The sequence below is a fragment of the Lutra lutra genome, chromosome 5 (assembly GCF_902655055.1).
Source record: "Lutra lutra chromosome 5, mLutLut1.2, whole genome shotgun sequence".
In the NCBI taxonomy this organism is placed as follows: domain Eukaryota; kingdom Metazoa; phylum Chordata; class Mammalia; order Carnivora; family Mustelidae; genus Lutra; species Lutra lutra.
Window position 1 is genome coordinate 21,340,361 of NC_062282.1, and position 72,089 is coordinate 21,412,449.

The 72,089-nt window shown below is 33.9% G+C and overlaps 1 long non-coding RNA gene across 1 annotated transcript; it reads left to right on the top strand.

The window, feature by feature from the left end:
* Window positions 1-8,546: 8,546 nt before the first annotated feature.
* On the top strand, window positions 8,547-36,448 carry LOC125100469 (uncharacterized). Its single transcript, XR_007127560.1, has 3 exons — window positions 8,547-8,861; window positions 35,821-35,899; window positions 36,171-36,448. It is a non-coding gene; the product is annotated as an uncharacterized LOC125100469 (long non-coding RNA).
* The last annotated feature ends 35,641 nt before the right edge of the window (window positions 36,449-72,089 follow it).

Genomic DNA, 72,089 nt, shown 5'->3' on the forward strand with positions numbered 1-72,089 from the left:
ACTTGAAATTCATGTTAAAGTCTTAATACCCAGTGTGACTCTTTGGGAGATGAAGTCTCTAAAGAGCTTATGAAGGTTAAGTGAGATCATTGAGGTGGGGGGAGGTTACTAATCCAGTAGGTCTGGTGTTTTCATAAGAGTGCTATCAGGGATGTGAGTGCACAAAGGACCATGTAAGGATACAGGAGGTAGCCCTCTGTAAGAAAGAGAGACCTCAACAAACCTTCCAACATCTTGATTTCAGACTGCTGCAAGTCTTCGGAAATTTGAGAAAATATATTTCTGTTCTTGAACTGTTCAGTGTGTGTTATTTTGTTATGGCAGCCCTAGAATAGCTCAAATAGAATAGCTCAGTACTTTTGCTCCAACTTTGGATCACTTTGAAGGGTCATCTGTGCTTCAGAGTACCTTACAGGGTCAGTCGAGATCTTGTTACTGCATTACCACCTGAGTCCTTCTGTACTAGGTAAAAACCTAGTAGTGCAATTGCTGGATTTTAAAGTAGTTCTATTTGGGGGGGTACCTGGGTAGGTCAGTCTTGGTTAAGTATCAGACTCTTGGTTTCAGCTCAGGTCTGATCTCAGTGTCTTGGGATCCAGCCCCGCATCAGGCTCTGTTCTCAGTGGGGAATCTCCTTGGGATACTCTCTTTCCTCCCTCTGTCTCCCCTACCCCACTTGCACCCTCTTTCTTGTGCTCTCTCCCTTGTTCTCTAAAACAAACAAACAAACAAACAAACAAACAAACAAATAAATAAATAAATAAAGTTTTTAAATGTAGTTCTGTTTTTAATGATAAAGGAACCTCCATAAGAAACATAAATTCGTTGTATACCTTGGATACTAACCCTTTATTAGCTATGTCATTTGCACATAACTTTTCCTACTTTGTAGGTTGCCTTTTAGTTTTGCTGAATCATTTCCCTCACTGTGTGAAGCTTTTTATTTTGATAAAGTCCCTATAATTTATAATTGGTTTTGCTTCCCTTACCTCAGGAGACATATCTAGTAGGAAGTAGCTATAGCTGAAGTCAAGGAGGTTCCTGCCTGTGTTCTCTAGGATTTTAAAGCTTTCCTGTTTCACATGTAGGTCTTTCATCCATTTTGAATTTATTTTTGTGTATGGTGTAAGAAGTGGTCTTGTTTCATTCTTTTGCATGTTGCTGTCCAGTTTTACCAACACCATTTGTTGAAGAAACTGTCCTTTTTCCATTGGACATTCTTTCCTGTTCTGTTCTTATGATCTGTGTGTCTGTTTTGTGCCAGTACCATATTGTCTTGATCACTATAGCTTTGTAATATAACTTGAAGTCCAGAATGATGATATCTCCAGCTTTGCTTTGCTTTTTCAAGGTTTCTTGGTTATTTAGTCTTTTTGGTTCTATACAAATTTTAAATTGTTTGTTTTAGCTCTGTGAAAAATGCTGGTGATATTTTGGTAGGGATTGCATTATAAATGGATAGATTGCTTTGGGTAGTATAGACATTTTAACAATATTTGTTCCTCCAGTCTGTGAGCATAGAATGTTTTTGCATTTCTTTGTGTCCTCTTCAGTTTCTTTCACCAGCTTCTTATAGTTTTCAGAATACAGATCTTTTATATCTTTGCTTAGTTATTCCTAGGTATCTTATAGGTTATATAGGTTATAAATGGGATCAGTTCCTTGATTTCTCTTTCTCCTGCTTAATTATTGATGTATAAAAATTCAACAGATTTCTGTGCATTGACTTTGTGTCCTGTTATTTTACTGAATTCATATAGCAGTTCTAGGAATTTTTTGGTAGAGTCTTCTGGGTTTTCTACATAGAGTATCATGTCATCAGTAAATAGTGGAAGTTTAACTTCTTCCTTGCTGATTTGGATGTCTTTTATTTCTTTTCATTTTCTGATTGCTGTGGCTTGGACTTCTGAGTCTAACAGTGGTGAGAGTGGCATCCCTGTCTTGTTCCTGACCAAAGAGGTAAAGCTCTCAGTTTTTCCCCATTGAGGATTGTATTAGTGGTGGGCCTTTCATGTATGGCCTTTATTATGTTGAAGTATGTTCCCTCTACTCCTACTTTGTTGAGGCTTTTTTTTTTAATCATGAATGGATGTTATACTCTGTCAAATGTTCTATCTGTATCTATTGAAATGATCCTATGATTCTTATCCTTTTATTAATATGGTGTATCATGTTGATTGATTTGCAAATACTGCACCACCCTTCCAGCCCAGAAATAAATCCCACTTGATCGTGGTGAATGATTCTTTTAACGTACTGTGTTCTGTTAGATTTAGTTTGCTAGTATTTTATTTTATTTTTTTTTAATTTTTTATTTTTTCAGCATAACAGTATTTATTATTTTTGTACCACACCCAGTGCTCCATGCAATCCGTGCCCTCTCCAATACCCACCACCTGGATCCCCCAACATCCCACCCCCCGCCTCTTCAAAACCCTCAGATTGTTTTTCAGAGTCCATAGTCTCTCATGGTTCACCTCCCCTTCCAATTTCCCTCAACTCCCTTCTCCTATCCATCTCCCCTTGTCCTCCATGCTATTTGTTATGCTCCACAAATAAGTGAAACCATATGATAATTGACTCTCTCTGCTTGACTTATTTCACTCAGCATAAAACCTTCCAGTCCTGTCCATGTTGCTACAAAAGTTGGGTTTGCTATTATTTTATTGAGAATTTTTGCGTTCATGTTCATGAGGGATATTGGCCTGTAGTTCACATCTGGTTTTGGTATCAGGGTAAGGCTGGCCTCATAGCATGAATTTGGAAGTTTTCCTTCCTTTTCTGTTTTTTTGGAATAGTTCAAGGAAAGAGGTGTTAACTCTTCTTTAAATATTTGGTGAAATTTGCCTATGAAGCCATCTGGCCCTGGACTTTTGTTAGTTGGGAAATTTCTGATTACTGATTCAATTTCTTTGCTGGTTATTGGTCTGTTCAAGTTTTATGTTTCTTTCTGTTTCAGTTTTGGTAGTTTATATGTTTGTAGGAGTTTATCCATTTCTTCCAGGTTGTCCAATTTGTTGGCATATGGTTTTTTGTAATATTCTTTTATACTTGTTTGTATTTCTGTGGTGTTGGTTGTTATTTTTCCTCTCTCATTTGTGATTTTATTTGAGTTCTTTCTACTTTCTTTTTGATAAGTCTGGCTAGGTTTTATCAATTTTATTAATTTTTTCAAAGAACCAACTCCTTGTTTGTTGATCTATTTATTTATTTAGTTTCTATATCATTTATTTGTGCTCTAATCTTTATTATTTCCTTCCTTCTGCTGGCTTTAGGTTTTGTTCTTTTTCTAGCTCCCTTATGTGTAAGGTTAGGTTGTTTATTTTGAAAGGTCCCCCAATAATGGGTCTGTGATTAAAGGAGTGAGACTGATACAAAGTGAAGGTCAAGCAAAGTTTTATTTCGTGCCATGAATCGAGAATCAAATCGAACATTTGGGGCCGTGCCTCTTACAGAGAGGGTGACCCCTCTCTGTCTTACAGACGAGCTTTTAAGGGCAAAGGCCATGTGTTTGGGCCTGGCCATGCACAGGTGGCCAATGAGATTTTAACAGACAGAGAAAGCTGCACAGTCATGCTAGGTCACACATAAGTGACCAATTGAATTACAATTTACCCTATAGTAGACATTTGAACTAGCCTACCTCCTTGGTCAGAATTGGCGCCCAAAGGGCGGGGCCCATACTCCTTGGTAGCTTGGGAGACAGTATGTGCCCCCCCACTGATTGGATGTCTCCACCTGGCCTGACCCACCCTTGTTTTTGGGCTTTGTTACCTGGGACTGGTTTCCGGAACTTGTTTATAAGTAAGTCTCCTGAGGGGAAGAAGAGCAGGTACAGTTTAAGTTTTACTGCATAAACAACAAAATGACTATTTAATCCAAAATGGAATCACTCTGGCTAAATAGGCCCTTATAATTTGAAATTTTTCTTGCTTCTTGAGGTAAGCCTGTATTGCTGTATACCTTCCTTTTAGGACTGTTTTTGCTGGATTCTGAAGATTTGGGATCATTGTGTTATTATTTAATTTGTTTCCCTGTATTTTTTAATTTCCTCTTTGGTTTCTTGGTTGACTCGTTGCTTATTAGCATGTTGTTTAATCTCCATGTAGTTTTGGTCTTTCCAAATTTTTTATCGTGGTTGACTTCAAATTTCATAGTGTTGGGGTCAGAAAATATGCATGGTGTGATCTCCGTCTTTTTGTACTTATTGAGGCCTGATTTGTGACCTAGTATGTGATCTATTCTGGAGGATGTCCCATGAGCACAGAAATAATTCTTAATTAAAAAAATATATTAAATGATTTTGTGCTATGACCTACATTATTCACTAGGTGTGTATACACTCACACACACACATACACACACACAAGAAATCTTCCTCTTTACAGAACTCAGTGTCACATGCCCATGTGACCACCCAATCTTTAATGGTACCTGTTTGACTGACAGCTTTTTTCCAGAGAGATCTTGACATCCTGACTTTTCTTCCATTTCTCCTGTTTGATGGCCAGGAGATCTTACTCTAAATATATTTTCATTTTCTAACTGCATTTAACATTTGCTCATTAGATGTCTTCCTTAAGGTCATATCCTTGGCTCCCTTCCCTCAGATTCTCTGACTGTGTGAAGAATAGATGTCTGTCATATCTGTGGCCTCATAGAATTCGCAACAGAATTGTATTGCAGTTCACTACTTTTATCATAATAATTCCCATGTCTTTTCTCACACCTAGACATATCATTTACTATATCACTACCTTAAGCTTCTGCCTATTGGCTCCTCTAATCCCAGTTCTTCATTTTCAGTATCACACCATAGAGAGTGTAACTGGAATCCTTGAAGGGTCTTGAGAAATGCGGTGGAAATATGAATTAGGCAGGTATGAGGATATAAGAGTCAAAATAAAGCTTGGTAGCAGAAACTATCTATTCATATCCTAGAATCCATGGTGCTACAGAAACTATGATGTGGGGGCACAGTTCTATAATTCTCTAAAATAGACTGGTCCTATTTACCTTTAAATTATCTCCAGATTCTCACGTCCAAAAGAGCACTGTGACTGCACATTGTGTAGGGGCACAGGTTACAAAATACATCATATTTTTTTTTTCCTTCCATAATTGGACAGCATGTCTTTTTTAAGTTATACCTATCTTTATTATTCAGGTTATATTGCGGTTAGAATGAACCATGTGAAACTATTTAGAAGTCTCAACATAAAGTAAAACTTCCTTGTCTGTAGTGTAACAAATGCTATAGTGTAACAAATGCTGCACCACATTCCATTTTTTTTTTCAAATTGACATAAATATGTATTACTGGGTTTCTTAGTATAAAATATGTACAGTATTTTTCTCTCCTCTACATTGACTATTTCTAGTTGAGAGGACATATAATAGAAGTTTTTTTTTTATTTCTTAGCTACAAAGTAAAACTACCCTTAATATAATTAAAATGATAATTTATTATTGTAAATCTTGACCTATACAATTTAATGACCTGCTATTTTATGCAGTTTCCAAATAAAATCAATCGCTTTGACTAATCAAAAAGTAGCATATCAAAATGTTATTTGTATAAACTATGTGTAAAACCAGTTATCTAAAATTACCAAGTAGGTGCTTTCAAGTATGTCCAAGTACATTATCTCAAGAAATTCATATATCTGACACTTTCATAAATGACAATACACAACATCTATACTGTATGCTAATTTTTAAAGATGCAGGTGAAAGGAAAAAGAGTTTCTATACTAATGAACTGTTCATTCTTTCATAGCCTTATTGTGACAGCCTCTTCTGTTATTTTATTAGATCCCTTATATTCTTCAAAAGAAATATTGATAACACCTACTCAATAGTAATTCATAGGAGACCATGAATCCATGGAAATTTTCTACATCTAGTGGCATAAAAATTGAGATCTTTTATGGATAAATATGCAGTTTTACCAAAAGAAAAGGTGAACTTTACAGATACGTACTAGATGCTATGGACATAGGAATTTGAGGAGTAATTACTTCTTTAGGATACAATTGTAAACTTGTTTTCTATTGGAAATATTTAGAAGCAGATGTAGAAAACTTAAATTTATAATAATTTGAAAGTCTCTTCAGAAATTATTCACTTTTTCCCCCAATAACAATACTGTATTGTATTTAGATATTACTACAGCACAACATTTTATTATGTATTATACCTCAGGGATGCACTAAAATATGACCCCAAAAAATTACTATTGAAAGCATCTTAAATCATTTAAAACGGTGTTTGTAAAAATTGGAGTTCTGAGAAATTACCTAGTGGTGGGAACCTTCTGAATTAGTTTTTTTCACAAAATATTTGAGGACACTTACCAGAATAGTTTATAGAATATAAAACTTTTATCATTGATTTTTTTTTAAAAGAGGAATTTTTTCCAGTACACAAGTAAAGGTATTCACACAAGGACACTGTAATAATATAGCGTACCAAGACCAAAAATAAAGTGCTGTGTATATGTTATCATTATTTATGGGTCTGTGGAAAACCCAGTAGTGGAGATGAGTCCAATGATGAGTAATGAAGATAGGTATGGTAAGAAGGACGATATCAAGCTGTTGATTTTATTCTTTTAAACATGGTTACTGTTCTAAAAACATTTTAACCCTCATTTATTGGTTTCAGTTTTAGAAAATGATTTTATTTTTGCAAGTGCATATCCTGCTTGTATCTGTTTGACAAGCAGAAGTTATAACTTGGAGCCAAGTGCCTCAGCTAAACTCCCACAGAGAGTAGATTACAGGTTGCCATCCTCTTTGATATTCATATTCCAAGACCCTCAAGAAAAATAACCCCTGGAATGCAAAACTGGCAAGAGCCTCATTTATCATTTTTTAAAAAATACACACATCTCAGAGATACAGAGAAATGATTTACAAATACGAGCGTTTTTTCTTTCTTTCTTTCTTTCTTTCTTTCTTTCTTTCTTTCTTTCTTTCTTTCTTTTTTTCTTTCTTTCTTTCTTTCTTCCTTTCTTTCTTCTGGAAAAGGCCAGAAGAAAAGAGGAGGTTATCTTTTTTCTTTTAGAACTACAGCAACCTGAAATTTATTAGTTTTAGATTAGTATTTACCTTTCTTATGTCTCCATTTGTTCCTGTTTGATAGTAACTCTACAGTTCTTGTCATTATCATCATTGCTAGTTCATTCTCTGGGCAATTAAAAAAGAATCTGGTTTTCTAAATATCTAGTAAGTCTCAGTAAGAGTGCAAAACAAAACCATGATTGGAATTATAGTAGTATGAAATTTAAAAATTAAATACAACATTTTCTTTGGAGGAATTACCTTTAAAATATTAATAATGAATGGATCACATTGATTAGCAATGTGACCAGTTTTTCTTTATCATGCATTATCTACACAAAATGTCATGATGTCTTGATTGCTTGACTATGGAGCTTGATAATCTAAATTTTTATCTAAGGGATTTTCTTACAAAGCCCAATTTTTGTTAATCACGTAAGTTATATTACATTTACACACCAATCTAGGTGCTTCAATACATATTCTGTCTTCCCAAATAATTTTTCCCGGATGTGAATCACAAAGGCACTCATGGCATTATTCAGTTTCAGTCTTATGAGGCATTCACTGAAGTGCAGATTGAAATTCCAGTGTTCAATATACATACCTTTAATGGTTTTAAGTCATTAGGACAAACACAATCTGCGGTCCGTTTTTAACATTGGTCAAAATCAATACCATGTTGATATCAGTTCTCGATAAAGAACAGATATTTACCTTTGTTTACTACCTATACTCTTACTGGAGAGAACCTCTATCTCATTGTTAATTGAGTGACATTGGATATGTCCTTTGCAGCTTCGATCTGTAAATGTTAAATTTGTTTGTCTACTAATTAAAGTTTTTTTTTTTTTTTTTCTACAACCCTTTTCTGTATTTCCTGGTGTAGTGCTAGCTTAGTACCTAGGTGTTCCCTTTTATGTATAGGAATCATTACTGGGACTATAGAGAGAAAAAGTAGTGCAATGGGTTAAATGTTCATCTTCTAGTGAAAATACCCCTAAAGTAATCTAAGTAACCATCACTGTGAATAGTAAAGCAAAGTAAAATATGAGAATAGTAGTAAGTTCTCTAGAATACCTCCTTTCAGTTGAATTCAATACCAGTGACAGGTAGTCTGGGAAACTTAATTTTCAAGTGCTTTTGGAAGCCACAGTTCAGTCCTCCTAACATGCTCGCTTCTCATGTTCAGGTGGGTCCATTCAGGTCCTTTTGACTTTGCTCTGGTTTCTTGGGAAGAGAGAGAACTCTTTTTAAATATGAAAATGATTATGTGAAGGTTCAATTCAATTGGTTGCAGGACACAGTCTCAGACCTACATTTATAGACCTGTCAAACAGAAGTCTAAAAGAAGAGGTACCATTCTTGCATGCAGTTATTAACTAAGTTATTACTTAGGTATTAACTATTAGAAAAGCTAATAGTAAACCTCTAGGTCATTTTGTTGAATCTTTTTTTTTTTTTCAATTGTAGTTCTTGTCTTGAATTTGTTTCTTCCATTGCATTTGTCCAAAGAACCGAAGGTCAGGAAATACAAAAATAACAGAACTCTACAAATATTTTTAAAATTTCTAGACTGTACTTGAAATAATTCCATTTCATTCCATATGCTTTGCTATCCCCAAAGTAGGAATTTTGTGTGTTAAGAGAACTAGTACCACTGTCTGATAATCAGCTTCTGAAGAGGAAAAGCCTTCAGATCATCTGAACATCATACATTTCATAATTAAACCAAATCTCTTACCTTCTACAAACATTGACTCTGTGAAACCCAACTGCCACCACGTTGCTTGTAAGGTAGGTGGGGAACTTCTCCATATAACTTAAGAGTGGACTATTAAAAATTCTGCTGAGAAATAACATGTTTCTTTAATGTGTTTTGAATAGTTTTTTAATTTTTTTTGTTACGTGTAATATTAGGTAGTCACAGGTTTTATTGGTGACACAGCAATTTTAACTGAGCAAATAAGACTGTGGTATAGGAATTACTTCATCAGATAATTCCCATTACTCATTGAATTATTCTTATCTTCCTTCTAAATCCATTTGTTTACTTCCTTTTGTGACTTTTTTTTTTTTTTTTACATAAGGGAAGATTGATTATTTTGTGAAAAGTGGGGCTTCTAAGTTTGGAATCTGCCATATTCTGTTTAAGTTTGTCAGTAAATTTTTTGCATTTAGATATATTATTCTGCCATATGTGAGCTCTACAATGGATGATACCTAAGCAGGCAATTAGTTGCTAAGCCTCTCAAAAACCAGCTGTGAATTTTCTCTGAAACATTTTAGTTCGTATAAAAGTCAAAAATCCCTAATTTTAACCCCCAAATGTTCCCCGTTTCATGACAGACTCCAAACACTCAAACACACAAATTCACTGTGTGTGTATGTGTATAGTAATCTTTGAATCTTAAATCAACAGTTTTAGTTCCTATAACTGCCATAAATTCAGCTCTTTTATACCTACTTTTAATTTCGGACAAAACATAAGGTTTCCAAATTTCAAGAGAACTAACTAGAGAATTGGAAAACTTAAGTTGGTCATTTTCATCCCAAGGATGTGACTCATAAGTAAATACTCTCATGTTTGTCATATCTGTATTTGCAACAGGAATGTCATATATGTCCAGTGAGGGACTGGTGCCTTATGTTAGCAGAAGGCACCATGATCATCTCTTTCAGCAGGATCTGGTTAAAGAAGAAAACAATAGCAAAAAAATGCAGCAAAGTTTAGGGAACTCCATCTACTAAGTACATATCGGTATTAGAAAATAATGCTCATTCATAGCTAGTCTAACAGTGGACTGACAAATGCTGGGCCCTGTGCACTTGAAAGGTAGCCATCCAGTAACCCAAGGTAGGGCTTGAGGTTTTTCAAAAGTGTGACTTGTTGGCCTGCTTGGAACATCCAGGCATTCCCAATGTTAAACCACTTGCAGAAGAACGAAGAAAGATATTATTGATCTCTAGTCTACATCCAACTTTTGAGTTAAAAATTTCTAGTATCACCTTTATTTTCATGACAAAACACATGGAAAGATTTTTCAGAATCTGGAATTTCTAAGCTGAGAGAGAGACTATAGCCAATTTAAGTCATTCAAAACTCTTTAGTTCCTAGGAACTATCCCAGCGATCTAAAGAATTACCATGAATGTACTCCTTCAGTGGTTTCGCTGCTTCTGCAAAAGCTGGGATCCACTGACTACAATAACCTACTAGTCCTCAAATTGTCTATTTGGGTTTTTATTTGTTCGCTTGCATTACCGCTTTTGTTTGTTTGCTTTTTTAGTAGGCCGTCACATTTGCAGGCTTGTAGATTGTAACATTGACTGTGTTGATTAGCTGATTCCTTGGTTGTAACACTTGCTGCCTTCAACAGATGCCCTAAATATTTTACTTCACTTTGGCAATATTGTAATGTGTCTAGGGAGGCCTTATGTCTCTGTGAAGCAAGGAATTATAGCCAAGTTGAAGTATCAGTTTTGCATTACTATTTCCTTTCTCAGGGTACCAGCAAATCATCTACGTGGTGAATAATTAATGGATCCCTTTAGTGGGACAAATTTCTCTAAGTTTTCCTATAAATGACTAAATAAAATAAGAAGGGTCCTGAAACCTTGTGGAATCCTTTGCTGTAAATACTGAACTCTTTCCTAAACAAAAGCCAATAAGACTTTGAGTCATCTACTAGAGGAATAGGGGAAAATAGAAAACTGAGTATAAATCAACTACAAAAAAAAGTTTGCTGATGATGGTACCAAAATCAGAATAATTACAAGGTTAGGAACTATAGTAGTTATTAGAACAACACATTTATTTATTTTACTAAGATCTTGAATAAATCCATATAATGGTCAAGTGGTGCCCATCTTGGTCAAATTTATCTCCCTTCTTTACTGGAATTACAGAATAACTTTCCTTTTTTACTTCTTGTTTTCTAATTATTTTATAACTAAATTCTAATTAAACACTTGGGAAAGGGTATTATTCTGTACATGGCCATGGAATTATTATTCTAATTAGCTATTTTTAGTAGTTTTATATATAAAATTAAACCAATATTGGTATTCTCCAGGGCCCAGAGTAATACTGATTTCTTTTCATTCAGGACATTTTTCCCCAACATAGTGTGAGATTGACACTTTCTGTCACACCCCTTTTCTTTCAGAAAGGACAGAATAGCCAAATTGGATGCCTTCCTCCCTGACCCCCCAGAGAACTCCATAAGCATTCATCTGGAGTAGAGAATATTGATGGAGGTCTTCGCCTTGCATAGCAGATGTCTTCCCAATTGGTTTATAGATAAATCAGGAGAAAGAAAGCATGTTCCTCAGTCAGTGGAAACAATTTGTATGAAAACCATAGCAAAAAAAGGGAAAGTTAAAAAAAAAAAGTAGAAGTCGACTCAGAATATCAACCAATATTGATTTATCATCATACCAAAGGCAAAAAATTTTTATGAAACAAATAACACCAATATTTACCAGAAAAGGCAAGGGTAGGGTAGCATAAAAAATTATTGGAGCATATTTCACCAGTTCCTACCCTTGAGATTCCCTCAATCCATCTACCTCAGCCATTTGACAGTTATTTTCTAGCTGAGAGTTTTATCCTTCTGGGATTTCCTGAATTCCTTGTTCTGGCCATCTCTGCATTTTCCGGAGTCTCTATAATCCATCTTCCAGTGTCCTGGGCTCTTGCAATGATGATATACAGTGTTAGTTTCTTCTTTTTCTGCCTTCAGATGATGCCACACTAAGGGTTATGTTGAGTACATTGTTCTAACTCAACAGCTAACATGGTATTCTTATTTGTTTTTATTTTTTCTTTTCTTGTCTCTGTTGCCCTTAAACTGAGTAGCTGCTGCTAATATTTTAGTTATAATCTGTCTTTGCCATCCTACCATCTTTTCACTAACTTGAGTGTCAATAGCTGGCAAGAGAGTGCAATGGGAAGAAAACAAAACAAAACAAAACAAAAACTTTATAATAGCAGGTAAGGAAGGCAGGTGAATTACCGAGGAGGCCTAGTGGGCCTCTTAATGGCATCCACTCCACTGACAATTAGGATATTAGGATAGGAAGTGCTGATTTCCTTCCTTTTGAGATGAGAACAATGTAGAATTTATGATACTTTGATTTTTTTTTTCTCTGTTAGTGTTTTTCTACCTAATAGTACTTTACCTTTTTCTAAGTATCTGGTGTAATTACTGTATGTGTCTTCATGGAGAGACAGTATTTTATCCAAGTTCTCAGTTATCCTCTGATCATATCTCCTACATTTCTGCTTCATCGTGACATGATAGATTGATGACACAAAGGATTCTTGTAGGTGAAATTGGGTTTATATGTAAGTGTACTCAGAGCTAGGGCATGAGATACATAAACTCATAAACCAAGTGATTCATTACCAGCTAAAGATATCGTGGACCCATCCCCCTTTACAGGGAAATCCACAGATGGAAAAACCCAGTCATCTAAAAGATCATTCTTAAAAAAAAATAAATAAATAAATAAAAAATAAAATAAAAGATCATTCTTCTTCCTAGGAGTTGATCTGAGGAATGGACAGAGCTAACAGATACAACAGAATGAAAGATGGTGGAGATAGTAGGGAAAGGAAGAGGCTCTGTAAAAGATCAATTAATTATAGTTCTCACATTTCTATTTTTCTCAAGATTTTTTCTGGCTTTCTAATTTTTAACTTTGCTCTTATGATGATGTACATCACACAAGTACCCACCTTCTGTTTACTTGAGGCAAATTCCTTTTAAGAATCCCATAAATAACCTTATTTCATCCAAATCAGAGGCATCAGTAAGTGACTCTAATAACTGGGTTTATATATGTTTACCTATTCTAAATGTGACAGAGATATATGCCAATTTATGAGAAAGACCTGCAGGATATATTTCTGGCTTACCATATTTTTACACCATCAAAACTAATGGTGGTCTCGACTAGATTTAAGAATCTGTATTATCAATGCTTACTTGACCATAAAATCTTGAATTTGGAGAGAGTGTTTTGCCTGGCTACAATTCCAAAAGGCAAAGCACTGGAAGGGAGAATTTATTTTATTTTATTTTATTTTTGGTAATTCGAGGTCTTTTACCTGATTGTTATATTGCCCAAAGACCCTCAGCTGGTGCACTCAAGTCAGGAACTGCCAGACCAATTCCATCCTCATTGTCAAATTTTTGAAGAGGTATAATTAAAGGTAAAATATCCTGCCAATACAATAAATCTACCCACAAAATAAAAGAAGAAAGCTATTTTATCACTGAAAAAGCATTAAACCAGATTGCAATGTGCATTACAGGTACTCTCCTGAAGAGGTTACAAAGACAGAAAGAAATCTCACCCTATTATGTAGCCAGACAGATACAACCTATTACGTACATGTTTTTTTATTCAAAGGAGCTATAAAACTTCTTGTGTTTTTTCAATAAGCAGAAGATACTGCTTGGAACCAAGTACCTAGGCTAAACTCCCGTTGGAGTACCACCCTCATTGATGGTCACATATCAAATAGATTTCTCCAAGATCCCCTAAGAAAGACACCCTTAGAATTCACAACTGACAGAAGACTCATTTAGCTTTTAAAAGTATTTAAACAGGGCGCCTTGGTGGCTCAGTTGGTTAAGCGACTGCCTTCAGCTCAGGTCATGATCCTGGAGTCCCGGGATCGAGTCCCACATCAGGCTCCCAGCTCCACGGGGAGTCTGCTTCTCCCTCTGACCTTCTCCTCGCTCATGCTCTCTCTCACTGTCTCTCTCTCTCAAATAAAATAAATAAAATATTTAAAAAAAATAAAAGTATTTAAACATATCTCAGAGAGACAAAAGTATAGTTTAAAAATACTATTTCTCTAAGGAAAATGCTGAAAGAAAAGTATATGGAGGATATACTTCTCTTTGGGCACCAGGAAAAAATTCAAAACCTTTTGGTTGCATTCAACACTGCAATACACGTTTTTGAACATAGTCACAACTAACAAAACATTTTTTTGCATAAATAGGCACAATAGTTTAGTGATGTCAGTAGTGGAAAAAATAATTATTTCTGATTTCTGATGATTTTATAGTTATGTCCTTATGAGTGAACTAAAATAGTACATCATCTTCCGTTAAGTTATTTATATAAAAATTAAAATTAATATGGGTTAATAATACTCCTTGTGAAATTTTGATATATATTTATTATTTCCTTTACTCTTACAATAACCCTCTCCTCTTTTAAATTTTATAGATAAGGAAATTTGGATTATTAAAATTAAATAAAGAATACATTAGAACATCTTTCAGGGATAGATAATTGATATAACAGGTAAGAGTGACAAATATGCAATCTATTATAATTCCTTAATGTCCACATACATCCTTCACGAACTGGTCTTCACTATCATGATTTATTACTGAGAGTAGCTGGATTGTTTAAAAAAAAAGAACTGAGTCCCTACCATTTTGTGGCTAATCTTGAATAGATAGGTAATGTATAATAAATCAAGTGTATCAGTTCCAGTTCTTTTCTTGGTTCTCCTATTACTTTAGAAGATTTATTTAAATTACCTTAGATTAATTTGTTTTGACTGCAAATAGGTTAAACAATGTCTACATCTCAGAATACCTTTGATATATAGTAAAATATGTTAAAGTTCCTGAAACATTTTAGGTGATCAATAAATGTCAGTTTCCTTCCACTTAGTATTTTATTGATCCATGTACCCCCGTACCCAGCTAGTCACATTGCAAGGTAGTCATCACATTACACTTTGAAGTCAAGTACCATCCTATCCATAAGGTTATCTCTCTCTATATGAAATACAGAAGTAATACTATCTATTTTGGGGCCTTCAGATGTTCTTTGTTTTCATGTAGAAGGCAGGTCCAAGGACACATTGTCTCAGTGATTCCTCCAGAAGTACAATATCTCTGATATTTTTGACAGGTATAACTAATACACATCTAAACTTTTTTTTTCTTTACTCTTTCCAATGCAGAATTTTCTAAGTTATTTTCTGTGTTATTATAGTTGAACAATCCTATGCAAATGAATAAACTAGGGATTTCTTTAGTTGTCCAAGGAAATAGCTGAGTTCACCAAAAAAAGTTCATCTTTTTTCCTGCGATACCTCTTTGGTTATCAGTCCATAACCGACGTGATGCCTTGTGTTTCATGCTATTCTTATGGTCTTCATGGTAAAGGAATCAAACTTCTTCGACTGAATGCTTCATTGTGAAAATATCGACCCTTAACTTTTGGTAAAATGTTACAGTTAAAATTTAACTTCAGCCATTTCCTCTGTGCTTTTTGGTTTAAAAAAAAAATGTTGGAAGGGACTAACACATGTCAAATAACGCAGACTGGGGTCATCTCTGAGGAGGTTTTTCTGGCGTCAACTACATGCCACTTCTGTTTACACATATTTGGCCCAGATTTAGACACATGTACATGCCTCAGGGAAAGGAAATGGGATATAAATTCTACTCAGAGAAGAAATATACCCTGTAAGGAGTTCTGTGGAGAAAGAACCGAAATCTGATGACAGCTTGGCATATCTGTTACAAAACGTGATGTTACCAATTTCTTCTTGAAATGTCCTCCCTTCCAGGACTTTTTATGACCACATCTTTATTAATCATATCTTAGTATATGTATTACTTTGTTAGGGAGAGAACTCTCCCATATCAAACCAGTCTACCTTTATCATTGACCTCTTCTCATATTACCCTTTCAATTATTTGCAGAATATGAGTCACAGACTCATATTTTCCAGATGGGTATTTGATCATTCATTCATTCATTTTTTTTTTGTCTCTTCTCAAAAGAATGCAGGCTTTCTAGAAAGAGAAAACTATCTGTCTTGTTCAGAGATGCATTTTGCATATAATAAGAACCAAATAAATAGAAATAGGTTGGATACATGCACATAAAGTCAGTGATTTCTTAATATTTTTAAACAACTTGGAAAGACTCCATGTAAGCTAACACTTACCTGTTTTGTCCCTCTAACCACCTCAAGTATTTTGGGAATACATTCTAGTAGGAATTATGTTTCCATTATATGAGGACAAATTTAATGGTTTCACACACTCCCATGTTTGAAACAAGACTATAAGTGGAAATAACATAGACAAAAAAACTTGAAAAATTATATAATTGCTATAAAGGGAAATTTATTGTCAGAGTATTAATTCATACACAAGAGAAAACGATGCTTTGAGGATACTTAGTGCATTTTTCCACCAAGCTGAAAAATTATTCCATTTCTGTATAAGGCAACAGAGGCTTAAATTTAGTGATAGCTAATAGATCATTTTGCACAACATTAAGCCTGCAAATGCTTTTGAGAATTTTTATTTTGTAGTACTTTTAAACAACTATGATGCAGTTAATTTCTGTGCACAGGGATAGCTGAAAACCATTGAGGCACCATTCAGGCAGTTAGAAAATATAGAAATGGTTAACACAGTAAATTAGAATTGAAAGAAATTTGGGGTAAAGGGAAATCATTCCAGTTTGCATGATTCCACAATGCAGCTTCTCTTGATTCATTTACAAACTGATAAATGTAGAGGGAAAAGCTTGTCTAAGACCTATAAAACCAGATTCTAGTGGTTATAACTAACCGAGCATCATATCTATAGATATGCTTGTCTTAAAATTTGGTGATTTCACAATTCTGTTGCCAACTTTGGAGATTATTGTACTATGTAAATTACCTCCTTGATGTAAAGTGTGTTCTTTCTTTAAGCCTGCATTTTTCTTGTTTCTGTTGTCATGTCATTTTTTTCTTATATTTGAGATGAAAGGGACAATATCCCATCCATTTTCTTCAACTTTGGTAATTCCTTTATAGAATACTGATACACTACCCAATTCCTATTGGTATCACACTTGTCTTTTATTTTTTAAAAAGATTTTACTTATTTCTTTGACAGAGAGACAGGGAGAGAGGGAACACAAGCAGAGAGAGTTGGGAGGGGAAGGAGCCCTGTGCAGGGCTTGATCCCAGGATTTGACCTGAACCAAAGGCAGATGCTTAACAGACTGAGCCACGCAGGTGCCCCTCATTTAAATAATGCTAGGTTACTCGTGGTCCATTCAGCCTACTTTAACTTTTGAATCTTCATCTGAAATATGCCTTGCCGACTTGTTTGTTTTTTATTTTCCCTAATTAGTTTTGGATGTGTTGAAATGATCAAGGATGTATTTTCATATATTTTGGAATAAATTTTCAGGTTTTAAAGGGTTCAGAACTTGAGAAAAATTTGAATTCACTAGTTCAGTTGTCAGCACCTTTTCCCATTTCATAAATTTAAAAAATATGGTGTATAAGAGTAACTCTGACCGAATTACGGATTTTTGTGCCATTTTAAAGTGGGTGGTTTCTTATAAATGACAAAGCCTAGCGGGAAATGTTTCAAACTATGGAAAGCAGCTCGCTGGTATGTTTTGTTACAGGGCACTTCAGATCATTTGCTTGGCTCTATCTCTTTGGTCACTTCCTCTAAACAAATTGGATTTCCTCAAGGAACTTGGCCTGTGTGCAGCTGATAAGTAGTGCGCCAGGCTACACTCATATTTGGTATTCCTCCTAGAACTTTGACTTCTTTCTTTTCATCCAATTTTCTGGTTGTTATAGTTTGTACCGATGTTTTCCTTCTTCTGACTAGCCTTTCCCTTTCACTCAAATACAATTTCTTGTCCCTTTCAGTGCTTAAATAATAAGTTGCTTTGTCAAGCAATACTAATATGCTGTCTCTGGTCACAATCCTTGGAGTGACTCACCCTGCACAAAGGCATTTTGTACTGCCTGCCTCCAAAAATATAGATAAGTAACTATAAAATCTTCAGGAATGTGGATTAGAATTTAGCATTAAATGCAATGAAAGAAAAGCCACATTAACTCCATAAGGTTTTTTTTTATTTCGACATAAAGTAACTTAAACTGTGTTTGAAGTTAAAAAAATCGTAAGAGATTTACAGACCAATGAACTTGTGAATATTAATCAGGAGGAGCCACTTGCAGCTGAAATAAACAACCCAAAAACCCTCTAAATAAAAGTGGATAAAAGTAAGTTTGATAGCAAATCTATTGCTTATTCTTTATATTAAAGAATATAATAAAGAAGTCCCCAGGATGAAAAAGATAGAATGTTTGGAATTGGCAGTTCTGGATATTATCAAACATACTTATTTGAATTAATGAGCATAGAAACTTATTTCCATCAAAGAATTTAAAATAGTAATTATAAATACTGCATTATTCAGCATAATGCTGGGATTGATGAGGCTAAGTAAAGGTGACATGTAAACCTTTCACAATGTTTAGAATCAACTCCACAGGTCAAATAAATTTGCATTAAAATGTGTTATAAATAATTTAATACCAAAATATAATCAAAACAATAAAAAGGCCAAATGGATAACTTCTCCTTTGTATGTGTGAATCAATCTACTGCAATAGCGGGAAAGTGATTGAGTCACTTCTATGTAAAATACTTTCAATCCAGAACAGAGTTAACTTAAAAGCCACAATAATGTGCATTTAAAATAATAAAAATATACACAGCACTGAATCACAGGAGAAAAATATATTTTCTGTTTGTTTTATGTGTTTATTTTAGATTATCTAATGACAAGCCACATACACTAGCAAAGACTGTTTAAATAGTTTAATCAACCATAACCAAAATATCTTACTTTTAAACTAGGCAATTTTCCAAGACTATAATGCCAGTGAAATATTGCTGTGTCAACTCTACTTTTTCCTACAGGGTAACATTTAGTAAGCCTGATAAATTGTATCATTAAAGAAATTGACCTAGATAATTATTTTCTGGCTCTTTTTTATGCTACTTTCTCTGCTATGGTACATAGATGGCAAAATTTAAAATTTAGTTAACCTCAGATAGTATTTAAAAAGCAAATAAGAATTTAACTCAATTTGTTCTTCCTAAGCTTTTTTCATTATGTACTCACTGTAATTCTTTGCACCAATATTAGAGGCCAATGTAGAATAAAGCATACTGATGCTTGTTCAAATGCTTTTCAGGCTTTGAGAATTGAATTTTATCATTCTAAATGTTGAAATACCCACTAACAGATTCTAAAAAACAAAAATACAAAAGGACCAAACAAACAAAAACATCAAAGAAAACCCTGATTTTTAAAAATTGAGATATAATTGACACATAACATATAAATTTAAGGTATACAGCATATTGATTTGATACATTTATGTATCTCATTATGATTAAATACTTCTGTGGCATTAGCTAACACCTTTATTACTGCACATAATTATTTCATTTTTGTAGTTGGAACAATTAAGATCTAGTCTCTTAGCAACTTTGAAGTTTATAGTGGAGTCGTGTTATCTAACCGCTATTCTGTGCATTATATTCTCAGAACTTACTGATTGATTGTTTATGTTTGTATCCTTAAACTACACCTCCCCAGTTCCCCCACTGCCAACCCCTGATAACCACCATTCTCCTCTCTGTGTCTGTGAGTTCCACTTTTTTTTTTAGATTCTGCATGTAAGTGAGAATATACAGTACTTGTCTCTCTGTCTCACTTACCTCACCTAACAGAATGCCCTCAAGGTCCATCCATGTTGTCACAAATGGCACGATTCCTTTTTTTCTCCTGGATGAATAATATTCCATTGTATGCATATGTCTATGTGCATACCACATCTTTTTCCAGTAATCCACTGACGGATACTTAAGGTCGTTTCCAAATATTGGCTATTAGGAATAATGCTAATTATACATGAGCGTACATGTATCTTTTGATATTGTGAGAGAACTCTGATTTTTAAACAGGTTATTTTCAATGTTGGGGTAGTTGGAAAATACTGTATTTTTAATGGAACAAATAACCTGAATATCTGGTTAAACTACATCAAAAATTAAACTATTTTTTGTACAGTCTACCTATAAAAATATTTCATTAGCTTTTACTTTTTGAAGCTACAAATTCAGATTTTCACCCAGAACGTATAACATAGTTAAACATAACAAAGCACTGAGACTACTTGAAATTTATTTTCAGTCACCAAAATATATTAAGTACCTACTTTATGTCACATGTTAGACTAGCCATTAGTGATAAAGCAGTGTTTTTCCCTAACTCATTTAGTTTTCTACTTAAGGCTGGGGACAAAACATATTTTTTTTCAAAAATGAAGTTAAAACTACAATAAAGAAAATGATAACTTATGGAGGCACCAAAAAAGGGGAAGTAGGCTCATTTGACATAATAAGTGATACTTAATCTGAGGCCTGTGAGGTGAAGGAAGGGGGAGTGATCATTCACAATAGAGAGGAAGGATGTGCAAAGTCCCTGCAGCAATAAAGGCCATCAGAAAAAGAGATCGAAGCAGCTAGAGATTAATGAATGAGGCAGAGTTCCATGAAATTAAGTCGAGATGAAGCAAGAGACTGTCTGCTAGGCGTGTTGAAATTCATCCTAAATTTAATAGGAATAGAGTGATGGGTATTAAGTGAGAGAGCAACAAGAATAAATTTGCCTTTTAAAAATGTCTCTTGCTCTCATTTGGAAAAGAGAGTAGACGAGACAAGATTAGTGGATCACTTAGGAGTTTCGTCCAATGGTCTAAATGAGAGGTGATGGCCTTGTGTTGGAAAGCAGAAAAAATCTGCCCAAAAGGGCAGATTCAATATTTTTATATTATATAATTTATACAGTCCACATATTGCACATTAATCATGTCTTTTTAAAATAGTATGTTCTGGGGCTCCTGGGTGACTCAGTGGGTTAAAGCCTCTGCCTTTGGCTCAGGCCATGATCCCGGAGTCCTGGGATGGAGCCCTGCAATCGAGCCCCACATTGGGCTCTCTGCTCAGCAGGGAGCCTGCTTCCCCCTCTCTCTCTGCCTGCCTCTCTGCCCACTTGTGATCTGTCAAAAAAATAAATAAAATCTTTAAAAATAAATAAATAAAATAGTATGTTCTATTGTTTTCTGTTATCGTTAATGTGTAGTACACTTTGTACAAATAGAATGCTATGACCAGCTTTAGCATAAACATATTTTGAAAATTGAATATTTCATTTTTGGAAGATTTAATTATATTTTACATATACCAGAAGATCTAGTATTTGAAGGAAGTATACTCAAAAATCTTTTATTTAGGGACACCTGGGTGGCTCAGTTGGTTGGACGACTGCCTTCGGCTCAGGTCATGATCCTGGAGTCCCGGGATCGAGTCCCGCATTGGGCTCCCGGCTCCGCGGGGAGTCTGCTTCTCTCTCTGACCTTCTCCTCGCTCATGCTCTCTCTCACTGTCTCTCTCTCAAATAAATAAATAAAATCTTAAAAAAAAAAATCTTTTATTTACCAATTGTTTTTAGTCTACCAATTTAAGTCCTATGTATCAATATAAGTTAGATTATACATCATACTTTATATATATTTTATATAATTTAATATACGCTGTGCATTTTAATAAGGTTTTTACAAGATGGATATATCTGTATGAAAAAGTTAGAGCCAGATTTGGGCCCAACTAACATTTATTGACCTAAGCATACAAAGATGCTAGGAATAGATTTCTCTATTAACTTCCAAATAAAATCTTGCTATTATTAGAAGGAAATTACCTAGGTATGATTTCCAAACCTAAGTAAAAGAGCCTTCCACTTACCACATCTAGAGATTTTTTTTTTTTAATTTCATAGAGAGGATTCTTGCATTCACTAATCAACAATGATCCATTAACCTATTTTTTAAAAACTAAAGTAAAAGCTAAAATACTATATATTTTAAAACCTGTTATCACAGTTAAAGAACAATGAATTCTCAATTATTCAATATATTCTTTGAAATAAAATATTTGTGTGCACAGCGAAATCACTATTGAGTTTCTTTTTTTTTTTTTAATATTTTATTCATTTATTCTACAGATAGAGAAATCACAAATAGGCAGAGAGGCAGGCAGAGAGAGAGGGAGAAGCAGGCTCTCCGCTGAGCAGAGAGCCCGATGCGGGACTCAATCCCAGGACCTTGAGATCATGACCCGAGCTCAAGGCAGAGGCTTAACCAGCTGAGCCACTCAGGCATCCCCACTATTGGGTTTGAATATAAATTCCTCAAACAAGTAGTTGACAATTAAAAAAAGATTATCAATTGTGCCTAATAGAAGAGCTACATTTTTAGTTGTAGGAGGAGATAAATAGTATGCAATGAAATAGATTGCTTTGGCTGTGAGTTCTCAAAAATGTTATCAAACAACTTTGATTCTTTTTTCCCCTTTTTAGAATGGGAAAAATAATATTTGTTTTGAAAAACTGGCAAAAGGCTTTCAAATATACTTTATCATATTTATAAAGATATAATAGGCTTATATAAAGCTAAATAAATTATAGATATAACTAATATGGTTTAAGTTCCAGATTTTAATTTATTTTCTTAATTTTATCTATCTTTTTCAAATAAAGATTATATATATAAGGACTTAAAATATTATTTCACAAGATATTTTTAGTATTTGATTGTTCATCTGTTCACTGTTTAAAACAAATTTGATTACTGATTTTACCATGCATCATCATTTTAATACATTCATTATAAATTGATGACTACTTCTTACCTGAAGTTGGAATCTTATTTTTCAATGATACAGTTCAATTTTTTAAAATATATTTTATTTATTTATTTTTTAAGATTTTATTTATTTATTTGACAGAGATCACAAGTAGGCAGAGAGACAGGCAGAGAGAGAGAGGAGGAAGCAGGCTCCCCGCTAAGCAGAGCCCGATGCAGGCTCCAGATCATGACTTGAGCAGAAGGCAGAGGCTTTAACTCACTGAGCCATCCAGGTGCCCCACAGTTCAATTTTTTAACTGCAGATATTTTTGTTTTGAATCAAGTTTTGATTCTTTGTTTTCTCCAGCTGTTTCTGTATTTTCAGATTTTTTTGTGATAGGGAATATTAAATTCTCTTTTCACAGAAAGTTTGAATTCTTCATAGATGCTTAGACTTAAAGAAAATTTTATGGTAGGCTAAAATATAAACATAGTTCAGACTTAACAATATCACAAGATACTGTGAAATTCACAAGAGACCAGTTATGTCTCTCCTTCCTCTCGCCTAACATGAGATCACTATAAAATGCTTGTGTATGTGCTCTCTCTCTTGGTCTCTCTCTTGCACGCTCTCTCTCTCCCTCCCTCTCTGACAAGTAAATTAATAAAGTCTTTAAAAATATTTTTAAAAAAGAGTATTCTATTTCCTAAGTAGTTAACTCTTAAAAATTTTAGAATTTACTGTGGACTTGCCATGATTAGGCACTGCTTTACTGTCATCTGGCTTCATTTCCAATTAGCAATGGGAAATTTCAAGGAGCAACTATTCCCTTTTGAGTATGCATTGGACCATTTTGAAGAATGCAAGCCAAATTTTATCCATAAGACAACTGTCTAAATATTTGAAGGGGGATACCAATTTTTTTTTAACTTCCATTTGCCTTCACTGAGTCACTGAATGTAATTATTTTTAATTATCTTAGTTTTTCTCTTCTAAGAAATATTTTATATTCATTTATATTTAGTATTCATTTGCAACTTAAGCTTATCCTTTTTAAAATATGGTATGTAAAATGGTCTAAACACTCCAGAATTAATCATTAATCAACATATGACACAATATAGCATGTTCATTAATATTTATCTTCTGAATTCTACCAAGCAGTCCAACAACTTGTTAATAATTGTTATCACTTACATTTTAAAAAATGGATTATATTTAGCATGGAAAATAAGTAAAATGTGTCTTCTTTAAATTATACTTAAATATTAATGTTTTTACATAATCATATGTATAATCATTTAAATCATTTGTTCTCAAAGCTCATTCTTTCTTCCCTTTGTCTTTATTGCTCTCTCTTTCTGTATCAGTCTCCCTCTCTGTCCCTATACACACACTCACATACATGCATTTTTAGTTACCAAAAAGATTGCCTTGGAGTAATATTGGCAAATTACCAGTAATTGAGTCTTGACAATAATGTATTATCAATGAATATACCAAACATTTCTTGAAAATGAATTAGAATCCCTTCTATTTTAAGAAATGGTTTGAATTATATTTTGCATTGTTTAATGATGCAAATATAAGCTGTTAACAGTTAAATTTCTCCTTGGTATATATAATCATAGGGTTTAAGTGAGTAGAACTATAAAGAATGTGAATATTAATTAATTAATGCTGAAAAAAGGAACAAAACTGCCATTCTACATTTTCATAAACAGAATAAATATAATTCTTATATTAATAACAAAGTTGTTTATTTTCTCCCCCAGACTGTATGACTAATACAAGTATTGTCTATGACTTCTGTCTCATTTTCAGTCTCACTCTTCTTTTGGTTTACTGTAGTTTTTTTCTCAGTGCACCAATGAAAATGTTTTTACCAAGGCACCAGCACCTTGTAGCCTCCAAAATACGAATCCCATGTTTTCATCTTAATTTTCCTCTGAGCATGATTTGACTGAAAAGCAGCCTCAATTTCCTGAAAAATCTCTGTTCCCAGGCATCAGTGACAATAGAATATCCTGATAATTTACTCTACTCCCCAGCCACAGCTGAGGTTTTGCTCCTAGACCTCAATGTACCAGCCTGCCATAGGGCTTCAGCGTGGCATTTTTCTTCTTTTATTGCATAATGTCATCTGGCCTTATGGCTTCAATATAACCTGTAGATGATTGCCAGATTGATAGCAACAGTTTTGATATTTCCTGTGTGTTCCAGGCTCTCCTACAGACTACTCAGACTCTTCTTTTGGAAATGTGATAGGTCTCTATATTTTACATGTGTGGAATAAGATATTTGAACTGCTCCCTTTCCACTCCCTTTCATCAGTTTATAGCTGATCCATTTTCATGTTATGGAATCAGCATTCTGGTACAGCATAAATTACCCTGGATAGATCTATTTATGTACTGCTGTCAGAAAATTCATTCTCTTGGTTCTGTTTCCAAAATATTTCCCAAATGAGCTTATTTCCCTCTGTCTCTACTAATTCTATTTATTATATATCCATTATCTCCTACTTAGATTAATACAAGAGCCTAAGAATTAGTTGGATTTGAGTTGCTGTTTTAAATAGATTCAATCATGTCAACCACCTGATTAAAATCACCCAAAGGCTTTCTACTGGAATTTGAACACATTCAACCTTTCTGTCATGCTTTAAAAAACATCCCTGATCCCTGCCTCTTCCTGCATTGAGACCTCTGCAAACTTCCTCACTATGCTGTACATTAGCATTCTTCTTGCTTCTCAGTTATGTCTGTCTTTTTCCCATCTCTTGTTCTTTGTTTCTGCTGGCTCCTCTGCATGGGAATGTATTTCCATAGGATGTGTATGTGACTGGTTCTTCTTCATCATTAAGCCCTTAGTTCAGAGGCTACCTCATTGCCCTGACCATTCTATGTAAGGTAACTTCCCAGTCACTAGTTTTCTCATGCTAATTTATCACCATATTGATCACTGTCTGTAATATCATATCCATTTACTTTACATGTAATTAATTTTCTTTATCCCTGCCCCTCAGACACATACTGGAAAAAAGAAACTCCATGGTAGGAAAAGGCTTTTTTGTCTTGACCAGTTATACATCTCCAGTCTTACTCCAATGATTGACACATTAGAAAATTATTGGTAAATATTTTCTTGAATAAATATTGGTGAAATGTCAGCTAATTAAGCAAAATAAGAGTAAGTTGCAACTTTATAAAATAACATTTCATCACTTGAGCTTTTTTAAAAATTATGTGCTTATATTAGTTCAATGAATTTTTTTTTTTTTTTTTTTTTTTTTTTTTTTTAGTTTAATGACATTCTTGCGTCGAACATTAGTGATAAGGTTTACCTCAGTTGACTCTGGCATTGACTTTGTGAGGAAGATGATACCATCTTTATTTAATGTCTCATGGAGTAGTTACAGAGAATTTAATTTGTGGATGTACTACTCTTAAGTTATGGATCAGGTAATTTAGTGTTTCTACTGCACTTTAGTTGTCTTTAAATATAGAATGTTCACTAATCAAATAACTCAATGTGGTTTTCAAAAATGCTATTTTATATCGTCGTCACTGTTAAATATACTCGCTGTTCAATTTCTGGGGAAGTCTTAAATGGTGGCAGTCTTAATGGATTTCCCACATCATAAAAATATGACACTTTAAAAGGAAAACAAAATACATTTTTAAAATGATAAAAGGTGAAATAGTCTTCAGCGTATGTGTATTTTTATGTCATCGTTCTAGAAGCTATTATAGATGCTATCAAGCTCATACTTCATTTTGACATGTTAACATTATAAGTGTTGATATAGAAATGAATAGGTCATGAAAACAATAAGCAAAATTCTAAAGAACTATACATTTAACCTATTTTCCTAAAAACAGAAGAAACTCATAAAAAAATAGCCAATTACTATTCAGGTCAGGAAGGGATCATACCCCTCAACAAAATCATTATCATTAAACCTTGAAGAAATACATTAGTCAAGAACATAGGTATTTAGATAATTTAATTCTGTTAATTATTTAATTCTAAGTTAATTAACAAATAATTCTAAAACAATTTACATCGGGAATTTAAAAATACACATTTTTTTAGTTTAAAATTTTCATCATTATCCATCACATTCTAGAAAAAGAATACTACGATCACTATCACACTTTGCATTATGTGCATATCACTAAGTCATACTGAGATTAAAGTTATAAATAAATAATTATAAGAGAAATAAATGCAAAACCTAAGCAGGCATGATGTTCTAAGGAAAGAAATTGTGTGCTCATGAACATAAGAATAAAAACACACATTTAAAATTTTTATTTAACTAGGGAATTCAAATACTGTTACAATACTGTGGTTCCAAATGCATGCAGTTACTCCCTCACCCCCTGCAAAACCACGGTGAGCTTAAAAGATGCCCGGTTTTTTAAATTTTCAAGGGAAACAGACATTTGTCAAACATCATATATTAAGTGGTTTAGGTTTAACTAGTTATTAAATAGAGTAAATCAGGGTGCCTGGGTAGCTCAGTTAAGCGTCTTTCTTCAGCTCAGATCATGCTCTCAGGGTCCTGGGATCGATCCCTGTGTTGGGTTCCCTGCTTAGTGGGGAGTCCGTTTGCTTGTCCCTCTCACTCTCCCCAATGCTGGTGTGCTCTCTCTCTCTCAAATAAATAAATAAAATATTTATATATACATATATATACATACATAAATTGAATAAACTGTATATTTAATACAAAACAGAACATTTGTGTTTTGTTTTTTAATATTAGAGATGGCCTGAAAATCTTAGAAACAGTTTTCAAAATCTGTTATTGCATAAATTAAGTAAATGGTAATATAGTCTCATTTTCAAGAATTCAGATAATATCAAAACATAAAAGAAGTGAAGTGTGCCACCATGCTTTTCCCAATGCGTTACTTTCTGCAAACGTAAGCACTATGCATATAGTTAGCCCATGACTCATTAATCAGTAATAACTATTTATCAGATGCTTAACCTTAACAAGGCACTATTGCTAGAAAGAAAGCATGCAAAACAGATACAGCAGCAGCTTTTATGGAGACTGTATTTTGGCTCATCAGGTGGAAGTTTGATGTTATCCTACCATTTGTTTTCTTTTTAAAGCATTTGAATAAGCTACAGGATTTTTTTTCTACATAAATAGGATTACTATTATTATTATTTTTCTCTTTAAATGTCTCTCTTTCTCTTTTTTACCTGGGACATACTCTCCCAAAGTAAATAACACAGGCTGGAAACAGGCTTCTTTGGTTTGTTTTCAGGTTCCCCCATTCACTAGTCCTGTAATCTGAAGCAAGACGCAAAGAGGACTCTAGGTGACTTAGTTTTCTCATCTATAGTGAGAGCGTTGTAATTTTATCTACACTGCATAGTCATTGTGAGAATGCAAGTGTCATACATTTGAGGTGTGTGTAATCACATTCCACAGAAAGAACCCAATAAATATTAGCTGTGAGAATAATGTTACTGTGAACTTCCACCTCTTAATCCTATGCCTTTTTGAGTCTTCCTTGTCAGGAATATTTCCACAGAAAGTTACTTCATATACAACTTTTTTAACAGCTTGGTAGTATTTCATAGAATAATGTCCCATTATATATTTTATTATTCTCCTGTTTGTATGTTTGCTTGTTTCAAGTTTGTATTTAAATTCCAGTTAGTTAACATATAGAGAAATACTAGTTTTCAGGGTAGTATTACTCTTTTGTAAGGTTGTTTTTGACTGCTGTGGAGCAAAATTTCCTGTCCCCTCTAAGGTCCTTCTAGCTGGACTAGGAAGCAAATTGGCATAAGACAGATTAACAGGAGAAAATCAAATGTATAGTGTACCGGGGAATCCACACAGACATGGAAATTCTAAAGACAGGCAAAATGAGGTACATATTTCCTAAACTAAGCAAAAGGGGGTAGGGGTCTGGGACTTCAGAGGAAAGGAATGCACTTCACAGGGCGATAAGAAAAGTGGATGTTTGGTAGTTAGATGTTTGCCCTGCCATTACAGATGGGTCATTCAGATAATGTTTATCTCTGTTAATAACCATTATGCTGGGAAGAACCCCCCAATTTAAATCCTTCTGTGTGGTTAAGGGAGGGACAAAGGTTTTCTCTTGAGCACCCAGGGTCGCAAGTGCCTACAGCTCAAAATAATCCACATGCCAAAGTGGCGTATTCTGGGGAGAAGGGCCTGTACTGAATTCCTTCATGACATTGGGTACAAAAAGCTATGCAATGTTGAACATCTTCATACATTTTTCTACAAATGTGAAAGAGCTATTAGAACTAGTGCAATGTATAGTTTAAGAGGTTTGATAAGCAATGATGGAATTAATTCCAAACAATTTAACAATTTATATTCTTAGTGGCAAAATGTTTTCCCTGCATCTTATTTTTTCTTTACGTCTTATTAAACTTCTGAGGTTGTAGTATTTTTGTAGCTTTGCATTTCTTTTTCCTTAGAGAATAGTTACAAATTTTAATTTTTAAAGTCTGTTTTAGAGACTTTCCCTGTCGACCTATTTCTCTACCCTTTTATTCCCCATTTTCTGCTGCTTACCTGGCACAGTGTTTATCCATAAAGGTTTGGCTGATTAAATTAACGCAAACATGGATTTCACAATTTCAGAAGCTCATACTGGCTTCATTTCTTACCTTTACTGGAGGCAATTAAATTTAATATTGGAGGGGCGCCTGGGTGGCTCAGTGGGTTAAGCTGCTGCCTTCGGCTCGGGTCATGATCTCAGGGTCCTGGGATCGAGCCCTGCATCGGGCTCTCTGCTCAGCAGGGAGCCTGCTTCCTCCTCTCTCTCTGCCTGCCTCTCTGCCAGCTTGTGATCTCTCTCTGTCAAATAAATAAATAAAATCTTAAAAAAAAATAAATTTAATATTGGATAACATTTGTAAATTTATTTGAAAATTTGTAAAATTTCAAATTAATAAAGTATAAGTTAAGAGTGGAAGTGATTTATAATGTTTTTTTTTGTAAATACAGAAAGCTTAGTGTTATGGAGGTTAAGGAAGAACATTTTTGGGGAAACTGCTTTCAGTTCGCTCTTTCAGGAGAGCATCTTCAATCACAGAACAGATAATTTCTCAAATTTCTGCCACAGGGATCTTGAGATAATCATCTGGAGTAATATGAGAAAGGGTTAATTTATACTATGAAATTCAGTTTAGTTAATTAAGCACTTACTCTTAGCCAAATCAGGATACAGACTTGTAAATGTAAAGTATATTTATAAATATTTGAAGCACTTCATTACTTTTCAAATCATTTTGCATTTTAACATAGGAACATCTATATTATAAATTGTGTCATCTTTTTCATTTCCTGTTTTTCCCTTTGTGGTGTACAAATTATTGCAATGACAGTTCTCACCAAATATTTTTCTTCCCCCACCATATTTTATTTCCCTCCTTCTACTTAGGCAAAGCCATATTTCTTATTCTGGCCGAGTTCTGAATGATAATGATTTTGGTCACTTGAAGAAGACACAGGGAAAAGCAGGCCTTCAGTTCTCTTTTTGTCTTTCCCCGTTCCAGCAACTGCGGGAGCTACATGGTCCAAATGTTGTTATGACAAGGTGGTAGAATTGCTCCCAACCCGATCCCGGGGTGTCTTTAAGAACACCCCCTGCTATAGAGATTTACATTGCTTGTCACTATAGCATGTTCTTTTCTACCCTAATACATAGTCCACACTTTGAAGACATGAAATCTTAACTTTTTAGAGACAGGTTAAATTGTAAAGGTTCTTCTTCCTCAGAAAAGGTCAATTCCATTGTTAAATTATTCAGCATCCCAAGATGAGGGAACCTTGCTTTGAGTGCTCCACAAGGAATTCCGAATAATGTAATACAATAGAGGTATTTGGTTGGAGTTTCTTTTTAAGATTATTGCACATTATATTTATTTAATTATGTAATGAAACTCAAAAATACCAAGTTTGGCTCTAATCAACAACATTTACGGCTTTAAGTTCTAAGTACTAATGTCTGCTGATTAGTGTATGCAGAATTATGCACTTGCCAGATCTGTAAATGTAGTTTTATGCAAATAAGATCTTGGACAGTATGCAGAGTAAAGGAAATTTCCTTAAAAACTGACTACCCTCATCTTAAAGTATAATAAAATCTTAATCAGAATCTCTGGATATACTATTCTAGTTGAACTAAATGTATGTTAGCTACATTCTTTCCTCAGAAAGCATAGTATATACAATGACATTTGATCTCTCTTTGTGGTTTTTTTAACCATGGGAAAAGAAAGATTAGTTCAAGACTGATCTTCACGCTACAGGGTCTGTTTTGTTTGTTCAAACCAGCCATAGTCATTTAGTCAGAGGGGTGCAAGGATAGGGTCAAAGAAAGGATCGGTAAAACAATCACAATAAAATTGAGGTTGTGATCTTTGTGAACATGGGTTGATGGAATTTAGCTGCATATTCCACATGTTTAAATATAATTATAATCCATACTACTGTAACAAATTGAGGAATGCTAAAGTTACATGTTAGACCTCTACAGAGAGATGATTCTATGAAACATTATAGTGGCAAACCTAAGATGTAAGGCTAAAAGAATTTGTAGGAATATATTGAAAAATTGTCATAGGATTTAAGTTTATCATGAGATGATTTTGATTGTGGTCTTTTTTTTTTTTTTAACTATTTTGATTTTTAATAAACCCCAAAGGACAGGACTTGAAGTAATGTTCCTTTGCATTCTCTAGTCTTAGAATATACACAGGAAATACTCCTGTGTGGTAGCTAATGTATTTTGATATCTGTATTTTATCACGGCTTTTCTGTTATCATATAAATTCATATCCAAAGATATACTATCTGTTAGAACAACTCCATGTCTGTTATATTTGCTTACATTATTTTGTGGCAACTTGGATCATTTACACTTACATACAAATGTTATTATTGGTAAAAGATTTTTAGTCCAGTTCATTGAAAAGTTTGGTGAACTTATTTGAGTAAATATTTATAAGGCTTGTAAAAAATAAACAGCCTGTTAAATTGACCATTGTTATTAGTATGCCAGAACTAGATTCAGCCATCATAACCTTGTACAAAAGCAACTTCTCATAATCAAGCTGAAGAAAATAGACATTTTTTTAAATTTATAAAGCTAGAAAACTTTAGATTTTTTTATACATAGAAATTTTAAAATACCTAAAAATTTTACTTTATTGATGGAAAAAGGAGAAAAAGCAAACTCTTTGATTAGTTGCTTGTGTAACAAGTCGAATTTTCCTTTTCTTATATACTAACTAACTCTTCAATTTATATACCTATTTGAGGAATATTGACTGGGCCTTTGGTAAAATATAGAACAAAAATAACAGAAAATGATCTACATTTCCTTTTTATATCGTTTCCATAGAAAATATTTTAAGAGTCTTATGGTTGAGGGGGACCTGGGTAGCACAGTCAGTTAAGTGTCTGACTCTTGTGTCTTGGTTTCAGCTCAGGTCATGATCTCAGGGTCATGAGATTGAGCCCCCCACCCCCCCACCCCACTGGGTTCCATGGTGGGTATGAAGCCTACTTAAGACTGGTTCTCTCTCTGCCTCTCCTCCCCACATCCTTTTCTCTCACTCTAAAATAAATAAATCTTTTTTTTTTTAAAGATTTTATTTATTTATTTGTCAGAAAGAGAGAGAGAGAAAGCACACAAGCAGGCAGAGAGGCAGGCAGAGGCGGAGAGAGAGGCAGGCTCCCCGCTGAGCAAGGAGCCCGATGTGGGACTCGATCCCAGGACTCAGGGATCATGACCTGAGCCAAAGGCAGCGGCTTAACCCACTGAGCCACCCAGGAGTCCCTAAAATAAATAAATCTTAAAAAATATTATGGTTGATAGACTTTATTTGGATTATGTTAATCTTAATTCCAGATCATAAAATCTACATAAAAGTCACGTCCTAGGTGAGTCTTATATATATTATCAATGGAAAATGTCATCAGCTCTAGTTAAAATATAGGTTTCCTTTATGAGAGGATATGGAAGCACATTTGTTTGTATTGAGATACATAAAGCAAAAGATAGTATAAGATGCTCCCAGATGGAGATAGAACTTTCTTAGCCCACTACATTTCCTTGAATGCACAATCACCATTGATATCATCTGTGTGGAGTGGGGAGAAATTTACATCTTCGCATTATAAAGTGTCTCTACAGCCTCCTAACTCCCCCTGGTTGTTGGGGATATTCTGGCTTTGGGTCAACTTGCTCACCATGTTGAAGTAACTTGAACAAAATAATCCAACATTTTTCTCGTGAGATTGAATGATTTACAGGTCAATTTCCCTCTGCATAATTCTCTCTGAGATGAAACTTTATTCCTCCTTGAAACAGTTTACAAGTTCAAAATAAAATGAAATACCAAATATATACTTTATATTAACAATATGATTACAAGGTAGTTCAACTAGAAGGTGTTAATTGTGAGATTTGGCATGTCCCTACCCTTTTATCTGCATCTGCGTTTGTACACACATGAGCATGAATTCTGTCAGAGAATTCTGAACATACATGCATGTTAATTACACATAAAATTTTTGTTTCATCTAAGCAGGATACTATCCACATACAGAATCATTTACTTTTTCATGACTACCAATGCTCATTTCAGATTACTTTTTCATGAATACCAATGCAAATTTCAGATTACTAAATTTTGATTTAAAATAATTTTTTAAAAGATTTTATTTATTTGAGAGGAGAGAAAGAGAGAGAGACAAAGCACAAGCAGGTGGAGGGGTAGAGGGAGAAGGAGAAGCAGACTTCCCATTGAACAGGGAGCCCTATCCTGGGATAGCAGGGCTCTATCCCAGAACTCCAGGATCATGACCTGAGCTGAAGGCAGACATTTAACCAACTGAGCCACCCAGGCATCCCATGATCTAAAATAATATTAGAATATCCCATGTGTAGTTCAAGTACTATGCATTATTTAATATTTTACAGTTATAATGTTGAGAAGTGACAACAATTATGTCCTATTTGAAATTGAAGAAAAATCATCATTCACTCTCCTTTTTATAGCTACTTTAACAATATCAAGTCCAAAATTATAAAATAGCTTGCAAATGAATTAGGTACAGAATTCAAAAAGAGTAAGATAATAAAAATCTAGAATAGTCTTTCTATTCTTAAAGAAATTGTCCATTTTTCCCCCATCACATCATATATTTTGAGTGGATTTGTATTGAAAAACCCTTATTTTTTGATGTTAAAAATTTAACCAAAGGAAAATTTTTGTTAAATATTGAAATAACATAGAGCACCTGTGCAAAGCTTTTTTTAGTCATGTAATAAACTTATCAATAGATTATCGTAAAGAAAATCATTAACTATGTAGAAATGGAACTAAAATTAGGTTATTAAAATTTAATTTTTTTGAAGAATAATTCAGTACTCGATAAGAATTTTAGGAGGCACAAAAGCTTTATTTTCTTTTCCTAATTTCAAGGTAGATGTTATCCTAATAGTTTTTCACTGATAATGGAATATGATAGGCTTTGGGTACAGTGCTTGAACTACCAATACATGTTCAAAGAAATAAGGATAAAAGCACTATTATTGTAGTCTTTCAAAAATAACAAAATTTACTGAGCATTACAAAGCTTCCTTAAACAAACATATGATACAACTGTAACTACCTCTCCATCAGCGGGAACCATGACCTACTGCCATTTATCCAATTAGATACATTCCTGAGGTAGTGGTATTCTTGAATCATTTTATTAGCTTTCAAGCAATACCCATGAGAAGAATAATATGGAATCAAGAAGAACGGAAAAATGCCCCTTTTCTTCAACCATTCATCTCTGTGGGCAGGCATCAATATCTATTACATTATCAGTGTGAATGCTTGCTACAGATACAGTAGGATGCCTGATTTCCATTTTTTCCTCAACTTACCTCAGTTCCAAAGTTCATCATCTCCAGGGAAGTACAGTTACTTCCCACTGAGTACTCTTTCAGTCTCTCATCTCACTTGAATTTCTGCCATAAAAGCATAGTCATTATTCAGTGAATTAAGGCATGCCTGTGAGCAACCCATTCTCATTCTGACTAGTAGATTTTCATTTTAAGGGGAAGACAAGCAATGCCTTTTGATTCTCACTCCATGAAATTTCTTCTTACCATGGGTGATTATTTTCGAGTGGCCATTACACATCTCTGATCACATTTGTATTCATCTTACGTTATTTTGTCTCCTATAAAAATAATCCAAATATAAGAGTATCTTTAAAATTTGCACTTACAAATCAGTGTGAATTATATTCATTAAAGAACCGTAACATTATTGAAACAAACCAGATGTGATGGATATAGCAATTGACTATGCTTCTTTCAATATACTGAAAAACTCTAAATAAAATAATTTTGGAGATGAAAGTTACTTTCCTTGATATTGAACTGTAAGCATAGTATATTACAGTTTTTAATGAAAATAGTTGTAATTGAACAACTTTCTAATATTTGATAATATTCTTTCTTAATTGTGATAAACTACTTAATACAATCATAATTATCTCTTGCTAAGTTATAAAAATTAAGGATAAGACTAATGACCTTGATTATATTATTTTCTCCTTCTTGCTGTGGTTATAATTGAAGAGATCTTATTTTCAAAGAATTCTAATCCATCATCTAATGCTCAACTGAAATTTTAAAATCACTCTAAAACTATTTGAACGTATCTATTTCATGATTACTCCAATACTTACAAAGCAACATATGTTAGATTCATCCTTTTTAAAATTTGTACTTGTTCTGTAAATGTTTCACTTATCTTCTGGGTAAACAAAAGAACAAGCTAAATGTGCATAAGTAAAACTAATAATGTCAAATAATCAGCACTTGATAAGTGAAATTCTGTCTATACTGAAAGCAAGAAGGTGGTTCAGGCACATAGTATGTGCTTACTACATAATTGGTACATTTGTTTTACTCATATTTTATTTATTTTACAAAAATGGCAATCATTAGATACATAACAGTATTGTAAAGCCATGGCTGATTTTTTTTTTTTAACACAGAAACAGACTTTGCATCCATATTTTCACTCAATGAATTTATATATTCCCAACTTGAGTCCTTTCTTTAGTTAATATCCCTGCTGAAAGCTGATTATTTTTTCTTTCTCTCTCTAAAGCAACACTGGCATTCTACCAGAGTAACATCAGAGAACTTGTTAGAGAGTGAATACTGGGTTTAGAGATAGAGAAAAAAAGGTAAGAGATTAAAAAAAAAAAAAAATTCACTTGCTATTTATAAGTAACTTATGGGACAGATGCATATTTCAATCTCCTAGAAACTACAGACAACACTGCATGTATAACATGTTGGAAGTGTGCAAACATACGTGAAGATGTTGCAGAGTTTGAGTGATTGCATTTCATGCACTCTACATATTGGGGGAGGGGGATCTCCTAGGTCTTTTCTCCCTTATTAGACTCTCTTATTAGCGCTGTTCAATTCCAATTTATGGTTTTCCATTCATAGGTTTATGAACCTTCTGTGTCCAGATGAATCCCTGTTGAATTCTCACTCTGTTGTGGTGACTTAATCCACAGCCCATTCAGTGCCCCTTACTACTACCTCCGAAATCTGACTACAGGTACTATCTGTGGGTCTAGGAATCTTGCAAAACTCAAGTTGAGTCTCACCAGGAAGCTGAAGTAACACCTATTATGCAGAGAAAGTATTCCTCTGAATATAGAATACTTTCCAGAGTATAATCTCCGATGAACAAACAGGTGTTTGATTATATGGTCAGTAAAAATCCCAGTTCTGGGGTGCCTGGGGGGCTCAGTGGGTTAAAGCCTCTGCCTTCAGCTCGGGTCATGATCCCGGGGTCCTAGGATCAAGCCCTGCATCGGGTTGTCAGCTCAGTGGGGAGCCTGCTTCCTCCTCGCTCTCTGCCTGCCTGTCTGCTACTTATGATCTCTGTCTGTCAAATAAATAAAATCTTAAAAAAAAAAAATCCTCGTTCTTTTAGGTTTTCTTAGGCCTTTCTTCATTTAACTTTTATTTATTCATTCATCTATTTATTAAAAAATAGTTACTAAGCCTTCCATTATATCATGGAAACATCTGTAATCTTATGCCCACATTAATATAGTTACAGTGCCAGTTTCCATTGTTTTATAATTTAGAGCGACACACAGATAACAGACACTAAGCATTTGTACACTGGCTTTTAGAAAATGTATACTTTCATTTTCAAGTGTCCTTTACTATTTGGGTCATAAAGAAAATGATTTAACATTTGCAGAGGAAGTAAACCTAAACTCACAGTCTGGATTTCTGACAACTGGAATTCCCTAGCTAGTGTAATAAGATTATTCTGCCTCTTATTTTAGATCAATAAATAATCTAAAATACTACTATCCACTCTTATCTGTTAGTACACTATTATATTAATACATAATTCAACAAATATCACATTTCTACTTCAGTCCAGGCACTATTTTAGGTGTTGGTGATAAAATGTGAATACAAAAGATCCATAACCGTAGTCTTTGTGGAGTTTAAAACGCTTAAAAAGCCATGTGAAACTTATTGTAAACCACATTTTATTAAATAGACTATATTAATTAGGTAAATTTCTCTGCAAACCTAAATGAGAGAATAAGTGTTAGGGCTTCTGAGATTCTCTTGGAAGTCAGACGAAAATTGAACATTTGTCATCCCAGTGAAAACACTTTTCTAGATACAGATTCTTTTTTTATGTAAAGTGGTAATTTTCTCAGTAAACACATTTCTAAACAGACTTGCTGAATGTTAGGTACCTGAGTTGATGGTTTCAAAATATTTATTCATGGGAATCTTTCTGCAAAATCACAACACAAAGGAGACCAACAATTCTGCCTATTTAAGTAGCTGAAACAGTTCTTCAGAGTCATATAATAAGAATGAATCTTTGCTGGAGATGAAGTCTTGCATTCAAACAGACTTTTGGGATAATGAGTTGGATGCTGGAATACAGAGTAGCTTTAAAAGTCACCTATAATCATTTCACAGGCTTTTATGCCTTTTAGATTTGCCTCAATTTTATTTTTTTTATATTTTAGACTTATTTCTTCAACTAAAATAATAAACGTGCAGTTAACTGATTATAAAGAAGGCTTTGAGATACTTTTAGTTGACATTTTTGTGATGCCTGAAACATTCCTATATGGCAAATTCAGTGCTTTAGAGAAAAAAATGAAGGCCCTTTTTTCTTTCTTCCCTAATATTCATTCTGCCATTGTTCTCCATCTAAAGCTCCTTGTTAAAATTTACTAGGCGTATGACCCCTGAAAATTAAAAAGCAAAAACAAAACTTGATTTCCCACTGTCCTTTGCCACAGTTTGTCCTTATGGTGATCTCAACCCAAAGGGGATTTTAACTATTGAGATTTAAGGTGATTTAAAGATTAGGGTGATTTAAACTATTGAGAAGTGTCTTTAAATGGAAGGGAATTATTTTTGCTTTCTCATGCATCTTCTGAAAGTTTGTAAAGTGGACTCAACAGTATTTGGTTGAAATGTCTGAATCTTCTTTAGAATAAGATAGAAAATAGGAGGATTTATCCATGATGGTTAAAAAAAAAAAAATCATGCACCCCAAGTTGCCTATATATATATATATATATATATGTATATATATAAATAAAGATAAAAGCTTCTCTCTAATATATATATATATATATATATATATATATATATGAGAGAAACTTTCGTCTTTTTGAATATATGTTACTTTGAGTTTGCTGTCACCCTCAGCCTGACCTAATTACCACTAATATACTATCCAAACTAGAAATTATAGCACATATTTATCACTCAATTCATATTGAATTAATGTGCTTGAGCTTTGGGAGAAATAAAATAAAAATGTAATTATCATTGTTGTACTTAAGTTGGGTTCCCCAGAAAAACCTTAGATGAGGGTTCTTATGCAAGAGTTTATAAAGAATTTCCTGCCAGAAAAGAACATGTAAGGGAGTAAGAGAAGCAGGTCAAGAGAGAAAGACACCAAGAACACATGTGGTGTTAGACAGAGTCCCAGCTTCAGTGTGATCATGCACCAGAACACCGCAGTGTGATTTATACCTCAGAATTTGGTCCAACTCCAGACAAGGGAGGGGGCTTTCCTGTTCTGGCAGCAGTCAGTCGTTGGGGACTGAGAGTGTAGACTAAACTCTCAGGTGCTTTAGAACCTTTGTCCTTGTGAGCAAATGAGTCTAGTAGTCCAAGGGCAGTTGTAGAAAAGAGTCTAGGTGTCAGACTTTAGAAGTGGGTACATCAGAGCTTGAAAGATGGTTGCTCAAAAGTACCCAGAGACCTAGAGAAACATATTGCTATATTTGACATAGAGAAACATAGTCCAGAAATCATTTCATTAAACATAGTTGCCATGCTTTTTGGTTTGACTATGATCTAATGAAGAAAAAAATAACAAAATCCATTCATAGGGAACAATACAAATGCAAAAACAAGACCTAAATAAAAATTTAAATTACAAAGGTATACCTCAACTCTTCATATTTTGAAGGGCTACATTTGGTATTGTATTTAGATCAAATAGCGAACTACTTTCATGGATGTGTTGTAAGAATGGCAAGGTAAGTCAAACGTCTAAGTTATAACTTATTGTTTTTCTGCATTTTTACTTAAGTTTGCCATTTGCCATTCCAGCATTACCCATTTCTTTCAGAAAAGTCAAAGGCAGGTTTACAAATACAAAGATTCCTTTAAAAAAAAAAAAAAAGATTTATTTATTTATTTATTTATTTATTTATTTATTTATTTATTTGGTAGAGAGAGAGAGATCATAAGTAGGCAGAGAGGCAGGCGGGGTGGGGGGAAGCAAGACCCCACTGAACAGAGAGCCCGATGTGGGGCTTGATCCCAGAACCCTGGGATCATGACCAGAGCTGAAGGCAGAGATCCAACCCACTAAGCCACCCAGGCGCCCCGGAGTTTCTTTCTTTCTTCTTTTTTTAAATGTAAGCTATTCAACTGAATTTATTGACTTAGCAAAATCTAATGCATCCCTTTAGCTGATGAATTGCCACAAATGTACCAAGCAAATAGGCAAACACATGAGGATTTGTGAATAATCTTGAAATTGTAGGATACAGGTAGTGACTTAAAAATTCTGAAATAAGGGGTGCCTGGGTGGCTCAGCCAGTTAAGTGTCTGCCTTTGGCTCAGGTCATGATCCTGGAGTCCTGGGATTGAGCCCCACATGGGGTTCCCTGCTCAGAAGGGAAACTGCTTCTCCCTTCCCTCTGCCTGCCATACCCCTGCTTGTGTTCTTTTTCTCTCTGTCAAATAAATGAGTAAAATCTTTAAAAAAATTAAAAAATTCTGAAATCATCTTGATGCATCTAGAAATGCATTACTAAGGTAAATTACATAATGAAAAATCAGTCTAGAATGGTAACATGGTGAAAAGATATGCAAATATATCTTATATATTTATAAGATATATATATCTTAATATATATATTTATTTATATGTATTATATAATATACAAAATATATGCAAATTCAATTTTTTTATATCTGAATCCTATACAAATGAATGTATAAAATTTTTGCAGGAAGAAATAAAACACTTTTACTCCTATTCTGCATTGTATTTTCTTTCAAGAAGGAAAAAAATTCTAAAACAGGAACTCTCAGAACTTAGAGTACAGTTGTCATCTTGTTAGTAACAAAAATTTATTATCTATTTTATCTACTCTTTTATGAATTGATATTAAAATTAGCTGCAACTGGATGACTTTCTTTGAATTTATTTTTTTTCTTTGAATTTATTGACATTAAATTCTAGAAAATATTAGAGTATCAGGGGATATACCAAAAGTGTGACACACAATTCAGAATTATTTTCTACTTTATCTAGAGCTAGTACTATAGCAAGTATGTGTGTGTGTGTGTGTGTGTTTGTGTATTTCTTCTAAGCTTTGTTTCTATAGATATTTGAATTATAGCTTCACAAAAAAGTTAACACACAACAGATCTTCTGGAGTGATTCACATATTTGTCATTTTATCATTTTAAATGATAGAATTTCCTTAAATCTGATGGATGATTATTGATAGATCTTCATTAAATCAGAGAGATGATTATTGATTCAAGCCCTATTTCTCCATGAATCATAAATCTGAAATAATGGTGTCCATTGTACTTCAGAAGAGAAGCCTCAAAGCATAAGGAATCCACTTAATGTTTTAAAGATCTATAAAGAAAATTGAGATCATTTTCATCTTTATTAACTTTTTAATGTTCCAAGTTATCTTTCACTTTGAAGTGTCAAGTGAAGTCAATATAAGAGTCAAATCCAGAACTATCCACCTGGGTCAAGGGCTTTAGTCCTCTGAGCATTAGTTACCTTGTTTGTATGAAAAAAAATAAATCAAGTCTTTCTGAAGGTTGTATGAGATAATGAATACAATGACCTGTAAAAAAGGTGGTAGAAGGTGGTAGAAGTCTTTAAAAGGTGTGTAGCAGATTCTAATATTTGGACATTTGCCTACTCTGGCTATTTATGGCTGGCTTAGGGTTTAAAATGTTTTATTCAAATAGGGAAAAAGCCAACAGTTCTCAAATAAATGGCTTCTTTGTCTTATATTTGGAATATTGCCAAATACTAGCACTTCAAAACCTTTACTTTTTAATTAACATTTAAAATTTTATGATAAGAAATGAATTAGTTGGTGGCAAGATTAGGTCATCAGAGTCACAGAATTATCTCCCATCACCTTTTTTTTTTTTTAAACTTTGTATCTCGATGATATTTTGATTCAATTCATGGTTATAATGTAAAATAACCAGATTTAAAAGAAATATATCTTTAATTCATTTCAAATTCTGTTGATCTCTGTTCTTTTATCAACAGAGATTTGAATTATCAAATAAAAGGTAAAAATTATAAAAACTGGAAAGAAAATAGTATAGGGGCAATAGTTCTAAGTTTTTCTTGAGCCTATTTTTCCTTTCAATTGAACCATATTCTATGAGAGAAAAAAATTGAGAGAAAGAAAGGGAAAGTATTCATAAGAAATCCAAAGTGTCTATGCTCTCTTTGAGGTCTTTTTGTTGGAAAAGGCCCATTTTAAGCACCCACATTACAGAGGATCTGTGTTTATAAAAATAGTTTATAACAAGCATTCTGCTTTAGGAATATGTTTTTCTATGTGGAACATACTCCTCAATTTTCATTTATAAATTCTTTTATTTTTTTCTTTAGGGATATTCCTTTTGTTCTAAGAATATTACAAAAGCTATGTTTTGTATTTTTTTTTTTAATATGATGAAGTCTTCTTTGGTGTTCTATCTCCTTGAATAAAACTCTTCAGGTATTTATTGTAAGGTATGTTTGAAGGAAGTTTATTATGTCCATTTAGGTGTTTCTTAGCTGTGAAAAGTATATACATATATTTGCATCATCCAGATATGCTTGTATGACTCATCTGTTCACCATATGATTATTTGCCGTTTCAAATGCCTCCAGCCTTGCACTTAATGTGGAGTTTTATATCACGTAATACATGTGATATCACGAGACAGACAATATAATCAACTTCCTTTTTTTTTTTTTAAGAATTTATTTATTTACTTGACAGAAAGTGAGAAAGATAGTGAGCATGGGCAGGGGGAGAGGCAATGGGAGAGGGAGAAGCAGACTCCCTGCTGAGCAAGAAGCCCTATGTGGGACCAGATCCTGGGATCTTGGGATCATGACCTGAGCCAAAGGCAGATGCTTAATGACTGAGCCATCCAGGGGTTCCTGTAGTGGACTTTTTAAATAAACGTGATTCTTTCATATTTTCAAAGCACCTTTTAATTCATCTTGTATTTACTTACGGCAAAGCTGAATTCATCAGACTTCATGCAAATATTTTTGAATTATCTTATTTAAAATTTTATTTAATAATTTAAATATCTAGCTGCTATTTCACAGTATGCTTTTCTAATTCGTATTTTTTTTTACCCATCCATTTCATATAAATAAGCTAAGTTTTCCCTGCTCAAACCTCATTATTCTCATATTTTACTTGCCACATTACCTCAGGAAATTTTCTCTATTTCAAATATATTCTTTATCCCAACTATTTTTCATTTGAATGAGAATTTTCTGTGTTAACAGAAATAGTGACTTCCTGATTCTAACTTTTCTATAAAGCTAAGCAAATCCCTGATTTTGTTGTAACTGGACTTAACAGCTTCTGTTGTCTGATGACTTGATCATTGTATCTCTGAACATACAGATGATTCTGAATGGAATGTTGCAGAAAGTGTGGCTTATTACCATGAAAACAGTGCCTTTGTTTTAAGGACTAATGGCTAGTTTAAGGATATTGTAGTCCAGACAGACCCATTCATGAGTGTTACATGTCACTGGTACGATAGCATTAGTTCAGGGACATTTACCTCTAGTTGACTTTGCAGTTCTCACAAATTCTAAATTTTCAGATAAAGGGAGAAAAATGGGCCTGTTTCCAGAAGGCTTAACTCGAACAGTGAATAATTTTTAAACAGTCTAGACTACTTAAACTTGTAATGAATGCAGGGTTTATGTGAGTAGGGGGAATATAGAGAGAGATTTTAAAGCAGTCTCTCTCCAGCAGTATTTGCCAACATCCGCACTTCAAATTCTGTGCCTAGTATCATGGCAGACGAAGTTTAAAAAAAAAAAAAGAAAAAGAAGAAGAAGAAAAAAATTAGTTTTCCTCACAGAGCTTGTATAGAAATAGGCAAGCAGTTACAAGATAGTGAAAATAAAGGGCTTAGATTGAAGAAGAACAGTGTACTAACTTGTAAATGTTATGGTTCCTAATCCAGATTTAATTTAATATTAAAAAAATTAACTTGATATCTGGGGTATGTACCTAAGTAACACACATCTATTTTCACTGTGTTGTATGGTGCTGTTCGATCCATCACCATTTAATGGGCCATGGGAAGGGTGTATTCTATCATTTGCATTTTTCTCTAATGGAGGAGCCAACTACCACTTAGGGATATTTACCAAAAAAATAAAAAATAAAAAATAAATTTAAAAAGCTGGTTTAAGTATGTTTGGTGGTTGCTCCAAAGTAGCTAGCTCACTGTCTAGCCACAAAAGTTGAACATTCTCTCTCACATGTGTCAGTGGGTCACGTAACTGAAAGGGTTATCATGGCTAAGATGTGCACTTGAAAAAGATAGCTAGGAAATCCCTGTTAGATTCACACATTAACTGGAAGAAGGACTGATAAGCTGTCCAATAGCCATTAATACATGACTGTGAATTTGTTTCCATATGAGTATAATGAATAAACGTGCCATTAAGAGGAAAGTATAGGCACACTGAATACTCTGTCAGCTAAAGCAGTATTTTGTGAGAAAATAATGGGGCAAGGGAAGTGGAGAAAAAGGTTGAGAGGTGGAAAGAGGGCCCTGAACCCCTCAAATGGGATGTCAAAGAGGGGAAACTGAAGAATCAACATTTGGCAGAGTAACTGCTAGAAACAAACTTTGTCTGGTCCTTGTTAAAACTAGTTAGTGCGTGATTTACTTGAAATGTAGATGTGGTACAAAGAAATTAATAGATCAGATATTTTAGTTCTGTATTTATCTAAAATCACATTGACAGTTTGTGGAATGACCGAAATGGCTTTAATATATTCTTTGCAGTAAATGAAAAAGAATGTCTCTTACTAGAAATCTTGAGGGGTATTGTGACATTCCAGAGTAATGCTATCAACAAACTTAAGATCTCTCCTGAAGTGTAAGTCTGAATCATAAACGGCAAAAGCCATCACCTTACCTTAAAATAGAAAAGCTACAAAAGAAATAAATACATTCATTTAAAATCCAGATTTTTTTTGTCACTACAGTGTTTGTGCTGATGTGTATAGCCTTTATCATCCTGCATATATTTCTCAAAATGTTAAATTTATGAAGCACAAATATATGTGTGTGTATATATATGTGTGTATATATGTATGTCACAGAATGTGCTGCCAGAGCTCATGAATTTTCTCTAAAGAATTGAGCTGAGAAGATCCATCCATATTATTTGAACTTAGCATGTTTTTGTCAGTATTGCAATTTGGGGCCTTTTTCACTACAGTGAGAGCTAATCCTAATTCATGTCAGCTGAAACCTGAATGTGCAGGAAGCCCAAAGGGCCTCCTGACCATTCTCTTATGTTCCTCCAGCATCAAGACAGATGACTTGATTTTATCACGTTGGCTTCCTTACTCCAAAATCAGCTTCAGAGAATACAGTGTGTTTTGCTTTTAGTTCTTGATAATTGATGTAAAATGAGTTTTTTAAATTCTGCGTTTAAATATGTTCTTAAAGACTCTCCCAGTTATATTTGCCATGTGTCACCTTGTGACTCAGCTTCATCATTTGGAAAAATAAATCTAGTAATAATGGCTTTATAGGAATTAAGTGAGTTATAGCATAGGAAGGCCTTAGACAAAGAATATGTTAAGCACTTGGTATACTTTAGCCATTATTTAATATGATTGCGGTATATGTTTTCCTGATTATTTTAAATGTGTCTTTTGTTACATGATAATTCCTTATCTGTGTTCAGTGGGTAATATGAATAGATTTTATTCTTTTAAGTATTACGCATATTCAAATTTAGTTCCTTTAAGATTGCCCTATAATCTTTAATACATTGGGTATGAATTCTCACATTCTTGGAAGTGACTTTTTGTATGATTTTTCAACTTTCTCACTGTGTGTGTGCACATGTGTGTGTGTATTTCTTTTCTGAGTTTGTCTTCCTGCTTATTTTTCCCAGGGGATGACTGGCACATCCCTTGGTAGCAGTGGCTTATATTTAGTCTCTCTGTGTTTGTGGATGTGTGCACGTGTGTGTGTGTGTGTGTGTGTGTGTGTGTGTGTCAATTAGTCCTGATCTTAAAGTATTCTTCTGCCTGAATCAATTATTCCATTAGATCAGCATGGTGAGGAATGGATGATTTCTTTTTCTGCAAACATAGCTAATGTTGAAAGACTTAGCTTGGTTCCCATTTGTGCATAATCCTTCTTTGATTTGCAACAGGAAGCCCAGGGTGGGCTCTCTGTAGAACTCTGGGGCAATGGCCCTAGCTCCTATCTAACAATGACTTTCAAACCACAACTCCTAGTGTCTAATTTGAGGTCTGCACAGCGTCCCTTTTGCAATTTTATTTCCCCCACATTCAGTGTTACACATTTTCTCTTTATTCTAGTTCTGGAGATTTCTCTTTGTTACCTTTGTAATTGGGAATATGTTTTGAAGAATTTTTTTTTTTTTCATTTCAGTAACACCAACCATGTTGAAGTGTTTTGACCAATAAGCAGGTATGTTCATAAGTGCTCAATTTTCTACCATGACCTTGAACTTGACAGCTATAGTACTTTTTAAAAACGAACAAAAAACAGGCATATCAAGGATCATCATGGCCAATGACTGGCAAATTAGAAGCACAATTAGGATGGTGATTTAAAGAATCGTAAAATGTACCTTAAATTTATTGGCTGCTTTGAGTATTAGTTTAATATCAAGAAATGGACAAAACTGAATTTAAAAGAACCAAGCAATGTAATTGTTTTCTAATGTTCTGTGGCTAATCAATTTATTACATACTATATCCTGGTAAGAGGGTAATAATAACACAAATATTGGTAATAAAAACACCTAACTCTGAAGAGCACTGATTAGGTGATAAATACTCTTCTGATTGCTTTAGATTTATCTTCTTGAATTCTCATGGCCATTATTGGAGGGGTTACTTCTATTATCTCCATTCCACAGATGCAGCAACTGAGTGGAAAAGTTAAGCAATTTGCCTGAGGTCACATAGTCAAATGTTGAGAATCTGGGATTTAAACCAAGACAGCTTGGCTTCAAAATTGATGATTTTATCCTCTATGCTATAACTTACTAATATTAAGTCATGTTGATAGTAATGCTGATTTATTGCCCACGCTAACAGAAGTAAACCAGACTCCTGCTTCTGAGACTCAGAAGACATGGTTATGTTTTTCATAACTTTGAGTTTCATTGTCATGTGTCAAAAGCGGTAAAAATGAAACTGGTACTATTTTTAAATTAAGAGGATTGATAGGCTACTTGGATTATTTCTATATAATCACTACATGAATTATATTTTAATTTTTGTAGAACTTTCTAAATACAAATAACATACAAATAGCATTGATCTCTTAGGAAAGAATATTTTCATTGAACAATAAACCAGATAATAGAAATATTAGTGGGAAGAGGTACTATTCATCAGAGGCTGTTTGGGGCAATTTTTAGCCTTTTCTGTAGATAAGTGACATTAAACACACCCAGTTGTCAGATTGCCATTCTGTGGTGAATATTCTGACTGTGAGAGTTTTCAAAGCATAAGACCAACCACAGTAGCATTTAGATGGGGGCGTTACTGTCCACCAGAGGAGGTTAGCATCCTTTTGTTTGCTTGACATAAATCTTCATACAACAACAAATGAGCTTCTACTCCTGCTGTTTTTCAAATTCAAGCTTTGTTCCTTTTTGCTATTTCTGAGGCAGATGTATCACAAGAGGGGGTGGGAAGACGGAGGGTAAGAACTTAGAAAACATTCTTAGAGTGAATATTGTTCACCCAGAGACAGACACCTCAACGATATTGCATCAGTAACTCAAATATTCTTGACTTTTTAATTAGATTCATAAGTCAAGAAAATGGGGCATAGTGCTAAAATACAGCTTAAAACATCACTCTAATTAAATATCATTTTAATGGAATTATTTTTCAATATTAATAATGAAATGGAACTTTTCTTGTATTATATATTTTACCTGACACATATATACTAACATATATACTTATGACTATAATAAGTAGAACCCTTTATCTGACAGACACAGAAAAAGGGAGCTGTTTTCTATACATTAATTTTACACTTGACTGCTTGATTGTATTCTCTTATTTACAGTAATATCAGTTGATTCTGAAAATCATTCCATTATATAATTGTATCAGTGGTGAATAGCAACAGTTACACCTGTTCTTCCCAATTGTTACATTTGTAATTTCTTCCTTTGTCTAGTATAAGCTGATGTACTTCCAATAGGATGATAAATAACAGGCACGATTATTATCTCCTATTGTTGTTTTGGTCCTGGGTTTAGAGGATGTGTCTCGGGTGTTTTTTTTGTTTCCCCATTGTGTATGATGTTGGCTTTTGGACTGAGATGTGTGTCAGTTCATTAAGGTAGTTCTGCTGATAGTGAATCTTTATTTAGCACATGTATTGGATTTTGTTAGATGCTTTTTCATCATTTGCAGAAAGGGTATGTTTTTCATTAGGTTTATTAATATGATGAGTGATTGTTTATTTCCACATTGAACTGTTTTTGCATTTCTGGGACAAACTAATGTGGTCATGTTTTATCAGTCTGCTAAATTCTGTTTGCTAATAGTTTAAGAATTTTGCATTTTTTATCAATAATTGAGGCTGGTGTGCAGTTACTTATTTTGGGACATCTTGTTAGATTTTAATGAAAATGTTATACATGATTTAAACGAGAGACACCTGGGTGGCTCAGTGGTTAAGCTCTGATTTGGCTTGGGTCATGATCTCAGGGCCCTGAGACTGAACCCTGTGTTGGGCTGGGGGTGGAGCTCTGCATAAGATTCTCTCCCTCTCCCTCTGCCCCTTCCGCACCACCTACCCTCCACCTGCACATATGGACATCCACTCTCTCTCTGCAAATAAATAAATAAATAAATAAACCTATATATTAAAATACCAAAACTAGTTTTAAAGTTTTCCTTATTTCTCTGTTTTGGAAGTATTAATACAGTATAAGAATTGTCATATCTTTAAATGCTTATTTGAATTTACCAGGGAGAAAGTGTCTAAACTTGGGCCTTTAGGAAAGTTAGTTCTCTGAAAAATTCTGTAATTGTAAATAAGCCTGTTATAAGTTGTTTTTGGCAATAAATACATATTTTCTAGAAAATTAACCATTTTTATAATTTTTTTAAAGATTTTATTATTTATTTGACAGAGAGATCACAAGCAGGCAGAGAGGCAGGCAGAGAGAGAGGAGGAAGCAGGCTTCCTGCTGAGCAGAGAGCCCAATGCGGGGTTCAATCCAGGACTATGAGATCATGACCTGAGCCGAAGGCAGCGGCTTAACCCACTGAGCCACCCAGGTGCCCCAACATTTTTTATATTTAAAATACATTTACACAGAGTTAAGTAAATTGTCATGATTTGTCTTTTTTTTACTAGATTGTACTTTTATCTTTAATAAGGTTTTTATTCAGTCCTCAGATTATCCATTTCTCTGCAAATTTTTTAAATAATTAACTTTTAAATTTTTAATAGTGCTATTTTCTTTTTTACATTAAATTTTATTTTAGAATAATTTTAGGTTAACCGAAAAGTTACAAAGAAATTATAGAAAATTCCATTATAGTCTCATCAAGTTCCCATCATTATTGTCTCACATTACTATGGTCCATTTGTCAAAACTAAGAACTGACACTATTACATTACTAACTACTAAATGTGGATTTTATTTGATTTCATATTTTTTCTATTTGTTTCTCTGTCAGTTCTGGACCCAGTCCAGGGTACCACATACATTTAGTTTTCATGTTATTATGACTTTTTATTATTTATTTATAATATTTTTATTTCAGTATAGCTGACATGCAATGTTACATTCGTATCAAGCGTACACATAGTGATTCAGCTTCTCGATATGTTACACTATGCTCACCACAAGTCTAACTACTATTGTTCGCCATTACAATGCTATTATAATATTTTTGGCCATATTCCCCCGGTGAGCTTTTTATTCCCATGACTTACTCATTCCATAACTTGGAGCCTGTGTCTCCCATTCTGCCCACCCTAACCCCTCTTCTCTAGCAACCATTAGTTTGTTTCCTGAATTTATAGGTCTCATTCCGCTTTTTTCTTTTTTTTAGTTCATTTGTTTGTTTTAGGTTCTGCATATGAGTGAAATCATATGATATTTGTCTTTGTCAATCTGACTACTCACTTACTGTAATACCCTTCAGGTTGCTGCAAATAGCAAGATTTCATTCTTTTTTTATGGGTGCATAATTTAGTGCTGATATTCTTGTTTTTTAAATGTTATACAAAAAGAGATATATTTGTTTTCCCTATAACTGATTTAAAACCTATATATAATTGAGTGACAGTTATTTTGATTTGATTTATAGTAATGTTGTGTTTTTCTTTCTGTAAACAGTCACCTAAATATATAAAGCAATGTAGAGTCTTTTTATATATAGTATCTATACTACACTAAATACTATATATTACACTAGAGTATGTACTATACTATGGCGTATAGCTACTACATATGGTTGTATGTGGTCATATGTCATTACATATGTATGTATGTGTATAGATATATAGTGATATTTATACATATGTTCCTATTTGGAACGTACTGATGGACTGTGCTCATTGCACAATAGACGTTCAGATAAAAATGAGCTGAGTGTGCCATCTTTACAAAGTCAGCAGACTTACTGTACTGATTCCCTGTTTGCTTGTACCCACTTTAATATTATATTGACATAAGAGTCTGATAAAAATTTTCTATGTTGATACTATTTATGTGGCTTGTGGTAGAAAACCAGTTCTAAGTAACTTAAGCAAAATTGGAAGCTTAGTCGTTCATGAATCTAAAAGTTCCAGAGATAGGTTTGATGGCAAACATGCTGAATTATAGATATGGTAAATGTCATCAAGACATTGTATTTTATATCCTTTAGCTTTGTATTCAGGTGTGTTGGCTTCAGTGTCAGTGTCAGAGGAAACTAAGCCCACATTGTAGAATTTTCTTGTTTTAAAAGAAAAAGGCAAAAAGTATGATGCCAGTATTTCCATTCAAAATCAACAGTCTGATTTTAATGGGCCAAGTTGATTTACCAGACCATGCCTAAACCATGATCTTTGTTCCCAGGTGGAAGAATTCATTTAATAGGCAAACCTAGGTATTTTGCCCAATACTGGAATGAAATGATACAATCAGATCAGTTTGAATCAGCTGAACTAGGAATGAAAAAATGTTTTACCAAAAATAAAGATAGTGTAAGAAGAACAGGAGGTACATGCCCAAAGCCAAAATAATATATTAATTATAATATTCCATGAAGAAATGCTCATGGAAAACTATTTTTTTCTTTAGTGAAACTAGATAATAAATAGATTTCCTCTTCAAAACTTAGGGAATAAAAAAAAAATAAAATAAAATAAATAAAAAAAACAGGGAATAATAGGTTATATTAACTTATTTTAAAAAATGATTTTTATTGAAGTACAGTTGACATCTGATGTTATATTAGCTTCAGGTGTACAAATATAGTAACTCAACAGTTCTGTACATTACTGATTGCTCACCATAATAAGTGTAGTCACTATCTGTCACCATACAGCATGGTTACAATATTACTGACTGTATATTCCTCATGCTGTATTTTTCATCCAGTGACTGACTTATTTTATTACTGGAAGTTTGTACCTCTTAATTCCCTTCACCTATTTCATGCATCTCCCCAAAACCTCCCCCCTCTGGCAACCACCACTTGTTCTCTGTATTTATGATTCTGTTCCTAGTTCAATCATTTATTTTTGTTTTTTAGATTCCATATCTAAGTGAAATCATGTATTTGTCTTTATCTCACTTATTTCACTTAGCATAATATACTTTAGGTGCATCCATATTGTTGTAAATGGCAAGATCTCTGTTTTTCCTGTGTATGTGATAACATACACATGCACACACACTCATCTTTATTCATTCATCTGTCCATCTATTGATGGACCCTTAGGTTGCTTCCATATGTTGGCTATTGTAAAAAAAAAAAAAAAAAAAAAAAAAAAAAAACAAAAAAAAACACGGCAATAAACATAGGGGTGTATGTGTCTTTTCAAATTGGTGACTTTGTTTTCTTTGGGAAAATGCCTAGTAAGAGATTACTGCATTGTATTGTATTTCTGTTTTTAATTTTTTGAGGAAATTCCGTACTGTTTTCAACTGTAGTTGCACAAATTTACATTCCCATCAGCAATGTATAAGGGTTCCATTTTCTCCACATCCTCACCATTTGTTTTGTATTTAGTTGTAGCCATTCTAACAGGTGTAAGTTGATACCGTAGTTTTGAGTTGCATTTCCCTCATGATTACTGATGAAGAGCATCTTTTCATATGTCTGTTGGCCATTTGTATGTCTTCATTAAAAATGTCTATTTAGGTCCTCTGTCCATTTTTAATCAGATTATTTGTTTTTTTGTGTGTACTGAGTTGTATTTAAATTATTACTATGTTTTGGCTATTAACTCTTTATTGGATATCATTTACAAATATCTTCTTCTGTTCACTAGGTTACCTTTTTCTTTTTTCAATGGTTTCCTCCACTGGGCAAAAACTTTTTTTTTGGGCATAGTTCCAATAGTTAAGTTTTGCTTTTGTTTTCGTTGTCTCAGGAGACATAGCTAAAAAAGTGTTACTTAGGCCAATGTCAAAAAGATTATTGTCTGTGTTTTCTTTAAGGAGATTTATGGTTTCAGGTCTCACATGTAGGTCTTTAACCCAGTTTGATTTTATTTTTGTGTCTGGAATAAGAAAGTGATCCAGTTTCATTCTTTTGCAGGTAGCTGTCCACTCTCCCAACATCATGTAGTGAAGGCTGTCTATTCCCCATTTTATATTCTTGCCTCCTTTGTCATAGATTGATTATGTAAATGAGGGTTTATTTCTGGGCTATCTAACCTATTCCTTGATCTACGTATCTGTTTTTGTGCCAATACCAGACTGTTTTGATTACTATAGCTTTGCAGTATATCTTGAAATCCTTGATCATGCTGTCTACCACTCTGTTCTTTTCCAAGACTGGTTCACTATTTGGGGTCTTTTGTTCCAGGCAAATTTTAGAATTATTTTTTCCAGTTTTGTTGAAAATATTATTTGTATTTTGATAGGGATTGCATTGAATCTGTATATTGCTTTGTGTAGTATGAACTGTTTGACAGTATTCTTTCTTCTAATTTATGAGCATGGTATACCTTTCAATAATGGACACATTTATAATTCTGCAATGATAATGTTGATTAGTGTTATGGTTCCTTACCTTCAAAATCCAACAAGTAAATATGGGAAAATACAAGTGCATATTTTTTCTATTAAACTCAGATTAGGGAACTGAGCCAAACAAGAAAATATGATTTATAATATTAAAAATATATTGAATTAGGTTTAATAAGTTCAATTTCCTTTCATATAATTAATAAATTGATTTTTGAATGAAAACTAAGACAGGATTATAAGAACAAGTTATATTAGTGGATATGTAATTCAATGATTTAAAAGAGATCATTTCGACATGGGTACATAAGAATTTTATTTCCTATTTAGAGTGAATCCTAGTATCATTCAAGTTGAAGAAAGATTATGTGGTACATTACACAGATGTCCACAGAGTCATCCTACCCTTCTATGTATACCCTTTGAAATATGACTTTGGTGTTCTTACTATCTAGAAATAAGATTTATTTCTCTACTGCCTTGAATTGTAGCTTACCTTATGACTGCTTTTTATTAGCAGAATGCCATAGGATTGATGTAGGACTCTTGAAAATTGTCCTTAAGAGATCTTGCCTCTCTGGCTCTAATTCACTTGTTCCATAGCCACTGAGAGGGCTCTAAAAATGAGCCCCATGTAGTCTCTGTGAGGATGAAGACTACGTGCAGCAAGAGGCTCAGTAATAACGTGCATATATTTATAATGGACTTATTCAGTTATGAGAAATAAGGTAATTCTTCCATTAGTGACAACATAGATGCACTTCAACGCATTATATTAAGTGAAATGTCACAGAGAGAACTACAGATATGTGATATCACTTATATGTGGAATTGAAAAAAACCAAACTCGTAGAAACAGAGAATAGAATGATGGTTGCCAGGAACTGGGACAGGGCAGGGATGGGAAGATGTTGATCAAAGAGTACAAACTTCTAGTTGGAAGAGAGTAAGGTCTGAGACAGCATTGTGATTATAATTGAGAGCAATGTATTATATACTTGAAAGTTGTTAAGAGGGTTCTCACCACAAAAAAAGAAATCTGGGGAGCCTGGGTGGCTCAGTCATTAAGCATCTGCCTTCGGCTCAGGTCATGATCCTAGGGTCCTGGGATCCAGCCCTGCATCAGGCTCCCTGCTCAGCGGGAGGCCTGCTTCTCCCTCTCCCACTCCCCCTGCTTGTGTTCTCTTCCTCGCTGTGTCTCCTCTGTCAAATAAATAAATAAAATAAAATTTAAAAAAGAAAGAAATAGTAATTATGTGATGTGATAGGAGTGTTGCTAACTTAGTGTGTGTTAATCATTTTGTAATATGTAAGTGTATCAAATCAACATGTTGTAGACTTTAAACTTACATAATGTTTTATATTGATTATATGGCAGTAGAGCTAGAAAAAAAAAGTCACTACTAAACACTAGACATATGAATGAGGCCATCTTATATGATACACCACAAGATGTATCAGGCCAATGCAAGAAGAAGAATCTGAGTTGAGCACAGAGTAGCCAATTTACCTGACTCACAGGACTGTGAGCAAATTACGTACTGTTTTCAGTTTGGGGGCAGTGAGATACACAACAATACATAACTCACATTGTTTTAGAGGTGAGTGAGATTTTGGTCAAAATTACTCTTTTAAAAAGTTATTTTGTAGGGCACCTGGGTGGCTCAGTGGGTTAAGCCTCTGCCTATGGCTTGGGTGTCAGGGTCCTGGGATCGAGCCCCGCATTGGGCTCTCTGCTCAGTGTGGAGCCTGCTTCCCCCTCTCTCTGCCTGCCTCTCTGCCTACTTGTGATCTCTCTCTGTCAGATAAATAAAATCTTTTTTAAAAAGTTATTTTGTAATAAACATGAATAAATAATGAAAGGTGTAAAGGATTTGAGATACAAAGTTTCTTTTTGAAGTTTATAATTAGACATGAGGTTTTATAAAGCTACTTGTAGATTGCTATGATTTGCAGACAACTGCGTATATATTTAGTGTGTTAGGCTAAACTGATACACTATTTTTATTCCTTATCATTATCAGTTTAATATACTACAATGAAATATTTAAATAGATTTTCCTCTCATCCATTCTTTCTTTCATACATAATTATCAGTATATTTTCAATGATCCAGAATACAAGTTTACGGAGTAATGACTGGCAGGGCCTAAAAGAAAACATTGAAAGAAAAAGAATGACAGCTTTAAATGGTAGAAAAGAAGTGTGCAAATTAATTCCACAGACTGATGAACTTCATTAACATGTATTTTCCTTGAAGTATGCAAAAAGAAAGTTTATTGACAGGGTGGAGAATGAATGTATAAGCAAATGTCTAAAATCCATTTGGCTCCAAGAGTTAATTTGTGGTTAAAAATATCTAACTAATAAAAGTGGTAGTATCTAAGTTCTCACCAAATCAAACTATTTTTATAAAGTATGGTCTAAGCCACAAATGTTGGTTTTAAGTAGAAAAATTTTAGTTGGCAATGCAGCTGATTAGTTAGTATACTAGGAGTCAGTATATCTTTGTAATGTTCTATGAACATAGCAAAAAATTTTTTTCTTCATATAAGCAAATACTTACAGATTTCAAACAATACTTCTCAAACCATGGATCAGGAAATCACACTAATTTTACAATGAGATGTTAAAAAAATAAAATAGAACAAAATAGAATAAGCAGATTTTCATCAAACTCTTGCTCCATGTTTACTGCACATGCCTGTATTTGTGTGTGTGTGTGTTTGTGTGTGTGTGTGTGTGTGTGTGTGTGCTTTTGCAGAAGATTTTAATATAAAATCTTTTTCCCAGTGATTTAGGTGTGTGGTTTCTCATGCCTATGAAACCAGCACAAAAATGATTTTTATGTAAGGGCAAATAGAAAATCACAATGGATTCTATAGTAGAACTTGTACAAGCTATGTTTTCTGAAAATGAGATTGGAAAGTAATAATACAAATATAATCCCAACTTGTACTTACTCACAAAAAAATGCTTTTACAAACTAAACCAATGATTTCTAAATTTGAAAACTAATATCTTAAAAGTGGATAAGAGAAAAATAACTATTAAGTTCACAAAATTGAAATTCCAACCTATTAAAATATGTAGGATATTGCTAAAGTGTAAATCAGACAAAATAAATAGCATACAGTATTTAAGTGTCATAAAACATAAAAAATTAAAAATTAAAAAGTGATGTATTTAACTCAAGTAGCTAAAAAATAGCAACTCAAGGAAAATGTGTTAAGTAGTTAATGAAGCTAAAAATGGATATTTAAATGCAAAAATGGAAGAACTGATTCATTATGGAGAAAAGAAACTTTAAAAACTTCCTAATATCAGTCAACTAATGGGTATCTCAAGAAATCACTAGGCATCCCAAATAGTACTTCTGATCGTTTAAAATGAGAATAATGAAAATAAGGATTCACTACACTTGTACAAATATTGACAATAGACACTATCTGATTTCATTCTCAAAGTGATATTTTAGGAAGGCTAATCAAGCATTCCCATCCCCAAGTTAGAAAGAAGAAAGCAAGAAAGTAGTCTTCAGAGATGTTAGATGATATCAAAGGAGTCTGTTAAACTTCTTATAATCATGAGCAACATGAAGAAAAATCATATTTAGCTTTAAATGTTTTCCCTCTAAAATTTCCATACAGTGAATAATCATCACAATCATAATAATCTTGTCTGCCACTTTTAATTTTTTTTTTAAGATTTTGTTTATTTATTTGACAGAGATAACAAGTAGGCAGAGAGGGAGTAGGGGGAGCAGGCTCTCAGAGAGCCTGATGCGGGGCTCAATCCCAGGACCCTGGGATCATGACCTGAGCCGAAGGCAGAGGCTTTTACCCACTGAGCCACCCAGGCACCCCCACTTTTAAATTCTTAGTCCATTCTTTTATCTATAGTAAAAGGATTATTTGGAACAACTTCAAGATGTTATGTTTATAAAACAAATACAAAATCTAGCATGTAACATGATGATTTTGAGTCTTTCAGCTATAATTTTAGTGTGTCATTTTTTATTATAATTTAAAAGCTTTTATGAGTAAACATACTTAGTAAAATATAATTGAAAGCACTTCATTGGGCACCTGGGTGTCCCTTCCCCCTGCTTTTGGTCTCTCATGCTCTCTTTCTCTGCAATAAATAAATAAACAAATAAACAAAAGCTTAAAAAATAAAATAAAATAAAATGAAGATCTCTTTTTATTAATTTTATCAGAAAAATCAGAATTGAATTTTGCTATGTATTATGGTATTTTATTTGTTAACATACATATATTTTCTAATTAAGTTTTAGAGTAGATTAATATCTGATAATAAGGGTAGTATATATTCAGTCAAAATAAAATTTATTTAATATCTCTTTTCCTTGTGGAAAACTTTTTTAGGTAAAAGTATGATTTTCATAAAATTTTATCTTCCCTTCTCCAGTATAACTTTCTAAGACAAATATTGTCAACTTTCAAAATTAAGTAGCTCTATGATAGGACTACTATGAGTATATAATAAATTCCCAGATCCAGGGAAGACTTTGTGTAGCTAGGTTCTAAGTTTCAACTGTTGAACACCAAAACGAAACAAAATAAAAACAAAAACAAACACAAACACAAAAACTATTGTTAAACAGTTTCCTCTCTAAGCTAGTTTGCTAATAGTTGGAAAACATTGGAACAGAGTTTTATGCATTTGAGGTATACTAATGGACACAATTATATGACCATTTCAATGAAAAACCTGTGAAGATATGGTAGAGAGATTTCTCTTACCACAGATCAGGTTCTTAGTTGTCAGTTAGAATGGACCCATATAAGAAGTCAAGTAAGTGCAAAATATTCAACAAGAATCTCAAAAGTCAAAATATTTTAAGAAAAACTCAAATACAGTTAAACTAAAATTTGTTGAACCACCAGATATTTTCTTTCAGATAAAGAAAAATACATTTTACATTGAAGAATATTATTGTAAACCTTGTGAAATCTATCCTTTGTTGAAAATCACATTAAATGCATTACTTTTCTTTGGAGCACAGTTGCGTAGTCAGTGTTCCTTGCTGTAGAGTTTTGAAGAATCAATTACATTCTGTGTTCTATAGCTTTTATTTTTCAGAGGAAAACATATGAGGGTGTATGTATATATTTGTGTTTGTATGTGTGCATATATATGTAATGTGGAATAACGGTTATACTCATATATTTCTCATTTACTTTTCTTTTTTTTTTCTATTTTTGTGTGTTTATTTGGCAGACAGAGAACACAAGCAGGGGGAGGGGAAAAGGGAGAGGGAGAAGCGGGCCCCTTGCTCAGGAGGGAGCCTGATGTGCGCTAGATCCCAGGACCATGAGATCATGACCTGAGCCAAAGGCAGACACCTAACTGACTGAGGCATCAGGTGCCTCTCTGATTTTGTTGTTGTTGTTGTTGTATTAACATATAATGTATTATTTGTTTCAGGAGTACAGGTCTGTGATTCATCTGTCACTGTCTTACACAATTCACAGCACTCAGCATAGCACATACCCTCCCCAATGTCCATCACCCAGCCACCCTGTCTTTTGCCCTCACCCCCAGCAGCCCTCTGATTTGCTTTTTTTAACCAAAAAATTCAGTGTTCACCAGACATCCTGAACATTCTCAGTTATCTAGGAATAGCCATGCAGTAATGTTTTATATATACTCTTCAACTGTAAGTCCAGATTAATTTAAGAATAACATTTAATTTCTATGAAATATTTTTGACGAGAAAAAGTGTAATACAGCATGAGTTAATAGACTTCCATAGGAGAGAAAATTGTGCTTCTTACAAATAAAATGCTTTTTAACTTTCAACATTTAAATAAAATGTTGGGGTTAATTCATTATATTTACAAAAGAATCCTTTTATCTTTAATGAACAACGTGAGATAATAGTAGTGTTCATATGTCAACTAATCTATGGAACCTCAAATGCTGTAGTGGCAAAGTTATGGATATCCAAATAATAAAGCATTTACAACTAAAGTATCCACTAATTGCCTTAAAATAGCCTCATATTTTATATAATATAATCTTCAAATAAAAACGCAAATGGATTTAATACCAGATGGTTAAATTATTAACAAAGAATTACAGAAATGTTTTTGTTCACACCATTGATTTAATCATAGTAAGTTCCTCTCAATATTTGAGCAACAGGATGGCTTGGCAGAGCAGAGGCAAACACATCTGACCCCTCTTCATTCTTTTCATGGTTATTATTATAGCTAGACATTCTGAGCTTCTTGTTTAGCTTTTTACAAAAGTTAGTGGGTAAAATGTGCCACTGCATGAAAGTCCTGTAAAGTAACAAACAACATTCCTGGAATATAACCTCTAAAAGAGAAAGAAATCAGCATCCTGTGTTTCCTCTCTCAGTGTGTACTAAAGCTAATGGAGGGTGAAATTTGTTTCTTTAGATAATTTTCAGTGAGCTGATTACCATCATCAATTTTATCTTCATGATTCTAATTTTTATTTCCTGTTCTTTCTTTATACCCTTCCATTTGTCACTGCAGTGTCTCAGTCACATAATACTCCATATCAAAGGGAATTAGAAATGGAAATGAAATTATGGATATCTTAAGGTAATGCAAAACTGCTGATTTTTTTCCATTTTTTATGTGGTTCGAAGATAAACTACTCCTCATTTTGAAAGCCACAATTATTTCTGGCTTACTTTTACAGATTTAATACAGAAAAAAAAAGTGACAATTAACTAAAACCTAAATGAACCATATTTTGTTTAATAGTGGTTTTTTAAAAAAACTTGAAGCAAGTTGTAACAAGTTCCTTGAAGTTATCCTTCTTACAGAATATTCATCATTATTAATTATAATAGTAGGAAATCTCTTTGGGAGTATTGACTTATAACCCTATTCGAAGGGAGAGAGAGAAGAGAGCGCCAGTCTGTGGCTGGGTAAGTGCTTCAAAATGGAAAGAAATTATTTAGCAGATAGAAAACATGAAGAATTTAATGGCACAAAGTACTAACAATAATGTATTTGAATGCAATTTTCCTGCTTAATAATGCTCAGCTGGATTTCTCTCTTGCTTCTAACAATGAAAATACTTCTAAGTCTTTATTAAATTTTTCCCCATCAATACCAATTTCCATGACATCAGTTATCACGTAGCTGTCACTTTAGCATATGTCTTGAAAGAATGAGTAAGTGAAAGTAAATGAGAAATAGGAAGAAAAAAATTAAAAGCTTATTTAGTGCCCACTCATTAATGTGTCAGATAGTGTTCTAAATATCTTAAATGTAATCTTATTTATATTTTCTCATTTAATCTTCATGAAGTTTTCTAATGAGTGTTGTGCTATGGTTATTTCATGTTACTTTTGAAGATAGTGTAGATGGAAAACTGAACTCCCTTGGAATCACAGAGGAAGTAAGCAGCAGAGTTTAAGTTCACATATTTAACAGTCATTCAATAATGCATTACTTCAATTTTTTAAATTCCAGTATAGTTAACATGCAGTGTGTTATATTAGTTTCAGGTATACAATATAGAGATTCAACACTTCTGTACTCAGTAATGTATTGTTAAAATTAAGGTCTTTGGAAACTCAGATTGGAATTGGGATACATATAATGTATTATTTGGAATTGGAAATATGTCGGTCTTTTATTTATTTCTGACAGACAAATCTAAAAAAGACATTTTATCAAAACATTTAAGAAGTATATTTCACATATTCACACAACTGAGAATATAAATATTTTCTTCTTTACATTAGATTAGGATGGCATACGATTTTTTCTCATAGTCCAAGAATGGGGTTATCAAGTATAGCTACTAGATGCTAGAGGATATTTTACTACCCTAAAAGAACATTACTGACTTTGGTTCTGACCATAGTACAAAATAATATAATTGAGATTCTTTAGTAATATTTGCCTGTGGTGGTATTCCAAAAATTATCTAATATATTAATATTGAAAGCATTAAAATGTGTCTAGGCAGGATTGTTTTCTCAGGAGGAAAAAAAAAAAACCTCCCTATCAAAAAAAAATCATAAAATACAGTGAGTGCATGGGTTTTATGTCAAATTTTAAAACACACCCAGTAAATAATAAAAATTGTGCTGGGGATATTTTGTTGTTAACCTAGAGTTGCACTTTCTGTGAAGTGCATTTCTGAGATGCAAAATGAGCATTCCACAAGCTAGAATGGATTTCCAAACATAGAAAATTCATTTTAGTTTTATTAATACTAAAGTATAAATGGCTTATATCACTTATTCATGATGCTTATGGAATTGTGATACACCGAGTTATACAGAAATGTGAAATTTAAAATAGGTACCATTTACAATTCATGAAATGTATTGGTCACCTCAAGTTAATTCCAAAACCATCTGTATTTTTATGGATTCTATTAAAGTCCAAAGACTTTGACAACAAAATATTTTAATAGACCTGAAATAAATAAATTAAGTTTATTCAAATGTTTATTCGATACAACTTTTTTATATATACCACTGTTAGCAGTATGCTAGTAAATTATATACTCACCACAAAAAAAAAGAACAAGAGGCTAGTACTGAAGGGCTAGGGACTTAATCAATACGACATTAGTAATATGTCAGATCTAGAGTTCAGAATCATGATTCTCAAGGTTCTAGCCGGGCTCGAAAAAGGCGGGAAGATATTAGAGAAACCCTGTCCAGAGAAATAAAAGCCCTTCCTGAGAAATTAAAGGAACTAAAATCTAACCAAGTTGAAATAAAAAAAGCTATAATGAGGTGCAATAAAAATGGAGGCTCTTACTAGGATATATGAGGCAGAAGAAAGAATTAGGGATATAGAAGACCAAATGACAGAGATTAAAGAAGCTGAGCAAAAGAGAGGCAAACAACTACTGGACCATGAGGGGAGAATTCGAGAGATAAGTGATACCTTAAGATGAAACAACATTAGAATAATTGGGATTCCAGGGGCGCCTGGGTGGCTCAGGGGTTAAGCCGCTGCCTTTGGCTCAGGTCATGATCTCAGGTCCTGGGACGAGTCCCGTCAGTCGGGCTCTCTGCTCGGCAGGGAGCCTGCTTCCCTCTCTCTCTCTCTCTCTCTCTCTCCCTGCCTGCTCTCTGCTACTTGTGATCTCTCTCTGTCAAATAAATTAAAAAAAAAAAAGAATAATTGGGATTCCAGAAGAAAAAAGAGAGAGGGGAGCAAAAGATATATTGGAGAGAATTATTGTAGAGAATTTCCCTAATATGGCAAAGGAAACAAGCACAAAATCCAGGAGGTGCAAAGAACCCCCCTCAAAATCAATAAGAATAGGTCCACACCCCGTCATCTGATAGTAAAATTTACAAGTCTTAGAGACAAAGAGAAAAATCCTGAAAGCAGCCCAGGACAAGAAGTGTAATATACAATGGTAAAAATATTAGATTGGCAGTGGACTTATCCACAGAGACCTGGCAGGCCAGAAAGAGCTGGCATGATATATTCAGAGCACTAAACAAGAAAAACATGTAGCCAAGAATACTATATCCAGCTAGGTTATCATTGAAATAGAAGGAGAGATAAAAGCTTCCAGAACAAAAAAAAAAAAAAAAAAAAAAAAAAAAAAAACAAAACCTGAAAGAATTTGCAAACACCTAGCCAGCTCTATAGGAAATTGAAAGGGGTCTTCTAAGCAAAGAGAGACCCTAAAAGAGTAGATCAGAAAGGAACAGAGACAATATACACAGTCACCTTACAGGCAATACAATGGCATTAAATTCATATCTCTCAATAGTTACCCTGAATGTAAATGGGCTAAATGCCCCAATCAAAAGACACAGGGTTTCAGAATGGATGAAAAACCCAAACCCATCAATATGCTTCCTACAAGAAATTCATTTTAGACCAGAATACACCTCCAGATTTAAAGTGAGAGGGTGGAAACTATGCTAATGGACATCAGAAGAAACCTGGGGTGGCAATCCTTATATCAGATCAATTAGATTTTAAGCCAAAGATTATAAGAGATGAGGAAGGACACTCTATTAGACTCAAAGGGTCTGTCCAACAAGAAGATCTAACAATTTTAAATATCTATGCCCCTAACATGGGAGCAGCCAATTATATAAACCAATTAATAACAAAATCAAAGAAACACATCGACAATAATACAATAAAAGTAGGGGACTTTAACACTACCATCACTGAAATGGACAGATCATCCAAGTGGGATTTATTCCAGGGCTTGCAAGGTTGTTCAACATCCTCAAATCAATCAATGTGATACAATACATTAATAAAAGAAAGAACAAGAACCATATGATACTCTCAATAGATGCTGAAAAAGCATTTGACAAAGTACAGCATCCCTTCCTGATCAAAACTCTTCAAAATGTAGGGATAGAGGGCACATACCTCAATATTATCAAAGCCATGTATGAAAAATCTACTGCAAATATCACCACAGATATCCATTTCTCAATGGAGAAAATTGAGAGCTTTCCTCTAAGGTCAGGAACATGGCAGGGATGTCCATTATCACCACTGCTATTCAACATAGTACTAGAAGTCCTAGCCTCAGCAATCAGACAACAAAAAGAAATTAAAGGCATCCAAATTGGCAAAGAAGAAGTCAAACTATCACTCTTTGCAGATGATATGATACTATATGTAGAAAACCCAAAAGACTTCACTCCAAATCTGCTAGAATTTGTACAGGAATTTAGTAAAGTGTCAGGATATAAAATCAATGCACAGAAATCAGTTGCATTCTTTACACTAACAAGACAGAATAAAGAGAAATTAAGGAGGTCAATCCCATTTACAGTTGCACCCAAAACCATAAGATACCTAGGAATAAACCTAACCAAAGAGGCAAAGAATCTATACTCAGAAAACTATAAAGTACTCATGGAAGAACTTGAGGGAAGACACAAAGACAATGGAAAAATGTTCCATGCTTATGGATTGGAAGAACAAATATTGTGAAAGTCTATGCTACCTAAAGCTATCTATACATTTAATGTAATCGCTATCAAAATCCCATACTTTTTTTTTTTTCAAAAAAATGGAACAAATAATCCTAAAATTTATATTGAACCAGAAAAGACCTCAAATAGCCAAAGGAATATTGAAAAGAAAACCAAGTTGGTGGCATCACAATTCCGGACTTCAAGCTCTATTACAAAGCTGTCATCTTCAAGACAATATGGTACTGGCACAACACAGACACATAGATCAATGGAACAGAATTGAGAGCCCAGAAGTGGACCCTCAACTCTATGGTCAACTAATCTTCGACCAAGCAGGAAAGAATGTCCAATGGAAAAAAGCAGCCTCTTCAACAAATGGTGTTGGGAAAATTGGACAGCACATGCAGAAAAATGACAACTGGAACATTTCCTACACCACACATGAAAATAGACTCAAAATGGATGAAGGACCTCAATGTGAGACAGGAATCCATCAAAATTTCTCCTTTCTTGAGGAGAAACAAACAGCAACCTTTTTGACCTCAGCCACAGCAGCTTCTTCCTAGGAACAACGCCAAAGGCAAGGGAAGCAAGGCAAAAAATGAACTATTGGGACTTCATCAAGATCAAAGCTTTTGCATAACAAAGGAAACCGTTAACAAAACCAAAGGACAACTGACAGAATGGGAGAAGATATTTGCAAAAACATATCAGATAAAGGCTAGTATCCAAAATCTATAAAGAACTTAGCAAACTCAACACCCAAAGAACAAATAATCCAAACAAGAAATGGGTAGAGGACATGAACAGACATTTCTGCAAAGAAGACATCCAGATGGCCGACAGACACATGAAAAAGTGCTCCACATCACTAGGCATCAGGGAAATACAAATCAAAACACAATGAGATATCACCTCACACCAGTCAGAATAGCTAAAATTAACAAGTCAGGCAATGACAGATGCTGGCGAAGATGCGGAGAAAGGGGAACCCTCCTACACTGTTGGTGGGATGCAAGCTGGTGCAACCACTCTGGAAAACAGCATGGAGGTTCCTCAAAAATTTGGAAATAGAAGCCAGCAATCACACTACTGGGTATTTACCCTAAAGATACAAACATAGTGATCTGAAGGGGCACGTGCACCTGAATGTTTATAGCAGCAATGTCCACAATAGCCAAACTATGGAAAGAACCTAGATGTCCATCAACAGATGAATGGATAAAGAAGAGTGGTATATATATACAATGGAATACTATGCAACCATCAAAAGAAATGAAATCTTGCTATTTGCGACAATGTGGATGGAACTAGAGGGTATTATGCTTAGCAAATATGTCAATGGGAGAAAGACAACTATCCCATGATCTCCCTGATATGAGGAAGTGGAGATGCAATGGGGGATGGTTAGGGGGGTAGGAAAAGAGTAAATGAAACAAGATGTGATCGGGAGGGAGATAAACCAAAAGAGACTCTTTTTTTTTTTTTTTAAGATTTATTTATTTATTTGACAGAGAGATCACAAGCAGGCAGAGAGAGAGGAGGAAGCAGGCTCCCTGCTGAGCAGAGAGCCCGATGCGGGGCTCGATCCCAGGACCCCGAGATCATGACCCAAGCCGAAGGCAGCGGCTTAACCCACTGAGCCACCCAGGCGCCCCAAAAGAGACTCTTAATGTCACAAAACAAACTGAGAGTGGCTGGGAGGAGGGGTGTAGGGAGAGGGTGGTGGGGTTATGGACATTGGGGAGGGTATGGTGAGTGCTGTGAAGTGTGTAAACCTGGCGATTCACAGACCTGTACCCCTGGGGCTAATAATACATTATATGTTTATAAAAATTTTAAAAATTAAAAAAAATTACATACTCTTTCACAAGAAAGCAAAACAAAAACTCTGATCTTACCAATTTACATGATTTAAATAATCCCATCATGGATTTGAAGCTATTATCATGACATCACTGAAAGTGGAGTCCTGAAGAGATACACAGAATCACCTCTCTCTTAGCCCTGTTTGGGTCATCTCCAGCACATCACTGATAATGTCCATGCAATTGTATGAGACAGAATGGAAGACATGAAAACCATCATCACTCTACTCCAGAGAGACTGAACAAGGTTCTATTTTTCTGAAAAAGGAATTGTGGGTAGCTACTGCCTAACATTTATATTGACAAATAATCCTTATGTAAGTTATCATGATTTAATTGGAGATTATTTCCATCTAATCATTCACAAACACACACAGATATTCTCCATGTGGTCCATACTTCGACATACTTTCTTACCATCTGCTTAATTATCTTTTTAAGTTGAAATATATTCATTATATAACATTGTATAAATGTAACATGCACAACATGTTAATTTCTTACATTTGTATACTGTAATATGGTTGTCATTGTAGTGATAATTAGCACCTTTATTACATTTAATAACTATCATTTTTTTAGTGATTGGGTAATTAAGTTCTAGTCTCTTAGCAAGTTTGTTGATTATAATATAATATTGTTGTCTGTTTTCACCATGCCATGCAATAGATCTCTAAGTCTTAGTATTTGCTACTCATGTAAGTTTTTTACCCTTAAGTGATGTCTGCCAATGTCCCCTCCCTAGTCCCCCCCTTTCCTCATAATCACCATTTTACTTTTTTCTAGGACTTGGCTTTTTTAGGATCACATATAAGTTGCATCATCCAGTACATGTCTTTTCTGTTTGACTTATCTTACTTAGCATGAAGTGCCAAGGTCTATTCATGTTGTTGAAAATGACAGAATGTCTTCCTTTCTCATGGCTAAATAGTGTTCCATTGTGTGTGTGTATGTGTTTTCTTTATCCATTCTTCTTTATCCATTCATATGTTGAGGGATACTTCTGTATTTGGCTATTGTGAATAATGCTGTGGTTAATATGGGAAGGATTGCATGTATCTCTTTAAGACCCTGATTTCACTTACTTGGGGTATATACCCAGAAATGAATTGCTGGATCATATGTTAGTTCTATGTTTAACTTTTTGGAAACCTCCATATTGTTTTCCATAGTAGGTAAATCAATTTGCATTAATAATATTTTGGAAACTAGATAAACGTATGTCTCACAACACTCACAAAAATGAACTCAAATGGATCAAAGACAAACATAAGGACTGATACTATAAGACTCCTAGAAGAAAATGTCAGGAAGAATATTCCTTAGTGTTGTCTTGGCAATGATTTTTTGACTGTGACACCAAAAGGACAACACAACATAAGCAAAAAACTCAACAAATGTAACTGCAATAAATTTAAAAGATTATGCATGCAAAAAGAAACAAGAAAATGAAAAGACAATCTACGGTATAGAAGAAAAATTCTGCAAGCCATATATCAGAAAAAAGTCTTAATAGCCAAAAAATAAATTAATTTTCTTTGAAATGAAATCTTATAAAAGGAAAAATGACTAGATACTGTTGGAACTGTACTGTTGGCCAAAAAGAAAATAATTATAATCCTGTTGAAGTTAACTGAATTTTTTTCATGTCCTTATTTTGTTTTTTAAAGGAATTTTAGTGTGAGGCTAGTTTGAATAATTTTTAGGCTGCTGGATATTTATTTATTAATAGCTTGAACAGAAATCACAATTATCTAGCAGTGAGTGAACAGCATTAGCAAATCTGGGAATGTATGTTAAAGTTTCTGAGTGCCAAAAAAAGTATTTTTTAAAATACTGCTCTTTGAAAGTAATGACAAAAGACACATTTTGTATCCAAAAACAATGCTTGTTTATTTTTTGTTAACAAAACAATCTAAACATTTGGCATTTTTCCATAAATAATTGAAGAGTAAAGATACAGGAGTAATATAAATGTTATCAACTAAAAACGAAACAAAGATGTCAACTTTTTATATCTTCATGTGTTCTTCATTTGCATATAGTTGTTAGCCGAGGAAAAATAAGTAGTTATTGTGGGACTAAGTGTGCTTGCACAATTGAAGAAGGAATTTACCATGATTGGTAACCAGTGGTTAGCATTACATTTGAGTTTGAAAAATTATTTCTTAGGAGAATATATTCAGGAATTTCAAGCTCTGTTCTGTTTGTCTGTTTGTTATTTATCAAAGAGAGCTACATAACTCAAGCAGATGGATAGAAAAATCCTTATTAGCAGAGTGTTGTTTCAGAATGGATTTTACATCAGTTCATTAAGGCCCTTCTTGGTTCATTTCCATGGTTCAGCTTGACACCAGCCCCTTGAAATGGAGAGCTCGAGTTCTATTTAATGGTTGTTGTAGCAGAAGGAAGGGAAGCCACATATCTAAGCTCTGTACTGTCTTCTACTGGAAGACCTAGATAGAATAAGCTATTCAATGCTTATTTTAGTTCACACAATGCATTATTAAAGTTACTGCATGTTAGATGGTGACTAGTGCTGGAGATGCAACAATGAAAAAGGAGAAAAGACTTCTTCAATGAGATGTAGAAGCAAATAAATATAAAATACATCAAGTAGTAATGTGTTAAAAAGCAAAGCAAGATGGGGGAATAGAGTATACTCATGACTCTTTTATGTTGGTGGGTCTAAAAAAGACATGAATAAAATGAAGTAAGCCACATAGATATATTGAAATGCATATTTCAGAGAAACTGGCAAGTGTAAAGGTTTTGTGTTGATAATTTACATGGTGTGTACAAGGAGTGGGATGAAGGAGTAGCAGGAGATAAGAATGGAGAGGTTGCCATTAGCTGGAATTGCTTTTAATTGTATTCTAAGTGGAATAGCTAAGGAACCATTGGAGATTTGGTTAGAAGAGTGTCAAAATAAGATTTATGTTAAAAAATAAGTGGATGCTGAATATGAACAGAATAGGGAATGGGAATCAGGTGAATAGTGAGAAATGGGAAACTGTTCCAGTGAACTAGGCTGGGGAGTGTGGCAGTGATGGAAATTATGAACATTATTTGAAAGCAGAGCCATTGGGACTTGCATATAATTTGGAATATGAGAAAATCGGGGAGCCTTGGTTTTGCCACTTTTTTTTTTGGCCTGATTATGTGTTATGCTTCATTTTATTGAGACAGAGAACTTAGACTGAGGTGTGTTTTAAACAGTAGAGTGAATTACCAGCTTAGTTTTCTTAGATAGGGATGGACTGAATAATGATGGAGTTTTAATTTCCTCATAGTTATAATATGACTAAGCAGAGTATCCTGCAAATTCCTGAGCAAAGATAATCAAGTCAGTCTGTGGCCAGAGATTATGTAATATAATATAAATCACAGTAGTCTTATGCAATATTCATAACACGAATATGCAAGTGCACATATACACAAATATCAAGTCTACTTCTCTAAAGAGGTCTCTGGTCTTTTACCCCTAACATCCATGCGGAGGAAAGAAAGGACTGAATCACTATAACTATAAGTGATTTAACTCTTTCAAATAGACAAATTGCAATAAAGTACAGTAATCAAAATAATTCTGTGGTTATCTGTAATTGACCATTATAGTGCTATCTCTGATTCACTTCATAGTCTTAGAAGCCACAGATGTTCTTACATTCATCCTACTTAAAAGGAAAGGATAGATTATCCTTTAAATATAGCAGCTTGCAACCACTGAGACTAGTTTTAAACCTGTCATAATCAATAAAAACTTTCCACAAATAATTGTGATATTGAGTATCAGTTAACTACACTCTTCTGAAAGGAAGTACTTGACCCATATACTACTTATAACCCTAAGTAAGACAAAAGATACTTTTCTCAGATAGTGTTTTTAAAGCACATATTCCTTCTTTGACAATTTATAAACTCAGTTTTTTGTTTCTGATACTGAATCTTTCTTCAATAATTGAAGCTTCCATCAAAATTACTTTGAAGTCTATCACTTGGAAGCATTCTATAGGAACTTTGGACATGCAGACATGATCACTAAGCACCTTGGCCCCAATTCAGATTTTCTTTCTGCCCAATAAGTGTTTCAATAGCAGTCTCAGCTCTGAATTATTTAACTGAGCTGTCTTTATTGAATTTTTTTACTTTAGGGTTTTTCTTTTTAAGTTTTTATTTATTTGTCAGAGACAGAGAAAGAGCACAAGAGAAAAGCATACAAGCAGGGAGAGTGGCAGGCGGTGAGGTGCTGAACAAGGAGCCCGCTATGGGACTCATTCTAGTTTCAGGAGTCTTCCTTAAGGATAGATTAGAAAAGATTGAAAATTGTGGGGAAGGTACAGATTCATTAAAAGGAAACTTTAAGAAAAAAAATAAAGATAATCCAGGAATATTTCAAGTAATGGTCTAGGGTAGATCAACTACCCAAAGTAAGGAAACATTGTTCTCTTTTTGTAAATGGGCTCAGATCTGAAAGGGAGACTAATTGGAAAATTAAGTTAGAATAGAAAATTGCTAAGTGAGAAGATCTTCATCAAATGAGTCAGTATTTTTAATAAGCACTAAAAGGTAAAAAAAAGTATGAAAATCAAAACAAACTTCATACTTCAAATAAAATTACTTACTGTTCTCTGAAAGAACACTGGATTGATTTCTGCTGTCCTGTAACAACTAGAACTGACTGGATATGGACACCTATAGAGACTACAAGCAGACACCTGTAGAGATTACAAGAAGAAAGGTCATTGGCAAAACTAATGTTTACTATTAAGAAACAGGAGGACAGATGTTAAAAATTTGTAAAATAATGCTGCTCTGTGGGAGCTCTAGGCTCCTAACAAGTTTGTATACTCCCTCTAAATTCCCAAAGGAAATTTTCCATAAAATAGATGCACAGAATACAGTTATTAGTTGATATAGTTGATATCCTACCCTACCACAACTACATCAATATCAGATCCCCTGAAATCCTAAAACCACTAGTGAAGTGGGATTGCTGCCAATAGTAAGTTCTTTCACATGTTCCTAACTGTATTCAAGACTATTATTGAAAAATACTCCTTTATTTTCTGTGACACACCTCTCTAGGTTTAATAGTGAATGAAATGAAATGAAATGAAATGAAATGAAAATGAAAATGAAACTTCCAGATAAAATATTTGCCCTGCAGGAAGACTATTAATAGAACTTCAGAATTTTGTGTCCCCACAAATTCAAACTTACCTTGGTATTTGTATCCATACATTGTGAATGTCTTAAGAAATAACTCAATAATTAAATATGAATTACAGAACCCCTACTATCAAAAGAATCTATGATTATAAGTATAACATTTGGAGCAGAATTTATGATACTTCAGATTAAGTTGCCCTCATTTATTTATTTATTTATTTTGGGTAGCAGGTAGAGATTTTATATTCCACAGTTTTTTTTTTTTCTTTTATTAACATGTAGTATTTGTTTCAGGGTTGCAGGTCTGTGATTCATCAATCTTACACAATTCACAATACTCATCATAGCATATACTCTCCCCAGTGTCCATCACCCAACCACTCCATCCCTTCTAACCTCCTCCCTTCCAGCAACCCTCAGTTTGTTTCCTGAGATTAAGAGTCTCTTATGGTTTGTTTCCCTCTCTGGTTGCATCTTGTTTCATTTTTTCCTCTCTTCTCCCATGATCCTCTGCCTTGTTTCTCAAATTCCACATATCAGTGAGATCATATCATAATTGTTTTTCTCTGATTGACTTATTTTGCTTAGCATAATACCCTCTAGTTCCATCCACGTCATTGCAAATGGCAATATTCCATTTTTTAAAAGTTTTTATTTATTTATTTGAGAGAGAGAAAGTATGAGAGAGAGTGAGAGCATGAGAAGGGAGAGGTCAGAGGGAGAAGCAGACTCTCCATGGAGCTGGGAGCCCAGTGTGGGACTCAATCCCAGAACTCCAGGATCATGACCTGAGCTGAAGGCAGTTGCTTAACCAACTGAGCCACCCAGGCCCCAAATATGTTTCATTTTTTTGATGGCTGCAATATATATATATCTTCTTCTTTATCCATTCATCTGTTGATGGACATCTAGGCTCTTTCCATAGTTTGGCTATTGTGGACATTGCTGCTGTAAACATTGGTGTGCAAATGCCCCTTTGGATCACTACATTTGTATCTTGAGGGTAAATACCCAGTAGTGTGATTGCTGGGTTGTAGGGTAGCTCTATTTTCAACTTTTTGAGGAATCTTCATACTGTTTTCCAGTGTGGCTACCAGCTTGCATTTCCACCAACAGTATAGGAGGGTTCCCCTTTCTCTGCATCATTGCCAACATCTGTCATTTCCTGACCTGTTAATTTTAGCCATTCTGACTGGTGTGAGGTGGTATCTCATTGTGGTTTTAATTTGTATTTCCCTGATGCCAAGTGATAGTGAGCACTTATTTTCATGTGTCTGTTGGCCATCTGGATGTCTTCTTTGCAGAAGTGTCTGTTCATGTCCTCTGCCCATTTC